We start from the raw sequence: 71,469 nt of genomic DNA, 5'->3' as shown, positions 1-71,469 counted from the left end.
TCTAGATCCGTGTGTACGCATGGGAACAGTCCAAATATTTCAGAATCACAATGATTTAGTCCACTCGTGATGACCAAGGTGTCATTTTTGCTGATAGCCTCTAGACAGGTCATCTGAGGTCACTTGAGGCCACAAACAGTTTTTTTGCCAATAACTCGCGATTGGAAAGAGATAGAACGCTGGGGATGGTCTCATTGTGTTTGTCTTGTTGAGACGCATCGACTGATATGCAACATGACCTTTTCCGGTCAGGTCATGACCTTGACCTGAGGTCAAATTTTCAAGTTGACCTTTCAAGGTCAAATTATAGTTCATTCGACGCGTCTCGGCGAGGGGAACACGATTCTGGCAATAGAAATGCCGTGGCTTTTTGTAGTCAAAAGTTATTGTCGAAAAACACTTTTCGTAAAAACAGCTATTTTTGGAGTTTTTGCCCTCTGGAGGCTAAACCGTTGACCTGAGGTCAATATTGATAATGACCTTTTCAAAAGAAGAGCTAAAAAGCTATCGTTTGCTGTTCCATGCGTTTTTCTAGCTACCATAGTTCCTGAGATAGGGGCATGTTTTCTGAAAAATATAATGACAATTGGCAAATTTTGACCTTTGATGACCTCTGGTGACCCCAATATTGCTCAAAGGTGAAAAATGACCGAAATACTTTCAAACGTACGCATTGAGAGCTATCGACTGCTTTTTACCGCGTCTTTCTATCCCTCTTAGTTTTTGAGTTAGAGGTGGGTGGTAACATATGCCCCCCCCCCCCACTAGGGCGAAGTTGGCTGAGACCGCCACTGGGGCGCGGGTTAAAAAGAGCTGTTATTAAGCCCATTTATAAGTCTGGGGACAAACAGTTATTCAATAACTACCGACCAATTTCTTTACTGCCGGTCATCTCGAAATTACTAGAAAAACTCATTTATGCTCGTTTAAGTGAACACTTGACTCAAAATAACATCATCTGTGATAATCAATTTGGCTTTAGGCAAGGTATGAGTACGTACATGCCTATCGTAATTCTTCAAGAAAAAATTGTAAGTGCTTTTGAAAGTAACTTGAACACTTGCGGAATTTACCTCGACCTCCGCAAGGCTTTCGATACAGTTGATATCGAAATATTACTTTCTAAGCTACATAAATATGGCATATGTGATGAAGCACATATGATGCTAAGATCATACTTGAACGAACGCACTCAATGTGTACAAATTGATGACATTGAATCATCTATTCTTCCGATAAACATCGGAGTACCTCAGGGATCTATTTTAGGTCCACTTCTTTTTATATTGTACATAAATGATTTTATCTCCGTATGTGATGAACACATATCTGTACTTTTATATGCTGATGATACTGCCATTTTCATAGAAGGAGAAAACGAAAATGTACTTCAAGCTAGAGTAAATACATTAATGCCTAAAGTTGCTGAATGGTTTGCTTCCAACCAGTTGTCTTTAAACTCTGATAAAACGTACTATCAGATATATACCAATAAACGAACAGATTTTGAACTAGCAATTCAAATTGATGGTGCTGAAATTGTCCGTGCAAACACTGTTAAATACCTTGGTGTATTTATTGATGAAGACCTCAAATGGAAAACACACATAGCCAAACTACAAACAACATTGTCGAGAAACATTGGAATGATGAATAGGTTAAAGTACCTCTTGGGCACAAAACACCTTTTGTTATTGTATCATTCTCTTTTCCAGAGTCATGTCAACTACTGCTGCTTTATTTACACTAACACTTATCCAAATAGCTTAAGTGAATTAGAAAAACTTCAGAAACGAGCTGTTAGAATAATCGATGGACAGCCAAGACTGGCTCATACTGCGCCAATATTCAGGAAATTTAAACTCCTTAAACTTAGGGATCTTGGGCATCAACAAATGTTATTACTATTACACAGAAAACTTAATGGGAACCTGCCATCTGCTATTGCTGAGCTTTTTGTAACCTCCGAACCTACTAGAATTAATCGTTCCGTTAAACATTTCTATGAGTCATTTGCATATAGAGTTTACAAAACTCATACTTTATCATGGGCTGGGCCTAGAATTTGGAACAGAATTATGGTACCTTTATTTCCTAGACTTTCTACGGTGCCAACTTCGAAATCCGTTATCAAAAACATCTCCAAAGGTTTCTTCCTGAGCCAGTATGGTTGATTCATTGAATACAGTGTTTCTCATCAATATATGTTCCATGTATATTAGTATGTACGTTTTATACACACAAAAAACATCTTTATTATCGAGTAGCTAGTTCTGTTACCCGTCCTTCCTTTTCGGTTACCCCTTTTCCATTGTGTGTATGTGATTTTTTGTGTTCTTTGTTTTTGTTTTTGTTTTTTGCTTGTTTTTTTTTGCGTCTTTTGATATCGCCTGCCAGTCTCGTTATGTTGCCTTTATTGCTTTATTGCCTTACCTGTCCTAATTTCTACACCAGCCACTTCGGAACTGGCCTCTGGGGGCCGTCTGACAACAAGCCTTGCTTAGTTGGACGGCCCTACAGAGGCTCAGTAAATGACCCTGCCTGAATTTGACCAGAGATGTTACCTACAACAATCCGCTATGTATGTATGACTGTATCCCCCTCAGTTGTCTTCCTCCCACTAACATTCCCCTGTGTGAGTGAGCATCAGTGGGCGTTTCAGGGATATAGGAGGGCAGTCACTAACTGTTTGCAGTTGTGACTACTTTGCTTCTTTTATACCATCTATTAACAGCATGCTTACTCCTCTGATATTCGCCTTCTTTTGTTTTTTTCCTTACTCTTAGCAGGGAGTGCCGCGACTTGTCATATTAAGTTTTCTGGTGTTAACGTAAGGTTCTGTGTGTCGCTGGGATAGAGGGAGGGGGCACTCCTGGTCACCTGTTCATGGGTGGCGGTGTAGAAAAAAAAATAAAAAAAAAATCGCTAGATCTGCGCTGACGTCACAAATTCTAAGGGGGCATTCCAATGCATTAGCCCCTTAGAATCCGAAAACTGCAAGTTTGAGATTCCATATCTCCGAATTAAAGCATTTTTCGATGTTGTGAGTGCCCAAACCGGTATTTTCAGGCCATGGCCACCAATTTGGCTATCAAAACTCAAAAAATGTTAAGGTGGGATGGTCACTTTAAGCAGGCTAAGTGGTAGGTCTTACTGGCGTCAACACAGTCCATTTCCGCTTTGAAATGCTTACACCATGAACTCTGGTCTACAAAGCTAAACGAATGGCACCTTTAATCAAAATCGATACAAAAGCATCTACGAGGAGTTAGGAATGGAAAGCTTTGTAGTTGGAGAGCATGACAGCCAATATTCAACGCAAGACAGATCTGCATCAAGCATTGGTAGTTTGAAGCATATTGGGAATGGCATTATTGACGCATAGGTATAGATCGAATTAAATAAAGGAATAAAACCGATATGGTGATAGGTATTTGATACTTCATATAGACAGTGCTTGTCAACGAGTCATTCTAAAAATGGCGGCTCGCTCTGTGATCTGACCATTGATTACATGCATAATATACCTACGCAAGGTGGTGGTGTATTTCCAGGCTATGAATTGACAGCATACTAGAGACATGTATAATGCGCATTGGACGCAGTCGCCGAGCTTATTATTAGCCCGGCCGTCGACAGCAGACAACGCAAGCGGAGCGACCATTCGTATGCTCATGAAATGCCCATGTCAACTGTGGGACAACAATAGCTGCTGAGTTCCTGGAATATCACGGACGGAGTATCGTCTGATCAGTTCTCGTCTCGAAAGTGCTACGATAGGTATATGACATTACAGAAATCGCACCCAGCGAAAATTTCCTCAAATTATTTATAAAAAGTGCTGGAACATCCAAGTACATCCAAGCATGTACTCATTGGCCAATAGATAAGAAAACAATCAAAACGAATGTAACTAGATGAATCACGCACTAATAGAGCTTTGTGCATATTACAAAGCGTAAACATGTGCATTGTGCATCGAGGCGGCGTTGGTGGCGGCGACGGAGTACCGTAAACCGGGGTGAGTTGATATGGATTTTGAGGTTTTTCTAGATTTCTTTAAAAGTCACATTCATTTACGGAATTCTTTTTGTGCCAGTTTCATGGCACATGCCTTGGGGAGGCAATCAACAAAAATGAATAAAAAATGTATATATTAAGCAGACATGTGCTTGGATCCGGAAAAATGGATCTGAGATCCGATCCCATGGATCCCGATCCGAGATCCATTCAGATCATAGATCCAACCCCTCAATTTTGTCGAGAGATCTACTGGGATCATAGATCTGACCCTTCAATTTTGTCGCTAGATCCACTCGGATCATAGATCTGGCTCCCCAATTTTGTCGTGAGATCCGTTGGGATCATAGCTCATACATAGGTGCTCAAAATGTTAACAACTTTCTTTCATAAGAAGTTATGAATACCAAAGTATGGTTAGAAACAAACAATCTTATACAAAGACCATATTAGTAAAGGCATCCAGTTACATTATACAGAATACAAAATAAAGGAGGCTCATGACGGTCACAACTTGAGAGAATTGAGTGACATGAAGATTGTTCACAGATCACATACCAACAGAAAAGTTTGCATTAACAATTAACATAGAGGTAATTCAAAGTAATGAGTAATGAACAATACATAACTAGGTACCTACCACATCACAATTCATGTTAGCATCTACATAATGATATTGATAAGACAATCTCATTGATCTTGCATTAGACAACCATGAGGCTTTCCAGTTTCCAGCTACCACAATTGATTGATAAACAATAAAAGATGATACTGACACATGTGGCTTGGTTAGGTAAAGGTATTTCAATCTATTGAAAGAAATATTTGATAAAATAAACTGATATATAAACAAAAGTATAAAAATATTCAACAGCCTGCGGAAGCGATGGGAAGGTCGTCCATGGGAAGCGAAATATCAATTGTAATGGCCTTGGATATTTACCGTAAAATGATTATTCAGTATCTAAATTGAACTCGTGACGTCATTTCAAATAACAAATGAGCTAGGCGTTCTACCTTCGAGTATAATGAAAATAAATAAAAAATCAAACTGGAAACTCAAAAGTCTGGAGCTTTTTTTAAAGAATGTTCATTTTTCTGCCTCACATGATTTTACGATACGATTGTTTGTGAATATCATCTTTGTAGCGTTGAATTTAATGACGTAAACGTAAGCTGAAACGGTATTATATGGCCCTGAGCGGTGTGCGCCTTGCATCTTAACCCTATTCCTGGCGGGGGGGGGGCCTCAGGAGCCCCCCCCCCCCTGAGGTTTTTTGGTTATATCTCCCAAACGCGTTGAGCTAGGAAGCTCAAATTTTCTGACTTTTCCTAAAAGGCTTCTACGCAACATGTCTGAAAATTTTGAGTTGATCTGACCTCAGGTCAGGTCACCAGAGGCGGTTTGGTGACGCTACCTCAGAAAAGTTTGCAATCACGCCAGAGCTAGAGTTTTTGACCGATCAATTTCTTCTCTTCAGGGTTTAGTTAGGGTACCAGTATGTGCAATTTGTATATCTCGGAATTTTGATATCGGTGACCTAAGGTCAGGTCAATTTCGCGACCTCCCCATTATAAGTCAATGGGGGAAAAATCAACTCCCTGTTTTTACCACTAAAACGGGTCGGAATGGCCCCACATACCATACATGACTTCATATACGATCAACCTTCACTACCTTGAGGTCTGTTTTGCTGTTGGGCAGCTGTGAGGTCATGTGACGTCATCAAAGGTCACCAAAGGTTTTTGGCCAATAACTCCGTACAGGAACAAGATACAGACGCGTGGATGGTCTCATTGTGTTCAGCTCGTCAAGACGCATCGAATGATATACATGATGACCTCGAGGTCACGTGACCTGAGGTCAACCTTTGACCTTGACCTTTCGAGGTCAACATATATATCATTCGATGCGGATTGACGAGAGGATCACGATGATGCCCTTAGTTTGTTCCTATCTTGACTAATTCGAAAGTTATTCGAGAAAAACTCTCTCCATATCTAGTGCCGCCATTTTGACTTTTTCGACCCCTGTGACGTCATCTTTGACCTGACCTGAAAATGACCTTAGTAAAAATTGTAGATCTTGGCCGTGCGTATCCGATGCCGTTTACCGCTTGTCGCTATCTTGCTTCGTTCTCGAGATCTCAGGGGGGGGGCCGAATCGGCCCCCCCCCCGCCAGTTTCTTGTCCCGGCGGAGCCCGCCAGGAATAGGGTTAATTTTATTCACTTTTCAAAAGAATAACAATATCTTACGTCATTAGTTTAGAGGGCCTATTACGGGGAATCTTTTGGAATCATTACGGTCTTGGTCAAATTAAGATTTTTCATTGGTCAAACGATAATGACGTAATAAAACCATATTACCAAAACGTGAGCTGTGAATTTCGTTTGTCTTTTTTTTTTGGGAGGCTCTCTCATAACAAAAGCACAGCATGGCACCACACGTGGCAGCTGGCAGGATGCCAAAAGTGGCCAAAAGTAGGTAATCTGAAGAAGTTGATGCCATTTTTGAACTTGTAATTTTATTAGGAAAGTATTAGAGGTTGGTTGCTATTCTTACTAAATCGAAATTGTGTTGCACATACTAATAGCTCATATGAACATTCTGGATTGGGATTTCATACCTGGCAGAAGTGGATTGCTGGATTATTTTTAACAAAACTGACCTATTTGGCTTCCAGGTTTGATTTCCTAACATCTGTCCATAGGCGGCAGAACAGGGGGGGGGGGGGGGGGGTGGCATCAGGGTACAGTGCCCCCCATAGAGTTTGGCATTTTAGCATTAGCCCTACTGGCGTTGCAGAAAGAATGGGACCAAAATGAAAATCTGCAGTGCCCTGCTGCCACTGCATCTGTCTGTACTGTTTGTTCTTTGAATTAAAGTGGCTGTAGCTTGTTGATAAGATTGTCATCAGTGCTGTCATGAAAAAGTTACAATTGGTCACAAAAAGTAGCAATATGCATGTTCTTGGTTTATTTTAAATGTAGTACAAATGTTGTTTATTTAAATTCAAATTTAATGATGATACCTAATGATCACAAGTGGTCTTAACCAATAACCATGTCCACAAGTGATAATTCTCAATTGTATTGCACTGTAAGGTGTACAATTATGTAGGATAATGGTTTCATTGGCTACATGTTGTCGTGAGATCCATACAGATCATAGGTCCTCCACAAATTTTAGCCCGCTGGATCCACAGAGATCATAGATCCGACCCCTAAATTTTGTCGAGAGATCCATTCAGATCATAGATCCAGCCCCTGAATTTTGTCGAGAGATCCACTCGGATCATAGATCCAACCCCTCTATTTTGTCGAGAGATCCACTGAGATCATAGATCCAGCTCTCGGATCCAAGCACATGTCTGATATTAAGCCCCTTTTTTAAAACGCCAAAGTTCATATCAACTGACCCCCTGGGGGGTGGTGAGTTGATATGGTTTTGGATTTTTCCAAATTTCTCGGCTAAAGAAGCTCAGAGGTGAGTTGATAAAATGCCAGTGTTTAAAAAAAGGATGTGAGAACACATCCTAAAAGAAACCATCAGAAAAATGGTAGTAGTTTGGCAGCAGACCTCACATTCATGAAAACGCAATAATGTCCAACACAGCGCTATCAAAATGGCTTGATTTTAGCAGCATCATTTTTTCGCTTTATGATACTTAGTTTTACTTAGAACATTCTGAACTTGGCTAGTCACGTGTCCTCAAGCCAACGGTATCAAAACTGGCAATATATTTTGGAATTACAAGTGTATTTTCTTGTAATTAAAACACATTGTCGGTTGCGGGTCAAGGTTGATATGCCTCTGACAGAGATAATGGATTGAAATGAAAGAATACATATACTTCTGAGCTTTTGTTGACTGGTAGTCAACAAAATATTAATGAAGTGAAGTGAAGCGAATCTAATTCGGACTGTATTCTATAAGGTGAAATAAGCGACATAAAACAGAATTCGGCATCAAAAGCCAAAATTAACCCTCGCACTTATAGGCGGGCGAACGGACCACCTCGGCTTTTCGCACATAACTCGCGCAAAAAGCGGCCGATCACGACGAAACTTTCAGTGCCTCTGGAGTTTATCAATTTTACACATGTTCTAAAGATTTCATGACCCTGACTCAAATGGTTTTTGACTTGTGACCTGATTCTCGAGACCATGCTTGGCCAGAATCGCGATTTGGCGTAGTCGGCTCACATTATCCGCGCATTTCCAGTCTTTTTGTGATTGTAACGTCCAAACATGTAAATGATGTTGGTCCCACGCAGTATTGTGGGTATCAACTGTCAAGGTCACCTGAAGGTCAGGTCAGGTCATTGACCTTTGGTGACCTCGGCTCACTTTTTGGAGTTTTACATGTTTCTAAGGTAGTTTTTTTCGGGCCGATTTCGAATTTAACATGCATTTGATCATTTATGAAGTAGTTTTAGTGCCTTCGTAACATGTTACGACACCGTCAGTGGTAGTTGACACTTGACACTCCCTATGGATAGCCGGCAGGACACCTACTGGTTGACCTGACCTGACCTGACCTGGCCTAAATACGAAGACATCTGTGATCAAAACTAACATGACATTCGTGATCAGCAACAGCTAAAAAAATAATAAACTCGCTTTACGAGCTTCAAATAACTCCCTATTTTCCCGTCTTCTGGGTAATTGACCTGACCTGGAAGGTTAACCAATGACCTAGGACCTTTAAGTTGGTTATCAACGGCTTCCTCTCGCGTCTCGGGCAATACGCTCATTTTCTTTCCTCGAAGCTCTAGCTCCACCAGGGGCCAAACGACGATAGGATTCCAATGGACCCCCCCCCCCCCTATACGTTGAACGCTGGCAAAACACGAATACGGGCGAGGGCTAAAACACCAATCAATTTCTTTATATTGTTTGTTCCATTTCATTTTGTCACTCATTCTCGGTTGGCAACTGCCAAGCAGGAAAACTAATCAGTTTCACGAGATCAGAATTCCCGCGCTGTTAGCCATACAGAAACGACAGTTCTGTCATTTTCGAAACTACGAATAATTATAACAGTTTTTTTAATCTGTATGTTATAGGTGTTCTATAGTGTTCCTTTGTAGCTTGTAGGGAGCCATCTTCTTGAGACTTGACAGGAGTTGTGCTGTGCCTTTTGCATGTTAGGTATGTCCACAGAAAAAAACTTTGGGGTTACTGATGTTAGTTGTCGGACCTTCGTCCCCGTCTTGAGTTGAGATATTAGTTTCACAACGTTTCGGCCAGTCGTCACTCGTCAGGTGTTCTTTGACCCTCAGTAGGACCTGGATGTTGGTGGCGTTGCGCCGTACGCGTCAAACAGTTCGAAAGCTCCTGTAGTCAGCGGGAATCGAACTCGGGTTTCCCCGGTGATAGTCCACGGTTGTAACCACTCCACTATCGAGGCAGATTTGACTATGGCCGGAGAAGTTACTGGCTGAAACGTTGTGAAACTAACATCTCAACTCAAGACGGGGACGAAAGTCCGACAACTAACATCAGTGATACTAACAGGCGTCGTCTCAAGCATTCAGAAAAAAACTAAAGCTTTTGGGGGTTGATGGAATGATGTGGGGAAAGAAAAGGAGAAGAGTTGGTCTAATTGACTTTGTCTTACCTGCAGACCCATATTTCATTCTAATTTGCATGCCTACCAGCCTGGTATCAGTTTTTATCATGCATATCAACTCACCACTTGATGGCATATCAACTCACCACCTGTCACTTTTCTTAAAATTATAAAAAAGCGTTGTTAAAGGTGAAACCCAAAACTGCCTGGGATCAACAGTAAATTGATGGTAGTTTCTTTCCCAGTGCATGTTGTTTCATGAATATCCACCGTCTTTGCTGTAGGGTGGGGACTTTTCCTTAGTTTCAAAATCAGAAGAAAAAAAGGACTTCGAAAAAAGTAATGTGTTAAGAAGGCACTGCACCACATGCATGCCTTTCTCAGCAATATGCATCACTTATTGGTTGCTTCACTTCACAGAAAAATAAAACTGAAAATTGGCTTACAGATGGATGAGCAGCACACATTTTAACATTTTTCGAGCAATTTATATCAACTCACCACCCCATATCAACTCACCCCGGTTTACGGTATTTGCTAGGATTTATAATATGTACATAATCAGCAGAGCCTGAGGAATCCAGCAAATGCCAAAATAAAGATTTTTTCACCTAGAGCCCTGATAACCCCTTTCACCCTCGCCTGCCCACTGCCCAGGGAGCAGGGAGGGGGGGGGTACGCGCCATATCGAGGTTTTTCTCAAAAAGCATAAAAATGAGTGTGTTTAATGTTTGCATTGTTTCTATTTCCGAAAGGGGTGTTGCTAATTGCTATAGTCAATGTGACGAAATGCGTCCACTCGAATGTGTTATTTTGTTACTCGTCTCAATATACATGTATATGTGTAACTGTACCAAGCATGAATGTGACGAGTTTTTAACCCGCTCGGGGCTGGGGTCTCCAGCCGAACGCGCGGGGCTGGGGGGGGGGGGTAAATTTTACCCCCCCCCCCTGTTATCTCCCGAACTAATGGTCCGATTTGGAAAATTCAAACGCCAATCGAAAGCTCTCATCACGAACTACTAAAAACATGTACTTAATTTAAAGTTTGAGGTCAAGGTCAAGGTCAGGTCAAGGGTACAAATTGCAAGTTTTTACAGTATCGGCCTTGCACCGTAGTTGCCGAAGAATGGAGTCATGGACTGAGACTGATCGCCCAAAACGTGTTCTTAGGCTACCAAGACAATATTCGTTGCATACAATATCATTTAGAGGTCAAGGTCAAGGTCAGGTCAGGTCAGGTCAGGTCACCAAAAAACAAAATATAGAAAAGGGCATGTGCGACACATGTTTTATGGGACATTTTACTCATAGAATTCAATAGGCACACTCAATAAGTGATATGGACCACCTCTGGATGAATTTCAGGTCGAGGTCAGGTCAAGGTCAGGTCAAGTGAGGTCAAATTTTGAAGTTGGTTGTTAAGGCCTAAAAAGGTGTCTATCTGATGCAGTTTTTCACGGCGAATCGAATGGTGCTATTTTTGTTTCCGTACGAGGTCTAGAACTTCCAAAAAAGTCATTTTTCAAAAATTATGTGTGTCGTGACGTCATAAAATTTTGAATAACTCCCACATTTTTGAACCGATTCTTCTAAAATTTGGTATGTAGGTGCACATAGACCACTTCTCTGACATATATTCCGGTTTTTTCGATAGACTCAAAATTTTGGATTTTATAATGATTTTCCCAAAAAAATCAGTTTTTTGAAAAAAATTAGGCCAAAATCCAAAATTTTCAAAAAACCGAGATAGCCATTTGATAGACAAAGTAAAATTACGTATAACCTTTTTTGTTACATCTTGATTCCTTTAAAAATGAGGATGTTAGCGGCGTTTGAACTTTTGCCGTTTTTGAGGCGAAAATGGCGAACATGACGTCACTAAAACGTCAATTTCTCAAAAATTTTCCGACGGATTTCGCTCAAATTTTCAGGGAACGTGTCAAATTGATGTAAGAAAAGGTACTGAAAGTTTGGCGGCGCTGCGCGCCGCCGTTTTTGAGATATCGCAAAAATTCGCGAGGGGGGGGGTAAAATTTACCCCCCCCCCCCAGCCCCGCGCGGGTTAATTTATATCGAGATAAGGTGACCTCTATCAAATGTTGGTAGTATTCTGAGCCTTTCCCACTTTTCTCCAAACTCAATCAACTTATTACGTTTTTCGGCAAGAAGACGTTCTTTCTCGAACTCTAATTTCAATTCATTAAAAAATGTTGCACTGAGGGTTTTGTTTCTTGCCTTTTTGCCGAGTAAATGGTCACTTCGCTAATACGTACACAATAACTTCAGTGCTTTTGCAGTCATTGAAATTTGGAAAATTGGAAATTTGACCTCACTTGACCTGACCTTGACCTGGCTTCGACCCGAAATTCATCCAGATGTGGTCCATATCACTTATTGGGTGTGCCTATTGAATTCTATGAATAAAATGACCCATAAAACATGTGTAGCACATGCCCTTTTCTATATTTCGTTTTTGGTGACCTGACCTGACCTTGACCTTGACCTTTGCATGATATTGTATGCATCGAATATTGCCTTGATAGCCTAAGAACACGTTTTGGGCAATCAGTCTCAGTCCATTCTTCGGCAACTACGGTGCAAGGCCGATACTTACAAGTGGTGCCGGCAGGCCAGCTGAAGGACGGGCCGATCTAGCTTCTGCTCGATAAGGGCTAAAGTACCGTTCACCAGCATGCTGTTCGCCGTCGTGGCGTCGAAGCAAAAGGCCACAGTTCCGCTTCTCCAGTTCTTAGTCCCCCAGAGCTGTGAGCATGGCCTCCTGTGCTTGGATGGAGGGGAGGTTGGGTACGGCGAGGAGCTTGGCCACCCCAATCCCTCCCCCCCCCACCCCCACCCCCCATCACCAGGACCTAGAATCGGTCGACGCTCCTTCTCTCGCGGTTCAGGATTCGCGGTTCAGCCGGAGTCGTATCCGAAGTTCCATGCCGCAGTTGATAACAGGCTCACGTGTTCTTCACACATTACGGTTGGGCAGTTTGGCCCGGTCGAGGCCAGTTCACTGTTAGAGACGTCCGCTCGCCCGCATGCGCTTGGGAGTGGCGTCGACGTTTCTCTCTCATGGTAGCCATCGTCAAAGACGTTCCCTCCGTGTGTGCGCCGCAACGGCCGGCTAAGTCTGTTGCTGGCACTGACACTAGAGTCGGAAGAAGCGCCCACGGGAGAACATCCCGAAAGCACAATAAACCAGTGCAGCTCAATGCACACTCTCGCCTCTGCTTTCGCCCGCCGACGATAGGCTGACTCCAACTTCTTCACATTCTCTTCGACAGAAAAGGAGCATGTCTCAAGAACCGATAGAACCGTGGGGCTCGTCCTCCCTTTGGAACAAGGGAGACCGGTCACTCCTCACACTAATCAGAGGAGTGACCTTCTGAACACGACACCGTATTCAGAAGGTGATAAACCACTGTGCACAGGTCGTCATGGGGGTCCGACGCTCGGCTCATGTGACGCCTCTGTTGGCAGAGCTATGCTGGCCCCATATAGACAGGCTGGTGGCGGAGAATGACTGCAGTACTGTGCATTACTTGTTGAATAATGTGCATGCACCGAAGTGCCTCTCTGAGCGGTTTGTACAACGCAGCGACGTGTCGAGCAGACAGACTCGAGCCACTGAGAATATGCAGCTCGAACTGCCGAGGGTCCGCACCGAACATGCTCGCAATTTCTTTTATTACCGCGCCTGTGACGTTTGGAACTCGCTGCCAGCAGACATTCGGTCGTCACGCACGTCGGCCACTTGTCGCAGGCGTTGTCGACGATTGCTCAATGGTGACTAGTCACTGTGCGCGTAGCTTTCGGTCATTTGTACCGATATGCATTTTACTTTTTAAGTCCCATGCTTTTCATGGTTTTTACTTTTAGCTTTAGTGTTTATTTTAGCTTTATATATGTGCCTACCTATTTACTGTATGACACTTGGACTGAAAAGCTGTGAGTGCATGGAGCTTCCAAACGAAATAAATGATGATGATGATGATGATATGACCATCAGATATTATATGACTAATCAGAGGATGGATAATCAGAGGATATATGGAGGATATGACCTCCACTGTGAGAAGGCACCGGTCGCAGGCCAAAACAGGCCTGACATGGGTAAAGCAGCCCAGATCAGACCTGTCTTGGCCTGACCTAGACTGGCTACGATCGGCCGGAAGTGATGGGATAAACAATTGTTATACAAATAAAGGTCAAAATACGTCGGAAATGACGCTTAATGACCACATATGTCATTCCAAATAGGTTTAAAGCAGTTTCCAAAAAGTTGATTTTTCCCCAAAAAATGTCAACTTTGACCTCAATTCGCGACCCCTAAATATCAATATTTTTTCAAAATCATTTTGCACACATTATTTTTTACGGGAATGGAACCAGAAAACTACCCGCACGTCTAAAAATCGGAAAACATAAAATTCACCCCATTGCTAAGTGCCACCCTAATATATATATATATATATATATATATATATATATATATATATATATATATATATATATATATATATATATATATATATGTTACAGGGAGTTTGAGAAATCCGTGAGTTTGCAAACTCCCTAGGGAGTTTGCAAACTCCCTGACCCATCAGTGTGTTTGCAAATTCACTAGGGAGTCTGCAAACTCACTGACCCGTCAGGGAGTTTGAGAAATTCCAGAGCGATTGGGACGGATAAAAACAAGTGTGCAGCATGTGGGTGTCATACGTGCCGTCCGTGATGTTAAACTGTTCAGTGATCTAGCCCAAACATGTACCGCCGCTTCATTTAGTCATACTTAGCTCACGTCCCAATTATAGATCCGTTCCACACAAGTATTCCACACGTATGCCTTATATGCTTTAGCATAAATGACCAACTGAGCTGTTTCTACTTTGATATATTGGGCCTGACTCTTGAATAGCCACACTTTTGTGGAACGGATACAATTGGGCCGTGAACTAAATAAATGTATGACTAAATAAAGCGGCGCTGCATGTTTGGGCTAGATCACGGAACAGTTTAAAATCAAAAGTATGGTGCGCATATGATCTGTAAGATTTTTGTCAGCGTGCGACTGTTAAATAGGCCGTACAACTAGCCGCATTTGTTTTAACATCACGAACGGCACGTGTGCCACCCACATGCTGCACACTTGTTTTTATTTGTCCCAATCGCTCTAGAATTTCCCAAACTCCCTGACCGGTCAGTGAGTTTGCAAACTCCCTAGTGAATTTGCAAACTCACTGATGGGTCAGGGAGTTTGCAAACTCCCTAGGGAGTTTGCAAACTCAGGGATTTCTCAAACCCGCTGTAACACACACACACACACATATATATATATATATATATATATATATATATATATATATATATATGTTACAGGCAAAGTGAAAACTCGGGCATTTTGCAAAATGCCTAGGCAATTTGCAAAATGCCTGACCGGCCAGGCATTTTGCAAAATGCCCAGGCAGTTTGCAAACTGCCTGACCCACCAGGCATTTTGCAAACTGCCTGAAATATTTTCCCAGTCATTTTGCAAAATGCCTGACATCAAACTCGCACTAGCGACGATGTATAGGTAAGCATCATTTGTAAATGCCGCTTACAAAAGTTAATCGCTGTCAATGCGCACCAAGTGAGGGAGGGGACACTACGTTCTCCGGGTAGCGCCGCCGAGTTCAGGTCACTGAGCCCCAGCGGCCGTCGGGTGCCGAGCACCGGGCGTGGTTTCGTGGGTAAACATGCGCTCGGTACAATGATTATACTGTTTCTAAGAGCTCTTGGTGGCTTTTTGAAAATACTATGGGTGGATATTGATCAGAAAAGAATACTCTTCCAATTTACGAAAATTTGATTGCTACATGTTTAGGTACATTATCAATCGTCTCTGCCGGAACAGTTGCCCACCAGGGCAGAATACTGGACATCGCAGCTTTTATACAGGCACGGCTACAACTCCGTATATACGAAAGATACGGAGACGGTCGCTCAAGTCCATTCAGCGTTGGCTCCATCTCGACAGAATTGACGCAAGACGTAGGTATACAGTAGAGATGTCAATCGGATACCAACTTTTTGGTATACCGATACCAAACCGATACCAACTTGGTATTTGATATTTCAAGGCGAGTGCATTTGGTATTTTGTTGGTATTATGAATCCTCACTAATGTAAAAGAGGCTGAGAATTTGGTAAAAAGTTGGTATTTTCCTCATATTCCCAAGTCGGTTTGGTTTCGGTATTTTTCAATGGATATTGTTGGCATTTGGTTTGGTATCGGTATCACGATTTTCCGTAATTGACATCACTAGTATACTGAGTGTCACGAACTTGATACGCGGTTGGCGCGGTCTTGTCCCTCGATGCCCCTCTGAGTGCTGAATGGATGTAATTTGAACGGGTCTGGAAACAGGGCATCTCGACCAGGGCACTCGGCATCTAAATCGGCCATCCCCCGGTATCTGAAGATTTTACCCTGAAGCTGAAGCCGCTCAACCTCTGGCTGCAACCCTGACTTACCGTCATCCATAAGTGATGCAGCTGGATTTCGACAAAACCCACCAGGCACCAAATCTCGACCATTCAGGACTAGAGATTCAGACTTTTCAATGATGAGGCCGTGAGGCGATATTAGCCGTTTTCACAACGGCCATCTGGTACACATTTGGTTCATATCTGGTGCAGATTAGGTGCATATTTGGTCAAATTAGGTTCAGTGTGTTTCTTAGTAGCTATCAGCTTGGGTTGTTCTAATTGCTTATATGCCTCCTTTGTCATATTCAGCGAGCATCTTCAGTAAAAACACAAATAAATTCATAAAATAAAGATATTTGCTGTAAAAGAGATTAGGTGCAGATTTCGTCAAATTAGGTGCACTCGCCGGATAGCCCGTCGTGAAAACGGCTATTAGAGCTCTTCTTAGTCACTATAACCGATTCTACCGGATTCTCGTTTGGGGCATGATGGGCTACAGAGGCCTATTTGAGCTTCACCAGGTGCCGCGGGGACAGACCATGTGGCCGCTGATAACTTGTCAGCGAGGTGCTGGAGAACACTGACGCAACTACGATGCAATACATTTCGGGACACAAGTACAACATCCCGCAACAATTTCGCGACACCCTGTATTCGTGACCGTGGAATGTGTCACATCACACATGTGCCCACAACACATGTGAAATGTGGTGTTGGGTCAGTCGCAGTGGAACGGTTATGATCAACGCCTATTGTCAACAAAAACGGTGGAATAACTATGGAAACCCAGGCATTTTGCAAAATGCCTGGCGGGTCAGGCATTTTGTAAAATGCCTAGGCAGTTTGCAAAATGCCTGGTGGGTCAGGCAGTTTGCAAACTGCCTGGGCATTTTGCAAAATGCCTGGCGGGTCAGGCATTTTGCAAATTGCCTAGGCATTTTGCAAAATGCCCGAGTTTTCACTTTGCCTGTAACATATATATATATATATATATATATATATATATATATATATATATATATATATATATATATATATATATGTTATTTTGGCAATATATTTTCTTTAATACACGTTTGGTTAAAGACCAAGGCATATTTGCATTTCGTTATCTTCTTGTTGTTCTGTTCGATTGATCGTAATGTGATGAGCGAGTAGATGCATGACATCGTGTCAAGTTGTGTGACCTGTACCGACCCAGATAGGAGCGTAGTTTTAGTCATTTATTACAAGAACCAAAAAGTAAGCAACTTGTTCATGAAGAATAATGTGACGGTTAGCAACAGCGTACTGAAGCGCACCAACGTAGTGTACCGATTCGTGTGCCCCGAGGTGGATTGCAGGCCCCTCCAAATCGACTACGTTGGTGCAACTACAACCACGCTGTCACGACGTTTGACAATGCACCTCGCAGAAGGAGCACCAAAGGCCCATATGCTAAATGTGCACAAACGCCCTCTCACCAGAGCCGACCTAACTGAAAATACAAGTATTATCGAATCTTGCACTGACCAAAAGAAATTGTTCATTTTAGAGGCCCTGCATATCAGAGAGCATTCACCAGCTCTGAATGTGCAGTCGAATGCGGCCACCACTCTGCAACTTTTTAGGTAGTTAAAGGTGCATTATCATCGTTCTTAATGTGTTATGTGTCTGATGTATCATTCACTTAATATCTTCACATAAAGAAACGTCCTTCCAAAGAAGTGTAGCCATGACAACGCCTATGTTTGTATGTTTACTGTACCTCATCATTCATTACTGCATTGTTTTGTTTGTTGAAGCGATGGATACGATCGAACATGTTTAATTTCTTGAAAATGGAATAGGAATGATTCCGAAACGTTGAAAGTGACTAATACATATATATATATATATATATATATATATATATATATATATATATATATATGTATATATATATATATATATATATATATATATATATATATATATAAGTGTTGTTGAACAGAATAGAGAGTTTCGCATTTGTTATTTTTTTGCTCAGACTTTCCACGTTTCGTATAATCTTCTTATTTTCTGGCGTATGTTGAAAGAGGACATTTCCGAGTTTCATAGTGAAAAGAAGGAAGAAGATGAGACACATGTTTAATGAGTAAAGACAAATCAGACGTTTCGTGTAGCATTACACATTTTCAATGGTTGATTGTTACATGATTACAGATTAATATGATGACATGATGACATATAAAAACACTTAAAATGTACGATATCGATCGGTGTTTCGAAGATACGGCCTTGTTTCGAAGATGGTTTCGAATGTGGCAAGGAAGTGAAGCGACTTGAATTAATCACATCGCGTGTTGTTCTGCGTTCCGTTTATGGCGGGGCACCTTCAAAAAGCTGGAGTATCCCTCTGGCGTTGACATGTCTGTTGATTTTAGGTTCCAGTTTTCTGATGTAAACTGCTTCTGTTTCTTGACATAATATGGTGATGTTCTTTGTGATGTCAGTCCGTGTGAGATGGTCGTCTTGGTGGTGTGTGTCGTTGTGTCAGCAGCGCGCCCTGTTGCAGGTGCATTGTTATTCTTCTGCTAAGTGTCGTTGTTGTGTGTCCGATGTAGCCACTGTTAGCTTGGAGCGCACAGTCTCCCTTTTTGCATGAGTAGTGGTATACAACGTTCGTCTTTTTGAGGATATAGATGGGTCGTTGGATGGGTTGTTTCAAAGGACTAATGATTTGGTCGTCGGGTTTTTGTAGTAGATTACTAGTCTGACCTCATGGGATGTGTTCGTGGGCCTGACGTTCCGTTTGATGATTGTTTTGAGGGCCTTTTCGTCATTTTTGTAAGCCGGGGACATTTGATTTTTGAAATATAGTGTGTGAGTAGTTGATGTGTCTTAGTCAGGTTCAACCTCACGGGACTGAGCTTTTTGTCCATGTCAGAAACCTAAAATCAACAGACAGGTGACAGGTCAACGCCAGAGGGATACTCCAGCTTTTTGAAGGTGCCCCGCCATAAACGGAACGCAGGACAACACGCGATGTGATTAAGGGTGCGTTCGGAGAGGCAGATTCCCGGGGAATATTCCACGCCGGCATGAAATTTCCGCCGAATGTGCCGTTCGGAGAGCGATTCCCGGGGAAAGTTCCGCGGAACGGACGCGGAAAGCGCGGAATCTAAAAAGCATCTCACGCGTCGTTCCCGTGAAGATGGCGGCGCCCATCGGTATGCTCGAGTGAGTATATTATTGAATATAAATGGATATTTCTTGCGTTTGTTTCCACCCTGATCAGTTTTATTGCAAATCCAACAATTGATAATGCTTACTCAGTTGTGTGATTGTCCTCTGAAGCAATGAAAACGATAATTTGAAGTGTTGTGTTGTGTGTGTTTGGGGTGGGGGGGGAGGGTGGGGGGCACAGTACAGATGGGACTTTTTGAAAATAATTGCTATTTTTCTTAGTTGTTCTTTCTTCAAGAGCTTCATTCTTATTACATCTTGCCATAGATGTAGCGTTCCAAATAACGAAATAACCCAAATAACCCAAACCAAATCCCACGAACTCAACTTCGATCCTTGAAATTGGCGTTATGGAATGTCCCTCTCCGAACGCAACACAGGGAATTTTCACGATGACGGGGAATATTCCGCGCTCTCCGAACGCACCCTAATTCAAGTCGCTCCACTTCCTTGCCACATTCGAAACCATCTTCGAAACACCGATCGATATCGTACATTTTAAGTGTTTTTATATGTCATCATGTCATCATATTAATCTGTAATCATGTAACAATCAACCATTGAAAATGTGTAATGCTACACGAAACGTCTGATTTGTCTTTACTCATTAAACATGTGTCTCATCTTCTTCCTTCTTTTCACTATGAACCTCGGAAATGTCCTCTTTCAACATACGCCAGAAAATAAGAAGATTATACGAAACGTGGAAAGTCTGAGCAAAAAAATAACAAATGCGAAACTCTCTATTCTGTTCAACAACACTTGTATTGCCAACAATCTGCTTCCCAGCTACAGTAACATATATATATATATATATATATATATATATATATATATATATATATATATATATATATATATATATATGAATTATGATTCAGCCAAGGGCATAAAATGACCAACAGGAACTGCACAGTGCATAACACTACTGGATCACCAATCACCATTTAACGTAAGACTGCAGATGGAAATACACCTAATACATTGTCATGTGTATATCAATTCATCAACATTGCCGTATTTCATGTAAAAAACCAACAAGGTATTACAAACCGATTCAACAGGAACATTCATAAGGCTTCCGTCTTGCGACGCAACGTCGAGTACATTCGACACAGCACCACCTTTTCATGCTACACCTGGCTTAGTCGTTTTGTCTCTGCACTAGCGCTGAAGGATTAACAAGTGAGATCGTAACGATTACTGTTGACTCGTGATTTTCTGAAGTCTTCTACTGAGTACTGGCTCCATTCATACACACATACTCACATAAATACAGTCAGAATATAAAACTCGTCGAGAAAAATCCTACAAGGTGGGCGACTGACGGCGCTGATCATGTCCGGAGGAAAGACTGACGGTTGATCCAAAACATGCCTAGATGACAAGTGAGGATAAAACCGCAATGGGATGCTGATGAACGGTGGATGATGTCGGTTGATGGGATGCGTCAGTGGAGGCCGTGCCGGTGCCGCCGGTGCTCGGTGCCGGCTGACGCCCCTTGTCGCCGCCCCGAGTGAACCAGCGTTCTCCGAGGCCGGCGTCCGCCCAGACTCGGCTCCCTCACCCCCTTTGTCACACCGTCGGGAGAGGCTGTCGCGCACACGAACCCCACCGTCACGGCGTCCGTCTCTATACGTCCCTCCACAGGGTAGGTCACGTCGATGGTCAGCGGGGTGCAAGCGGAACCGAGCCCGCGACAGTGGCGCTCGCCGTCGTCGAACGCCGCCTCAGCCTCTTGCACGCTGATGTCGCCGAACTCACGGAGTTTCAGGCGGAACGGACACAGCGCCCGATCCCCGACCGTGGCGTCGGATGAGGTGGTCCCGCTGCTCTCATCCTCCTGCGAGTCGCGCCGACCGCGGTGGTGCGATAAACATCTTCTGACGCACAGGTCGCACTTAATGAAGGCGACGCTGCCATGTTTCTTGGGGCACACGTGAGAGCTGGCCATGGCGGTGGACAGAACGAGTAGCAGCAGCAGCAGTACGGACAGCGGCGCCAGCGGCGACCATCGGACTGTCGACGATGCCATGACCGCGGTGTCAGGAGGCTGTATGGCTGACCGCCGGCCGCCGGGCGCTATATATGCCGGCCCGACAGCTCCCACGCCGGGGAAGCACCGAGCTTTTCTGATGCGCGCTGCGCGCGCGCGCCCGACGCCCGGTGTCACAGGTAGGGCGGCAGCGGGCGCGTCGGCCGCCGTCGGCACCGGACCATCGCCCTGCCTACCGTACGACGCACCAGCGACTCACAGGTCACCACCAAAGAAGCTAATACAGCTCCAGCTTTTTAAACACTCCAGTGGGAATTCCATTGGAGAAGGTCGAAAAATAGATAACTTGTATACGAGCTTACCTTTTATTCAAAACTGTTTGGCTTAATTCTGTCAGTTTACCGATACTCTATCACCAACTTTAATTTTGGCAATTTGTTATCTAAACATGGCATTTCCTATGGTATTTCTTAGCTGATTTTGAATTTGCCACTAATCTCTGCATCTAAGAAGTGCTTTTTGAGCCAGCGTGTGTGTGGGCAGTGTGGGTTGATTTTGGTTGGTGACCTGTGAGCCGCTCGTGAGTGACAGAGCTAGCAGTGGCGGTAAATGCCAACTTAGAATAATTGCCGGGTGCAGTTATTCTAGGCTATTCTACTCATTCTTTATTATATTCATTATGCAGTAAGAGCAAGCAGTGGCAGTAAGTAGGGGAGATCCGTGTAAGACGCCCAGGGTCGGTAAGAGGCCTCATCGCTTTTTTTACCAAACCAATAATGTTATTTATTTTTTAATGTTCTTGTAAAGCAGAAGCCCTCTTGAAACAACAACTCACGAAACCTGAGGTATCAGGTGCGTCGCAGCGACTTTTGGTAAGCCTGTTTCTGTTTTTGCCCCTTTACTTGCTAGATATATGCATCTTTATCACCCTTATATATCTGAAAAAAACAATGGCTATCAAATGCAATCTTTTCTCATCGAAATTGTCACATGTTAGCTTCAGAATAGACCATGTTCTGGTGCGCTGCAAATGTCTCATAAACCATAAATATTGTGGACGTTAAAACACTGTATTTTTTTAAGAGGCCCTCCCTTCGAGGATGATAAAACGCCCCCCGATAAAAAACGCCCCTGATGCTAAAACGCCTGCACCTGCGGCAGGCGTGGCATTCTTTTTTCAAGGAGTTTGTTTTTGTTTCTTTTTTTCTGTTTCTTTTCTTAGAGGTAATAGGTACAATTTTCGTTGGTCATCAGCGTTTGGTTGTGCTAGTTTTCGCATTGTTCGAGCGCTTTGGAAGTGTTTTTGGTTTCGGTAACACCATATTTGCTTAGCTTTTCGAAATAAAAGGCCTTGCAGCTGTGTTCGCAAAAAGTCTTTTACAAGTCGACTTGACTTTTAAAACGCCCGAGGGGGGGGGGCTTCTTACCATACCCATAGTGTAAGAGGCCCTTTTGCAACTTTTTCCAAAATGTTAAAGTTTACGGTTTGTGTACCCCTAGATTCATTTTGAATGCAAATATGTATGGGAAAATGATGCATGCTCACAGCGCATGCACACGTTAGCTCTTAAATATTATCAGTTGTCTAAAAATAGCAACTGAGCTTAAGGGGGGGCCTCCTGCACCACTCTCCCCTACCAGCTTAGAATAACCGCCAGAACGCCTGATGGTTGGCCTGAAATAACCTGACTCGATCTACCTTACGGCACAAATCAGTGCATCATTTTTGCATAAAACAAAATGCGAAACATAAAATGAAGATACAACACTGCTTCAGAAATCCTCGCATTAACCCGCGCCCCGCTGAAAATTTGAGCGGGGGCAGAATCTGAACCCCCCCCCCCGTTTTTCGCCTATAACTTCTAAACACGTTACGCCAGCAACGTCAAACTTTCGGTACCTTATCACACATCAATTTGACACATTCGCTGAAAATTTGAGCGAAATCCGTCCGAAAATTTTTGAGAAAATGACGTTGAGTGACATCATGTCACGCCATTTTCGCCTCAAAAAAGGCAAAACTTCAAACGCCGCTAACATCTTCATTTTTGAAGGAATCAAGACGTAACAAAAAGGTTATACATGATTCTACTTTGTCTATCAAATGGCTATCTCGGTTTTATGAAAATTTTGGATTTCGGCCCATTTTTTCAAAAAACTGACATTTTGGGAAAATAATTTTTAAATTCAAAGTTTTAAGTGTATCGAAAAACCAGAATATATGTCAGAGAAGTGGTTTATGTGCACCTACATACCAATTTTTAGAAGAATCAGTTAAAAAATATGGGAGTTATTCAAAATTGTATGACGTAACGACACACAAAATTTCAGGCTGGCTCTGCGGCCAAAAATGGCCGCAGAGCCGCAATTTTGGCATCATCGTGTTCGCCTAGCTCAGGCGCATCGAGTGGTATACTTTTTGTTCGGGTGAGGTCAATTTAAGGTATTGACCTCGTGACAAGGTCAGGTCAGAGCTCTCAGGGCTCGAAGGTAATCGAGTAAGGTCATGTTGCATATCATTCGATTCGGCAGGTCTTTCCGAGTCCATTTGTGGCTTTCCCGATTCGCTAGCTCAATTTGATCGGGAGTTATTGAAGAAAAGTTTATGACCCTAGATGACGTCATGCAATGGCAACAATGCAAACGTGAGGCATCGGACCTTGCAGGGAGTGCATGAAACCACGATTCTATATGCTTGAGATAGTTTCAGATTATTTCCGGCGCCAACATAGCAATTTCCATATTTCCCCCACTGACTTATAAGGGTTTAACGTACAAGTTCCCTGTATTTGAGGATTTTTTAAAAGATTTCATCGTGTTCTCCACTCAATTCTGCGTAAGATGCCGGGTTCCGTGTCTACGTAGCTTGAACGTAACGGATGCAGCGGCCGCAAACGTAAATCGAGGTCCCGAGTTCCCTATTCCCCAGCACAGGCGGCGGCCGGTTCCTGGTCTGCGCAATATGGCGGCACCGTTGGACACCATCTGGCGGCCGATGCGCCTTCCACATTATAGAGTTTATTGGTAAAATTAAACATGAGTTTCGAATTGTGAGTAAACGAAAATCTGTTTCAGCTTGACGAGAACATAATTTCATACTTCGTTACAGAGCATCGCAACACACTATGCATGAACATTGGCTTGACGGTTTATCATAAACAAGACCGGGAAGTGAAACCTTCCCTTCGCTCCTTACTCCGCGCTGAGGGAGAGAGCTGTTTACAGCCCTATCGTTTTGCAATGTTTGTTAAACCAATAGAGCTATCGGCACGAAACTTTCGGTACCCTCTCACTGCAGCAATTGACATGTGTCTGAAGGAAAAGGCCGCATCTATTCCAGACTGGCCTGAAATGGAGTGCTGTCATATTCGGTCGAAAGGGCAACGGCAATCTATGGGCTTTTTTAACTTGCACTAATTGACGCGAGCTATACAGGGCTACAACACTAGCATCTCAACTTGTTTCTATCGTTTTGAAAAGTATGCGTGTAAAATCTAAAATAAAAAGATAGTCATTCGAGCAACTTTACCTAACAATATTGTAATTCTTAAACAAAAATAAAGTTACAGCCGGATATCTTCGAAAACATGATATCTACGAATGCATAACAACGCTATCTGCCTCAACATTTTACCGTAGTCAATTAATTATCACACTCAATAACTCAAATACTATTCAAAGGGACCCTCCCAGTTCCCACCTTCAAAAAAGTTAATGAATTGGCATGCAAGTGATGTCGCTCGGTTCAGAAAGGGCGAAAACGAATATTAACCAAATTTCATCGAAAAATATTCACTGGTTTTCAATATATTAGATTTTTACTTTTGTTTACTTTTTGGGATCTCCGCTGTTCCTAGCGACTTTATTTGAAAGTGCGGCACTTGTTGCGCGAAAAGCAGCGTATACCACCACGTGTTAACGATGGTTTTTGTCTAAGATTTTAAAATCGTTAGATCTACGCTGACGTCACAAACTCTTAGGGGGCATTCCAATGCATTAGCCCCTTAGAATAAAAAAACTGGAAGTTTGAAATTCCATATCTCCGAATTAAAGCATTTTTCGATGTTGTGAGTGCCCAAATCGGTATTTGCAGGCCATGGCCACCAATTTGGCTATCTCAACTCAAAACTAATGTTAAGGTGGGATAGTCACTTTAAGTACGCTTTAGACGTTGCACACCAGAGCAAATAGTAGTATGGTTCTTGTGGGCTAAAAATGCAGCTGATCGACACTTCTATGTTGAAAATATTGATTTTTTACCCTCTACTCTTTTGTGTGTTCGTGACATGAGCCTCACTATGCATAGCCAGCTGAGTATGGCTTCGCACGGCACAGACGACAGTATGATTTAATTATATGGCCAAAAGTGACCAAACAGGTAAGTCACCTGACATATGTTGACATGACATGACTCATACAAACTTTGAGTTCTACGGACAGATCCTCTCGTTTCTTCCAATGCACTATCAAAGACGTTAAACGGCTGGCCTGCGGTCGATAGTGTCCGAATCACTCTCAACTGTGGTTGGATTCGAGAATTTAGGCGCGCTGCATTTCAGAAAACTGTTCGGCAAAAAAATTATCGACCCCTTTTGCTACCAGGGGCGTAACCACCTAAGCGGACAATGCGAACAGTCCGCACCATTTTTTACGGCGACGAAGGCGACCCCTTTCCGACTTTTGATAAAGAATTCGAGGAAAGGGTCATAAAAAAATATTATACTTAATCATAACAAGATGTTCCTCGCGAGAGCATTCAACAACATAGGGTAGTGTGGGGTAATTTGAACAGATTTTTACGTCTTCTCCGTTGTACCAAATTCCAGCTCAACCCTGGATGAAGAAAAACTGCTTCAGTAGCGCAAGTGTCACTTACTTTCACCATGCAAGCCTCATTTTTGGACGAGCCGAGCATACATTGAATAGCGTAGCCTCACTTCACCAAGTCACAGTGTGTTCAAATTGCCCCACCGTGGGGTAATTTGAACATACTGCCTTTACCTGTCATAAAAACGATAGTCTCGCCAGCACCGATGTTGTTTGACCCATAAACAAATAGGCAGAACAATTCTAAACATACCTTCACTTGAAAAAATCAACACAACAACAAAAATAACAGTTGCAGAGTATCAACATCTGCACGCTGCACACCGGTCAGTTGACAGAAATCGCCTCTCTTCAATTAAAGGGACCCTCCCACCTTCAAAAAAGTTTATGAATTGGCATGAAAATGATGTCGCTCGGTTTAGAAAGAGCGAAAACGAATATCTACCAAATTTCACCGAAAAAATATTCACCGGTTTTCAAGATATTAGACTTTTACTTTTGTTTACTTTTTGGGATCTCCGCTGTTCCTAGCGACTTTATTTGGAAGCAATAGTTTGGCAGCTGAAAGTGCGGCACTTGTTGCGCGCAAAGTAGCATATACAACCGCGTGCTACAAAACGTTTTAGTCAAACATTTAAAAGTCGTTAGATATCTGCGCTGACGTCACACATTCAGAGGGGTATTCCTATGCATTAGCCCCTCTGAATCAAAATTCTGCAATTTTGAAATTCAATATTTCCGATTTAAGGCATTTCTCGATGTTGTGAGAACCGGTAATTGTGAGCCAAGGACCCCATTTTGGCTATCTCAACTCAAATCTAATGTTAAGGTGGGAGGGTCCCTTTAACAGAACGTCTATCATTTTTGTTCGATAAAAACTCTCCCAACCTTACTGCATCTGTTATAGTGATGCCAATCGAAACCTGGACATTTGGAGTTCTGATTTTGTCCAATGTCCAATTCGGAATTGGTTGGACAAAGGTAGCAGACTGGACAACATTGGACGATGGCTTGCTACACTTCAGCGCTTTTTATAAAGTAATCGTGCATTGCATTGATTGGCGAATGGAAAGCTTGTTAAGCTCTCAATATAATGAACACTTTTCGGCTGGTATACTACATTATAAGCAATTTAAATGACAGTTTTGAGTGTTGATTAATGCGTAATTTTCGGACATCTTTGGACAAATGGCTAACTTTAACATTTTTGAACGGAAATGAACGAAAATGCCAGACATTACACACAGAAAAATATTTACCCTAGACGGATATTAGACGTAAATTTGATAAAACTGGCATCACTAATCTGCTACTGCTTTGGGTCGAAAATATTGGCAAAAAACTGGGAGCGTTGTTTTTTTCGGAGCTATCCCTGTCATCATTGAAATTTTCACACTATGTTCAAATTACCCCACGCTAAAAGTTATTTTGCCATATTTAAAAACAGGTTTCAAAAGCAAATTTCTTGGATTGAAGGCACTGATTAGGTCAATGTACAACAAAAGCTGTTGCGTATTAGGCGCTAGCAATGCAAGATTTTGCGCTGCAATGAAGTTGCAATGACGTGTTTTAGGCGTTTTTACTTGCGAAATTGATTTTTTACAGTGTGCGTCAACATCTTCATTCCCTGAAACTTTAAACCCCGTTCATATGATAGCCCTTTTGGTTACGATAATTTCCCTCATTGGTCTTATTGTCATGCCACTTACGGATTTTCCGTATTTTTTTGTTTTTCACACTATGTTCAAATTGCCCCACATGTTCAAATTACCCCACCCTACCCTATCACCTTTCCGACTTCTTTAACTAACATGGTTTATGGACGTATGGTTTAATCCAAGTTCAGTCCAAGCCACGGACGTATAAATAAACTATAAATATGGACTCGCTTGCCGACTGCTTGCGACTGCTGAATATGGGCAGCTTGCCCCCTCCCCCCCCCCCCCAACTCTGGGGCCGTTGGGGTGGTGTCCCCACAACTTTGAGACGGAATACTGCACTTTTCTGCAAATGTTTTCTTTTTTTGTTGAAAAGGCCAAGGGATGAGCTTGGACTGAGCTTGTACGTATAAATATGGACATACATCAGTGTATATGTAGTGTATATGTAAATATGTGTATATGTAATCAGTGTATATGTAAATATGGACGTGTAAATATGGGCTATTGTATGTATATATTTGCCGCAAACGGCGCATCACTCCTGGGCCCAAAGAAACGATAGATAAATGAAACCCCCGCTTTCCAGGCGCCCCAACAAGCTCCACTGGCGCCCCTCTGTCACACGCAATGTTTCCCTGTGGGATTCATAGGCGCCCCTCTGAGGCGGAGGCGCCTCTGTTTGGCCTCGGAGGCGCCCTGTTTGGCATGCAGGGGCCCTTCCTTCGTATGGAGGCGCCCCTATGGCATTGATAGGCGTCCTCTATCGCATGTGGACGTCCCTATGGGCCTCAGAAGCGACCCTATATGCCTCAGAGGTAGCACTGTAGGTAGGAGTTATGATGTTTTTGGCCTACTTTAGTTATGAAAAAAGGTTATTATTAAAGGTAGTGTGCCAGCTTTCTTGGACCGTATGGAGTTAATGGCCCAGATAAGGAGAACCGGATTTTTAGAACTTATCCATACCTTCAAAACTCATGGAAACGTCTTAAATTCTTCAAATTTTGAGTACCCCAGTGCGAAATTCGCCCCGACGGGTTGTCGGTCGTACCCCAACCACATTTCACACCACTATGAACAATAAATGCACACACTGAAATCGCTATTACCGATATGCTCATCCAATCAAGTTTCGATAAACCCGTTCATCATCATATCCTGCGGTTTCGAACACGCCTGTTAGATGGCTTCTGGTGCTCGTCGAGGTCGGAATTTCCAAATACGCGTGGTGCGTCGGGCCGCGCGCTCTGACTTCGGCCAAGAAAAATGCGTCAGCTGATCATTGTCATTTCTGCCACTTGCGTGTGGTGAAATGGGGTCATAACTTATAAGACGGCTTTTTCATATCAATTATTTTACATAAAATCATATTTCAAACCATAAATAATGTTCGACAGCCAAATAAAAGAAACAATACCAATAAGGGCTTACAGTTTAAGGCTCGACATTGTGTTGTCTACGATTAGACAGCTGATAACTCATTCCCGTACGTCGTATGGTCGTAACACTATAATGACCTTTGCTTATTGTCACAAGTGCGCCGCAATCGCGATTGTTGCCCGACGCCTGTTTGCAGGTGAGCCCACTACAGTTGTTATACATATCTAAAAACCGAAAAACTTTTAGGCGAAAAAGGCACTATTCCAGGCCCATTTTTGATTTTTTTTTGCGATATTAGGTAAAAACAGAAGCTTCTTATCCTAGGAAAAATAAAATGGGAAATCTTTCAAAGGTGGCACACTACCTTTAACTCTTATTACAATTATAATTAAATCATGCTAAAAAACGTTTCAACAATCAAGATGACCTAGAACCTTAACATCGGGTATCATCGTCTTCTTCTCATCACGGATAACACGCTTTCTCCGTCCCGCTGTGCTTGCAAAGCCATGACTGGTGGTTACGGGTCTATAACTATACCTATTTGACACATTACCCCACGTCATGCGCTTTGGGTGAGGGTAACGTCCTTCAGGTCAAGTGAGGTCAAATTTTGAAGTTGGTTGTTAAGGCCTAAAAAGGTGTCTATCTATTGCAGTTTTTCACGGCGAATCGAATGGTGCTATCTTTGTTTCCGTACGAGGTCTAGAACTTCCGAAAAAAATAATTTTCCAAAAAAAAATTGTGAGCGGATTTTGAAATTAGAATGGTCAATGGAATATATTTGGATGGGGTGATTGTTAGGCCGTAAAAAATAAATGGTATATTTTCAGTGCCAGCTACAATACTGCTATTTCATTTCAAAACTTAATCTATAAATTCTTATTCAAAATTGAGGACGATTTTAACCCGCACCCCGCTGGGCTATTCAGCCATACGCGCCATGCTGGGGGGGGGGGCAGATTCTGCCCCCCTGTCTAACTTCCGAACCGATGGTCGTAGAAAGACGGGGAAAACGGCATTCGAAAGCTCTCAACAAGGCGGATCTTAAGACCCCAAATTTTTTTGCTTAAGTAGGTCAGAGGTCAGGTCAAGGTCAGGTCAAGGATACAAAATGCAAGTTTCTACAGTATCGGCCTTGCACCGTAGTGGCCGAAGAATGGACTGAGACTGATTGCCCAAAACGTGTTCGTAGGCTACTAAGACAATATTCGTTGCATACAATATCATTCAAAGGTCAAGGTCAAGGTCAGGTCAGGTCAGGTCAGGTCACCAAAAACAAAATATAGAAAAGGGCATGTGTGACACATGTTTTATGGGTCATTTTATTCATAGAATTCAATAGGCACACTCAATAAGTGATATGGACCACCTCTGGATGAATTTCAGGTCGAGGTCAGGTCAAGGTCAGGTCAAGTGAGGTCAAATTTTGAAGTTGTTTGTTAAGGCCTAAAAAGGTGTCTATCTGATGCAGTTTTTCACGGCGAATCGAATGGTGCTATTTTTGTTCCCGTACCAGGTCAAGAACTTCCAAAAAAAAAAATATTTAAAAAATGTGTGTTGTGACGTCATACAATTTTGAATAACTCCAACATTTTTGAACCAATTCCTCTAAAAATTGTATGTAGGTGCACAGAGACCATTTCTCTGACATATTCTGGTTTTTCGATACACTCAAACTTTTGGATTTTATAATTATTTTCCCAAAAAGTTAGTTTTTTAAAGAAAAAAAAAAGGGCCAAAATCCAGAATATTCAAAAAACCGATATATCCATTTGATAGACAAAGTAGAATCACGGTTAACCTTTTTGTTACGTCCTGATTCCTTTAAAACTGAAGATATTAGCGGCGTTTGAAATTTTGCCGTTTTTGAGGCGAAAATGGCGAACATGACGTCACTAAAACGTAATTTTCTAAAAAAAAATCCTGACGGATTTCGCTCAAATTTTCAGGAAACGTTTTCAATTGTTGTATGATAAGGTACTGAAAGTTTCACGTCGCTGGCGTAACGCGTTTAGAAGTTATTGGCGAAAAACGGGAGGGGACAGATTCTGCCTGCCCCCCCCCCCCCCCCCCAGCGGAGCGCGGGTTAAGGGGCGACCTGTATACGCACAGCCTCCTCGCCAACCGGCAACCACATTATGAAACATTTCTCAGTCACAGGGCGGATTTATGGGACCTCACCGACTCACCGACTTATGCATTGCGAGGGAACTGCCGACACCTGTGTGTCGAGGATCAGTCCGAAGCGTGCCATGCTAAGCTGCCACGCTGCTGCCTGGATCGCGTTGTCGACTAGTGCCAGTGGTCACTGCCGCCCATCTTGCGCTCGCTGTTTCACTACTTGGTCATTCTGCTCCATACTCCTTGGTCATTCAACACAATTTCTCCAGTTTTGGTTGTTCCCCTCTGTCTTCTGAGCTTGTTCTTTGTACCTGGTCGACGGTCGTATGAAAATCTCCCTTAGATCTTCGTTTGAATCGCGGATTAATTGAAGAATTAATAAATCTGCGCCGCTCAAACTTGTCTAGTGCGAGAGCAATAGGGTCCTTTATCAAACATGTCAGAAAAAGAGCTCAGTATTTGGCGATCTCTGGAGGCCACACCATTCACCTGAACTAAAAACCGACACAACTACTCTTGTAAAGCTTAGCTTAACGAGCTTTCAACAACCATCTTCAGCCCTGCTCCCAATCGAGCGAGGTACGAGCTCAGAAGACAGGAGCCGAGCAGGAAAAAGTTATGCGGAGAACTGTCAAAGCTGCCACTCGGTTCACCGCGCGCAATGGTCGCACGACGCCGGTCACAACAGTGGCGCAGATGGAGTATAAGCAATGAACTTAGCGTGTGTGCTAACCTCAGGCATCTCGCTGCAGCGGACGAAGCAGCGCCGGCCGGCCAGCAAACACACTGCTGCCAGCGCCCGAGGCACCGCCGCATCAATCACACCTTATTTGGCACCATAACACCGGCGAGTTCCTCCGCACCCCACCCACAACACCCACCTACCCACCCACCTACGCGTCTGCTGACGGGCTGGTGTCGTCACCGTCACCTCATAGAACTGACCGATACTGCTCCCGTGTGTACACACATACATACACTCGCGGCGCCCAGCGGCACGCCATGCCGCGCCACGCCTCTCCGACAGAGCGAGAGGCACGCGCGGAGGCGAGGTCGGCTCAAAATATACAAACACGCCGCAATCCGGAGAGGAGCGGTTCCGTCCGGGCCTTCAGGGCCTTCCGGGCCAGCGCCGGCAGTGGAGGCGGTGTCCGACTTGCAACAGGATGGCCCCGAGAACGGAAGTCGTGGTCTCAGCGCGCATCAAGGGTTGTAGGTGGTCGCCCATGGATATAGCGTGGTGATCTGTTGGTAGTAAAACACTTGGATTTCTGTTTAACGTGTCGTTCAATCTGTTGCAGTCAAGAAGATAGGTTCATGTCCACTTGAGATGAGATTCACAACAGATTCACAACAAACAAACATGGCCGATATAAAAGCAAAATGTTTGGCATTTTTGATCGATTTTAGACATCCCAATTCCCAACCAAAAAAAAAATGTTGAATGTTTTAGTGGGTCACAGAAAGCGACTTAGATATGCGTCAGAACCAAGCCGTTTTGCAAAAAAAAAAAACTTCTTTCTTTCTCCGACAACCACTCCTCCTCATGTTTTCATCTTAATCAGATATGCTGAATGCTCAATGCCCTGTGAAATATTACGGCGTTAGGCGTCACGGGCGGACATCGATAGCAGCGCCTCTATCGGTCACTAGGGAAAGCTGGGCTGTAGGCGACGAAATACCGGCTGAGTTGTCACAAGTTAAAGAGGTTTATAGACATCCGTCTTGTGAAAAAGTTGAACTTTTGCCTTCAATATTTCTACAGGCAATTTTAAAGTGCCTTCTCATAGATTACAAAACCGTTTAAATTATTTTATTCACTTCAAGCCTTCCCTATTGTTCTTGATGATGCGGGAACTATTTCTAATTAGTGTTTCTAGCTTAGTAAAAGAATATATTGTGCAAACGATGAAAAAAGCATTAATGGAAGATTTTAAATGCAATTTTCTGTAACAAATAATGGTAAATTCTCTACACATCAAGGAAAAGGTGCATGCTAACTGATAATTTAAAGTTCTTGGGGCCAGTTGGTTTCTTCTTTCCTTACGTCGCCCCAATGGCCGCGAATACACTTGTGATAACGCCTATCGGGTAGGAACGAAAAAAAGTATAAAACTTATTATAAAACTTCTTTTTAAATTTCAAGTGGCTTGATAGTTGATGATGATCTGTTATTCGAAAATTTGCCAAACAAATTAGAATTTACTTATATTACAGCTTCAGCAATTGTCGAGGAAAACGTCATTCGATATCAAAGTATTGAGCTGGAATGGCCTAAGCATGTTACGCTCGGTGCGTGAGAGACTGCTCGCCCTGCTGCTGATCCCGTCCAGAGTGCGACCCATCCTAGCGAGTAGCGGAATGATGCGCCGCGCGTGAGTCTCTTAGCGCTTACAAAAAAAGGCATCAGGCCTTTCTTACGAGCTCGAGATGCTTGGGGCTTGGACCACTTCAGAGGGTTCATGAGACAAACAGCTATATAAATTGTTTTCTCTTCGTAGCATTCCTTCCATCCATTATTGGCTTGGAATTGATATCTGACTTAGGTATGTTTTGCGTTTCAAATGCAAGCTTTTATACAAAAAAAATCTTATCGGACTAAAAGAGAATGAATTCACCGACAAAAAACTTCATGAATAAAAGGTATAATAACGCCCCTTGCGATGCGATTAGCAGGTACCTAACCATTACAACCATAATAGCCGTTTTCACGACGCCGACGGGCTATCCGACGAATGCACCTGATTTGAACAGATCTGCACCTAATTTCTTTTACAGCAAGTATCTTCATTTTATGAATTTATTTCAGTGTTTTAATCGGTGATGCTCTCTGATAATATGAAAAAGCAGCCATAGGTATAAGCAATTAGTGTAGCCCTAGCTGATAGCTGCTAAGAGACACACTGAACCTGATTTGACCAAATCTGCACCTAATCTGTACCAGATGTGCACCAAATGTGTACCAGATGGCCGTCGTGAAAACGGCTAGCATCAAGCCAACAATTGCGAGAAAACTGGCACAGAATGGTGGGCAGTTGCCAGTTAGGTAGGTATATGGCAACTGGGAAAAAGCATTTCGTCTTGAACACCGACCACAGATACGTACGTAGCGCGCATTTCCTTAATGTGTATGCCACAACTGCTGCAAAATTTAGCCCCCCCAATAAGCATGCTTATTTTCATTCAAGCATACTGGGTATACCGGAAGAGCTGAGGACGGAAGCATGACTGGCCTTCCCGAGATCCTCTCGGCAACGCCCGTAAAATGTCATACTTGTGTATGAGAATAAAACGTTCCGATGGTCTGAGCTCTAAAAATAGAGTCACGGAGCCATGAGTTAACCGAGCATTGACTGGCGGGAGAGTGGCAACAAAGCCGATCCTCTGGCTCCATTGAGTGGCGGCGGTAGACACGCGCCGACAACGGCGTGTTTAAAATTCACTTGGCGACGCCACAAATCACCGCCAAGCGGTTCGGACGATAATGGCGCGCCACATCCGCCGCTGCGGCCAGCCAGTGACGTCAGAGTGACGTCAGCGGAGCGCCGGCGGGACGGTCCCGCTGTCTGCCGGCCGGCGGCGCCACTCCACGGAGCCTGGGAGCCGGACGCGGGCCGCTGTTCACAGGTCAGCAACAGCTGAGGAGCACGCTGGCGCACCCACCAGTTCAGGGAGCACGGGGCACCGATAATCCCCGCTAGCTACTTGTCCGCTGCTTTAGAGCTTGTCCATTTGTGGTTTGGGTCTTCTATACTGCAACTTTTCTAAGTAAGTTTTCGGATAATAGGTCTAGTCATAGACCTCTGTATACCTCGGTATACAGAGGTCTATGGTCTAGTTAATAGGTCTGGATAATAGGTTTGGATAATATGTAGGTCTTGAGTCAGCTGATTTTCTATTCCCTGATATTTCTAGTAAAATTATTGCTGGCACCATTTGAGAAAAGTTACATTGATGCATCCACACCTACCACTGCGAACAACTCCAATTCTCATTAAACATTTCTCGATTCCGCTTTTATTTTGTTCAGCACCTCTTGTTCATTCAACATCAGTAGTCAAAACTGTATGACACGCTGCTGTGCAGCGTACAGGCATGTAGCCCGGTTAGCGCCGATCGGTTTGGTTTGGTCGGGTGTCGGACATGAGACGATAGCCACCAACCGGTCGTGTGCGGCGGGGGAGACTGCAACGGAACGCAGCACGGTAACCCGGTAACCCTGTGCAGACAGCTGCAGTGTGCGGTAACCCTATGCAGAAGCACGGCAGTACGGCAACTAAAGTGACCTCTAAAGACACGCTGCGGTATGGCGACAAAAAAGTTGTGCAGCGCGGTTCTCTTCAAACCCTAGACCCTAGTATATGCATAGAAATATTATATAGAAATAAATAAGAAAACATCCAAAGACTTAGCCATGCACAGACGTATGTAGGTACACAACACAGTACCTACATAGGATAGGTTTGACGTGCCCATGAACTAGGCAATTTAGTATAGGATAGGATAGGCAGGATAGATAGGATATGATAGATAGGATAGGATAGGCAATTTGACGTGCCCATGAACCTAAAAAGTCCAAAAAATCCCGCTTGCTCCTGACCTGAGGGCACTGGAGTCTGGGTGTCTTCCTGGGAGGAATCTGAAGCGTCAGGTGTACGCAAATACTCGTATGATGCATGCATCCCTTTCAGCCTGACGGGATGATGAGTCAGTGGGTGGCCCATGCCACGGTGGACCCGCACGGAGTGGTTGTCATGCTGCGAGCACGGCCGTGTCGAATTGCTCATCCGGCGCTGTCATAATTACAACATGCACGGCACCCCAAAGTCGCGTCGGCGGTGCGTGCCCTCCCTTCTGGATGGTAATTGAGCACCGGGCCGGCCCGTGCGCGGGTGCGGTACTCAACAGTAAACTCCCGAGCTCCCCCACCGCCGCCGGAGCACCTCCCGAAAATCGGCCTCGGCCCACACCCCCCGGCCTTGGCTGATTTAGGTTCGCCTTAAAATAGCCACTGGCAGCCGAACGAGTGGAGTCTCCGGTCTCTTCCCCCGCCGGCCATTCTGAGCTGCACGTCAGTAATTTGGACATTAATCATACTGGCAGACGCGCCTGCTTAATGGGAGAGAGAGTCACAAATCGTTACACGGGCCTATCGCGAGTCTCCTGTGGTCTCAGTAGCCCGTCGTGGAAACAACATCTGCAGAAAGACATATTTTCGCGCCAGAGTGCAGAAATTTTGGGTTGCAAAATTGTGTAGACAAGAGGAAGACGATGTGACACGTGTCAGTAGGTGAGTAAATAATATTCGGCAACATTATATTCAGCATTGCAACAAACTTTTGAAAAGGCGAACATCCCAAGGAATGCCTTTCACAATCGTTGAGAACGTTGAGTAAAACAATTTGATACGCTTCCACACAATTTTCACAAAATTGTATGTAGGTACATAGGGGAGAGCGGGGCCAGTTGAACCACTTTTTATATATTGGCATGCACAGCGAGATCTAGTTGTCATATCGAAAAATGCACAATGCCATGAAAAAATATGCTCTTTTGGCTTTATTTTAAGATATGTAAAATTATGTTTCAAACATATTTTGCTGCCAAACGCATGCTTATAAAACAGCTCTACGCCCGTTTCAAATGACCCCGATGCGAGGGTCAATTGAACCAGCCCATGGGGTCAATTGCACCTATCCTTAACAATGGGATGTTTTCCTCTTTAAGGCCACTTTCTTAAGGAGATATTTTGTCCGGTTTACTTTTCCAAATGCTACATTCAATAGGTCGTTGGAAAGCTAAAAGTGCAAAGTTCCTCATAATAGGTGACATTAAGTACATAGACTATGGTAAAATGGGCGGATGAGAAAAATGAGAAATATCTCAGGCTATAGTGTGCTTTCAGGCAAAAGGCTGGAGATAAAGGAGTCAAAAATTGAGCTCTATTAAACTACTATTTCAGTTTAAAAGCTCATTTCAAAGGTGGACTATTTCCTTTAATGTTTACAGCCCCTGAACAATAACCATTGCAAAGGCCACCGGGGTCCATTGAAACGGCCTGTGGCCCTGTTTCAACTGACCCTCAGAGAAGCGTTTCAATTGACCCCATCCGCTCCCTCCATCTCGCACGCGCCGTAAAGCACATGTCAAACGAGCTGGAGGGACGGCATCATGCTGAATGAAGGGCCAAATAAGGTGTTATTCCGGAGCCAGGAGTTCTTCTTTCAGCAAACAAAGGTATATGAGATATCACAAAATATTCATAAAAACGATTTCTCCCAAACGCCCCTCAAAAACACAAAAACAAGTGTCAAATCAAAATTACCGTCCGTTTGCCGCCCAAACGCCGTTGACAAAGGAAGTGGTCGAGCGCGGATGCGCAGTGGTGTCGGCAACGCCATATGTTGCATAATGTTGAAAATAAAGCCATGTTTCATCTGACCCCGTGTTTCAACTGGCCCCGCTCTCCCCTACCTAACTGGTCAAACTGCTAGCTGTTCCTCGCGAATCCCTCGCTACTACCCAACGTGCTCCCGTTCAGACTGCGGAAAGGTTCAGCTCACCCAGCCGAGGGCCTTAGATGATATCACGTGAGAAACTAGAAATAGCGGGACTGGGTACAAAATTGAGCGAGTCGCACAGGTCAGCCATTCATAGAACTTTTCATAGAACATAGAACTTTGGCCCGCTAATCGGTCAGCCAGGTGTCATATCTGAGGCGCTCGGGTCAGCCAGCTGCCACCTATGGGCTGCTCGGGTCAGCCATTTACATGGGTCACTCGGGTCAGCCAGCTGTCACCTCTGAGCAGCTCAGGTCAGTCAGCTGTCACCGCTGCAGCGGAAGATCTGCGTCCGCTGACCACTGCTGCGGCTGCTGACCACATCAACTCGCGCAAATATAATCAAGAGGAATTCTGGAAATGTAATTTTGATACAATATTCAATATTTCTAGCTAAAAAAGAATGAATGTTTGCAATATATGCGACATGCGACATCGATAATAAATACTCACGAATCTCTCTTTTCAGATCTCGTGATCCCACTTTGTTTAGGCGTTCTGACCTTCCCAATAATCGCTAACGTATTTCAATAGTTTCCGCTGAACAGAGGAGAGACATGATTCGAGACTTGGCAAAACTATTTGCAGGCCAGCAAGGCGTGGAATGTCAACACAACGGACCTATCCCACTAGGAACGGGTGTGGGGGATGCCGCATATCGCGCGCTCGACTGACATTATGGATAGCGCTAAGGGCTAAAAGCGAAAATGTCGGCCTCCAAACCGGTTCATTCCGTTGTTGACGGGCGACCTTTCGATGTCTGGTGGCGGACAGATCAGACAGCGACTGTCACGGGGGAGGCCCGGCAGACCCGGCCGACCTGAGAGCGGTCAGTCTGCCACCCAACTGGGCCGATCCGTGCCGGAGCGTCACGCTGCCACCGCCGCCAGCCAGTGGCGCAATCAGCTCAATGGGCAAATGTCACCGACCCACGCGCCCGGCGCGGCGGCAGTGACTATCGGAAGCTGATCGGATACCGCTGATATCAGATGAGCTGAGCTGATATCGGAGCCAGAGCTGCCGGTAGACAGTGGTCCATCCCGGATCGCCAATGAATGATGGGCGGGCAGAGGTCGGGACAGAGACTGGCTTTTACCGGCAACTGTCACTGTCAGCCAGCTACGCAGCACACGCATAGGTGTTACGCTATGCGTTGTTGCATGTGCGGTGTGTTGAAAGCAAAGCACACGCTCAAAAATAGTCCGAGTTATCGGTAAAATAAATAGCTCCGATGCCATTTATAGTCACGCAGCTAGGGGTACGTTTAAAGAAACGCGATGCAGCGGCTCGGAACGCAGACAATCTCAGCTATTATTGAGAAGACACAGACACAACAAACAAACAAACAACTTAACTAGCCACATCATGTGTCCTAGCCCGAGTTCGAATTTTCTCGGACTTAGCAAATCGAATCGACACATTGCTCACAATGCTTTCGAACAAGAGCCGGTCTCCTCTCTCCAGCCTTTCTGCCGGTCGGAGTGCACACTGCACACTCGGGTGTGCCGACTGCCGATGACGGCCGGAAGTGTCCGTCCGTTCCGGTGACGCCATCTGCCGCCGCGGGAGGCGTCGCCCGCCGCTTCCACCCAGCCACTCGAGGTGGTGGCAGCCGTGTGATAACCGCTGCCCACCGCCACGACGCCCGCCCACCCGCCGGCGCCACCCCACCCCACCTGCCGGGACCCGGCGGTGGTTTCTTCGACAGCGGCAGCGCGTCAACCGGATGTGTTCTTCGCTGTGTGCGCTCACTGTGTCATGTTGACACGTGCCTCCGGGAGGCCACTGCCGCGGGGACTACCGACACAGCAACGTCTGAGCGAGACACACCCTGACTCAGCCTGACCCGTGCCGACCGCACACCCCGACCCAGCCACTCGGCCAATCCCATCTACCACCTCAGAACAAAACGGCACACGACATCGCGCCCAGTTGGTCGATACACATCGCTTCCTGCCGGCCGGCTTTGATCTGTGGCGACGACTGGTATGTTTGCTCGTCGTAAAAGGCCTCTACGTGCCGGGCATTGAGAGCCGATGGACGGATGAAGGCGCGGTCCGCTCTTCAATGCGTGCGGCTTGGCTAGACGGTAGCTGGAGTAGGGACCGCGGGCTACATTCGCAACCCGGAGGCATCGGAGGCTTAACCCTATTCCTGGCGGGCTCCGCCGGGACAAGAAACTGGCGGGGGGACCGATTCGCCCCCCCCCCTTCAGATCTCAAAAACTACACATCGCAGCGACAAACGGCAAACGGCGTTTGATAGGTCGTTTAAAGATCTACAACTTTTACATAAAACATTTTCAGGTCAGGTCAATATTGAGGTCACCAGAGGTCATCAACGATAAAATGTTTTGGAATTAGTTACCTATATAACTTTTAAACTAAGAAACATAGAGACATAAAACCAATACATTTTTGTTGCTCTCGCCGAGGCGATGCGAAATAAGTATGTGATGACCTTCACAGGTCAATTTGAAATTTGACCTGAGGTCAAGGTCAGGTCATTCATCAATGAGGTTGTGGGGTATGGTCATGCTGCATACCAAACGACGCGCCTTGACCAGGCGAGCAGTTTGGTACCACTTACAAGTCTTTAGCACCATCATGTCGTGATTTATTGACAGAAAAACCATTTATGACGTCACATGACCTCAGATGACCTTTGCCGGTGCCCCTGCCAATTAGCGGCACCAGGATCATCACTGATGAGATAATCTTCCATAATACTGAAAGAATTGGGTGGTTTTGACTCGTTTACACGAAGCAGGAGACGTTTCAATATTTTCCCATAGGCTTGCAATGTAAAGGTCACGAGTCTGGCCTGACCTCAGGTCATAGACATGAAAATTCTGAGATATACAAATTGCACATACTGGTACCCTAACTAAAACCTGAAGAGAAGAAATTGAACAGTCAAAAACTCTAGCTCTGGCGTGATTGCAAACTTTTCTGAGGTGGGGTCACCAAACCGCCTCTGGTGACCTGACCTGACCTGACCCGGCAACTTTTTTTTTGTCAAAATGTGCGCAATGAATGTTTAGAAAAAGTCACCGAGTATGAGCTTTCAGTCTTGCGGCGTTTGGCAATGGCACAAGAAAAACCTGAAGGGGGGCCTTAAAGGCCAGGCCCCCGCCAGGAATAGGGTTAAGGTAAACGCAAATTCAGCGAAACTGAGCATAAAAAACGCACATTGCTCGTAGAGGGCAGGTAGTACCTATCTGAAGTTCCATAGCAAAAGAAGACGATGCTATTCAGACCACTTACCAGTTCGCGGCCATATGAAGCCCAACGGATGGTAAAATATGGATGTCAAACCATCGGCAATCGGTATCCTCGAGCCTCCGTTGGCGTTGGCTGACATTTGATGTCTGACCCGGATACCGGTGACCTGATTTATGAGCGTTAAAATACCTAAACAAAATGTTACCGCTACCATTTGGGCACCTAGTGACCCTGGGCACGGCACAAGTTCACCGATAGCTTCATTCACCGATAGGCCGCTATCAGATGCCTGAATTTCACAGTTTATCCAGAATTAGCTGACCGCATGTCGGCTCGTTGCGTCAGATTACGCGCGGTCCTATATTGATATCGGAAGTCACACCCCTGTGACGTCATCTCAGTCACTGTGACGTCATCCTGCACCGGGCCCCGTTCGGCGCATACGGCCCTGGCGGCTGGCTACCAGTGCGTTTCACGAGCTGACGACACACACCGCTTTTGGTGCGTCACATTCGACAACAGCGTTGTTGATGCTTGGTTGCAAGTAGTGCTAACCACCAGGCAGGCCACCAGCTAAATCGAATTATCTACGACGAATGTCATTGTCACGCTCGATAGAGTGCTTAATCCCGGAACACCGAGCTTCGATAGGTAGCACGAATTTCTACGGATCACTCCGCAACAATTGTGCACTTCGAAGTCTCGACTGAAGTCCAGCCCAGCCCACGAGGTACAGTTTTAGTAACGACCCAGAACCAACGTCCCGGTGCAAACGCCAAATTCCCTCCCGAAATCCTCACCACGAGAATTGAACTCTTCCCACCTTATGTACCAGCTTGATGTTTCAACTGAAAGCCGTTTGGGGACTCGCGCCGTTTGCAACGGCCTTAACGATCACACCATTTACGAACGGCTTAAAAATGCCGTCCGTTTCCAAACTGCCTACAAAGGTTGTTCACATATGATCCAGGCTTATTGCAAACATTCTGGGCCGTTCGAAATATAAAGATGAGTGTTGCAGGCATTGGTGGATCCCAGGCGGGCATTTGGGGCATTTGTCCCTCCCACAGCATCCGACATTGTCAAAGTTTTGTCCTTACCTCGCAAAAAAGGAACGCAATCCATTAGGAAAAATATTTCAATCACATACCAGCGCATGCCGAAGGCAGATTCGAAACTTCTTAAAATCGGAGAACATTTTGGGAAGGGGTATGTCCTTTCCACACCGTCAAATGCCACGTTTCTTAATTCGGGAATTATATGAAAGAAAGGGGGAATATTTGTTTCTGGTCCCTAAAAAGCTGTTTCTGGCACCTAATTGCTGATCAGCCCCAAAATGCTTATTCGACCCTAATATCTGAATCTGGCACCTAATTGCTTCCACACAGCCTGAAGTTGCCAGATCGTCTAGTTGAACTCCGTATTTGCTGTTTGCTGATTCAGCACCAAAACTAAAACATCCAGCACCTATTTTATTCCACGTTTGCCTACCTAATTCGCGTAATCTTCCTGATTTTATGTATCCTAACAACATGAACGTTGCATTCGGTGATGTCAAGTGCCATTTTCGCCAGTGGAGATAATGATTAATGCCATTTCTAGCCAAAAGAGAATCACTAGCCAGCTATGGTGCAGCATAGCAAGACGCTCCTATACCAGCCCGCTATGTAGAGACTAGAGATTATTGCACCCTCAGCCATTTTAACGTGAAAAGTTTGGATCCGTCACTTCCAGCCAGGCTCTCAGGTCATTAACTGGAGTAAAGCAAAATGTCAACTCTGAACAGACATGCCACGCAACCGGCCCTCTTTTCAATATTATTAGCTTTCTGCAATCATCGTCTGACTTCATCTCGATGAAACGCAGCATCCGGTTTCTACAGGGGCGTTTGACTGACCGGCCACACAATAACCAAAAACAAAATCAAAGCTTCATGCACACATATGACATAAGTAAGAAACGGATGAAAAAGGCACAACCACGGCACAACTCTGCGCGGCAAACAACGGACAATGTCCCACGCAAGATCCCGCGTTTCTTCAGCGGCCTTGAACGGAATGAAAACATTACATTTCTTTTTTGGAGCTATTTGATGACGTCAAAAAATGCATTACCCGTTTTAATGGTCAAAATCGAGACAATTACTCACAAAAATGTTTCCCTTTAAGCATTACAAATAAATACTTTTAAATATTTAAATGACATTGTTTTTTCAAACAAATCAATATTATTTGCTTACTTAAACGTCATATACAATGCTGAGATCACTACGGGGCTGTCTTAGAGTGTAGCTGCACTGGCAACCTTTAGGCTAGACTCCAGCGGGTCATTATACCAGAACAACATGATTCTACCAGCCAGTAGTTCATTTTTCTACTAGATTGGTGCTACGCTCAGCATTTAGGTGCCAGATTCAGAAAAAAGAGTAAGGCGTACCGATGAATAGGTGCCAGAAACAGCTAATTAAGGTCATTTTCCATGATTGGTGCTGGTATCCACCAAATAGGTGCTGAGGACCAATTTTGGGGCGAGTCAGCTTTTAGGTGCCAGAAATAGCTTTTCTGGGACGCAATTAAATGGCGTCCGAAAGAAAGTACCAGTGGTTACAATTTCCAAGCTGCAGTAAACGCACAATGTAGGTACATGAGTAGGAATAGACCCCGTGAATTACCGACGGCCCACTATTTCGGAACTGAGATGGACTGAGATGAATCGATGCAAGTCCTAAGAGTGGAGGAACACGACAGTGCTTTAAAGTGACCATCCCACCTTAACATTAGTTTTGAGTTGAGATAGCCAAATTGGTGGCCATGGCCTGCAAATACCGGTTTGGGCACCAGGCGCGGATACAAGGGGGGGCCATGGGGGCCATGGCCCCCCCCCCTTGGCCGATTTTTTTTTCAAAAATAAAATAAAAAGTTAAAAAGTTAAAAAGCTGAAAAGGGGGCCTCCTGAAAATAAAGTGGCCGAAATCCGATGAGTTTTTTTTTAACCTACCCACTTAGTTATTTCTTAGAAGACTAGCTGAGAAGACTTCTTTGTTAGAAGATTGGTAAAGCTTTTCATAACTTGGAGGTCTCTTATACTCACAGAGATGACCACTTTTACAGGGCCTCCTAACCTGCACGGAGGGCCTCCAAGCCTGCACAGATGTTGAGGTGTTGCCTGAACAGCTAGATAAGCTCAATAGACGCAGTTTTTTTTGGGGGGGGGGGCCCAACAAGTGGGAAGATGGGGCCTCCAACAGGTGGGATTATGGGGGGGGGCCTCCTGGTTTCTAATGGCCCCTCCCTTGGAGATTTTCTGGATCCGCCCCTGTTGGGCACTCACAACATCGACAAATGCTTTAATTCGGAGATATGGAATATCAAACTTGCAGTTTTCGGATTCTAAGGGGCTAATGCATTGAAATGCCCCCTTAGAATTTGTGATGTCAGCGGTGATCTAACGATTTTAAAACCTTATACTAACATCTTTGTGAAGCATTAGCAGTGGTGGTATATGCTATTTGCACGCAACATCTGCCGCAAACGCCGCACTTCCAAAATGAAGTCGCTAGGAACAGCGGAGATCCCAAGAAAGTAAACAAAAGTAAAAGTCTAATATCTTGAAAACCGTTGAATATTTTTCGGTGAAATTTGGTAGATATTCGCTTTTGCTCTTTCTGAACCGAGCGACATCACTTTCATGCAAATTCATTAACTTTTTTGAAGGTGGGAGGGTCCCTTTAGCGATGTACATAAGTACATACGTGCGTAGTCGTACACTACACGCAGATAGTAAGCGCACTGAGTATAGTGCATGCATTTCCATGTGATGTGTAGTCTTGACCCGCGCCCCGATGGGGAGGGCAGAATATGCCCCTGCCCCCGCCCCTCCCGCTTTTCAACAATAGCTTCGAAGCGCGTTAAGTCAGCGACATTTAACTTTTAATGCCCCCATCAATAGCTTAGTAGCGCGTTAACCCGCGCCCTGCTGGGGGGGGTGTTTGAACACCCCCCCTTGTGGTTTTTCGCGAATATCTCAAAAACAGCGGCGCGGAGCGCCGCCGTTTTTGGTACACCTTATCACACATCAATTCTACACATGTTGTGAAAATTTCAGACCAAGGTCATTCAAGGTCAGGTCACCAGGTCACTTGAAGTGACCTCACCTCATAAAAAGTTTCAATGTCTGTCATAGCTACACCGAGTGACCGATCACTTTGAAACTTTCAGCGATTGCTAAGAGCAATAGCATGTATAAAATGTATATCTCAGAATTTTGATATCGATGACCTAAGGTCAGGTCAATTTTGCGACCTCCCCATTAGGTATAAGTCAATGGGAGAAAATTGAAATGCGCCTCTTTTGGACGAAAGACATTATAAACACTCCCAAACACCGAATTACAAGTAGTTTAGACACACTGAACATGAAAATGGTGTCCGTTAGCCTTGTTTGTGCCCTGAGGTCATCTTAGGTCACGAATGGTATCTAACAGTTTTTCGCAAATAACTTTTGATAGAGGCATGCTAGAGCGATGAAAACGCCTTATATGTGTTCAGCTCGACGATACGGATCGACTGATATGCAACATGACCCTTTCCGGTCAGGTCATGACCTTGACCTGAGGTCAAATTTTCATGTTGACATTTCAAGGTCAAGTTATAGTTCATTCGATGCGTCTTGACGAGAGGAACATGATGCCGGTGAAAGTAAGCTCGTACAAGGCTTGGGTCAAAAGTTATTGCAGTAAAACTGTTTCCGAAAAAAATCGGCTATTTTTGCAGTTTTTGCCCCCTGCAGGCAAAACCGTTGACGTTAGGTCAAATCTGATATAATTACTCAGAAAGGGCGGTAATAGGGCTATCGAATGCACTTTTCCGCGGCGCTGTAGCTCTATTGGTTCCCGAGTTATGCGTTGGCTTCTTGGAAGTTTTCGACATTCGACCTGGAAATCGGCGAAATTTTGCCTTCAATGACCTCTGGTGACCTGACCTTTGACCTGACCAAAAAATTGACCGAAGTTATTTCGTCATTATTTTTTACGCTCTTTCGAACGTCGCCTTCCGCGTATCGCTCCGTGGCCCAGGAGCCGAGTTACAAGGGGGGGGGGTGTTCAAACACCCCCCAGCAGGGCGTGGAAATCCAGGACCCCCAGCCGGGCGCGGGTTAAACCAGCGACGTTTAACTTTAACGCCTCATCATACATCAATTTCACATGTTCCCTGAAAATCGGAGCGAAATCAGTCGAAAAAAAAATGACAAAATGACGTTAAATTGACGTCACGTCAAGCCCTTTATTAACTGCAAAACTTCAAACGCCTCTATATAACATCTTCATCTTTTTAAGGAATCAAGAGGCAACAAGAAGCGTGTACGTGATTCTACTTCGTTTTTCAAATGGCGGCTCAAAAACTCAAAAACGGCGGCGCTCCGCGCCGCCGTTTTCGAGATATTCGCGAAAAACCACAAGGGGGGGTTTAAACCCCCCTCCAGCAGGGCGTGGGTTAAAACTGAGCTCTTGAGAGCGATCGCCGTGGTTCAATGTTTTATGTCGGAATCGGCCGAACATGACGTCACTCTGCCGTCATTTCCGGCCGACCTATGGTAGCTACGAAGCATTTTGACACAAGGTGTCAAATTGATGCAGCCGAAGGTACTGAAAGTTTGGCGTCGATACGTTTAGCGGTTTAGAAGTTATTGCAGAAAATCCAGAGGGGCTATAGGGGGGCTATGAATAGCCCCCCCGCCCCCCCCCCCCCCGTGGGGCGCGGGTTAACTTTTGCTTACTTTTTGGGACCTCCGCAGCTCCGCGGATCCTGTGGCGTCGTTTGGAAACTACCACTGCGGGCCCCTAAAGTAAGGGTGGGGCCCCTTGAGCAGGATTGGCCTCCCTCTTTTCAAGATCCTGGATACGCCACTGAGTTCCCTCACCTGCGAAAATGGGTTGCCTTGATCTATCAAGTTTCAATACATATAACATAACCCGGAGGCCGGATAGGCCATAGGATAGGCAATTTTACCTCTGCGAAGAGGAAAATCGCTACCAACTCTGCGCTACCAAATTAGACAGCTACTGCGCAAGAAAGCCGATCGCAGCGCTCAAGGCCATATAACCTTACCTGGCAGCGCTTCGTCTGTTTACGTTGAATTTGTCGGCTGCGCTATTGCTGTAGGAAATAGATACTGTAGATATGAGGGTATAAATTAAAGGTATCATACACTGTATTTAAAGGTACTATATTTTGCGAACTAGCAATCGCCAAAATCTACTGGTCGGCATTTTTTGTAATTTCATTCAGGTTTTCTAACTGAATTAAAAATGTTATTTTGCATGCATTTACACCTACCAACGTCAGGATGTTGCATAATTTGTTGTAATATGCAACTTGGCACTTGCAAGCAAAATTATTCAGTTTCAGTGATGTGATTGGTAGATTTTGACCACATTATTACCATTTTCATGATACACAACGGGTGAAGACTTCCATTTCGCGTCTAGCTAGACGCGCCAAAGTCTTAGACGCGTCTAGCTGGACGGCGGCTGCGTCTAGCTGGCGACTATTAGCTTTAGACGCGTCTAGCTTGAAAGTCTCCGTCCACGCCAAGTTAGACGCCAACTTGGACGTCTGCTCAGTTAGACGCCAGTTGGACGCCGGTGGAAGTCCCCACCCTATGTACGCTTTGGCTTGGCTGTTTATGGGCAGTGTGACTGGCTATAAACAATTTCATGCTGAAATAATTGTGTATGCATAGGTAGGTATTATACCTAAATGTAGCTATAAAAAAATAATAAATGCCTCAGGGATCTTGTTACAGTGACTGAACTGCTGATGGTATGACTACTGAGTAGGTACTGAAATACTTATCTTGAAATCACATTGATGTATCCTTGCATGGGTAGGTATGCACTATGCTATGCATGCATTTTTATGCATATTTTCTTGCAGCATATGGAATGTACCCTTGTATGGTATCTTGATGCATATGGTATCTTGAAGAATCTTGGCATGAACCAAGGGTATGGACCGTATGGACATAAAACATGTCTCAATGCACTATTTCTTTTCAGAAAAAAAAACACCAGCTGAGACCAGACAGCAGTCACAATGAATAACATGGACCAGCTGACAGAACAATACAAGGAAAAGTTTCCACATCTGAAGTCATATACAGAATGTGTGAGCAGAACATTCATATCAGGCCTAGCTGCCACCTTCATCAGTGAGTGCCTACTCTGCATGCTTGAGAAACTTGGCAGGGATGCCAATTTCAAAACACATTTTTTGTTTTTTTTTATGAGGTTTATAAATCTGTAGTATAAACATTCTTATTGGTTCCTAACTGCCATCAATAAAAAGGGCAAAATGCAAACATAGATACCATCCATACCAGATAGATATGGTGTGAATATTGAATACCTATCAATACTAAGCTGAAGGCATCTTATAAATTCAACAGCAAAATAATACCATTTTATATCCCATTAGCATGATATCGATATTGATGTCACGAAAATGACGAGTTTGATGTCTCATACCATGGACGCTCTTCTGTTTGCTTGTACAGCGTTCTCCGGCACATACATGGCAGTCAGCCTTCTGAAGAACAAGTTGCCCTCTTCGCGGCCCGGCCACTTGAACGTGGTGGCTGCAGGCCTTCTGGGGACCCTCGTCGGATTCCAGGTAGGACCCGGTCCGGTTATTTTATTCATATAGACCGGTCAGCGGGGACGGCCCTCCTCCTTGCCACGGTAGCTGACCATATTATTATAAACTCAATTCAGAGGCGGAAGGATGAAAGAAAATTATTACCCAATAGATTTGACTGTGCTACGAAGTGTGCACTGTTGATTTTTTACAGGTGGTGTACACTCGCACAAAGGCTTGCAACAACGGTTGGCTAGCGGCCGAGGACCGCGCCACCTACCTGCGGCCCCTGGCGGAGTCGGGTGCTGCCGACAGCAGTACCACACACGCCGACTGACCCCTCGCCGCTCGGCACCCAGCGGTAGGGGGCGCAGTGCAGCGGCGCGGCGGCGCCACCGTGGCTGACGACGCTTCGGAGGAACGGTAGTGTGTGGTGAATTAGGACAGTGTCCGAGCGGCCCGAGATGTCTGTGATGATCCCTGTTTGTCTGGGAAAGGTGATGCGACTTATATTGGAGTGTGCTACAGGAGGACAGTTGAAAGTCAGTGATAGTGATAAGATGTGTTAGGGGCGCCGTAACGTAGTCAGCCATACAACAGTGAACGAATTATTGAGTCAGTGTGAGGCTCTGGACTAAGTGTAAGTCCATGACTGGAACATACCTTCCAGTGGACACGAGCATGAAAATAGTTAGCTGACATGAAGCGGTAGCACTGGAGCCAGAAGCACAGCTCGAACGCACCAGTCCCCGACTCGGACGTTGCCGTAAAATACCTCAGCTGTCGGGAGGGTGATATCATATTCATACTGGTGGGAATCTACCCTTTCGAATAATTTGTATTATGTATATTTCCTCAGGTGAATGCTTCGCCCCGTGAGTTATAAATGATGGCAGCAAGATATATTATATCTGCCTTGCCCTTGTATGTCGGATTATGCATGAAAAGGAAGTTCAAAATAAAAGACAGCAATAGGATGAAATACTGGACACTAATTTCCTGTGAGAAAGACGCTGGAATCAATGCAGAGTTGAACAAATGGAGCATTAATATTCAAATATAACGATTAACAGGGCAAGAGAATCTTCTAAAGAACCAAACAAATATCTACATTTTATTTGTGTGGTCCTTAATTTTGTGACCATGATAATTTCTTGCACGGTCTTTTCATTTATGAAACAGTGGTCAATAAATTTACATACATCCCAACTTAGCAAACAGACCGACCGGCGACCAACCAGCATGGAATATGGCCATTGGCCATTTACGGAAACGTAAAAGATGCATTCACCCTTTCAGCGTTGCCCAACCTCAAAAAGGTAGGCGTTGAATGGGTTCTTTAACCCGCGAGTTGCTGGGGGGGGGGGGCGTTAAACGCCCCCACTTTTTTCGCCGGGCCATAGCATAAAAACGGCGCGCCGCAGGCGCGCCAAATTTTGGGTACCTGTAGGGAATTGATTTAAGTTTATTGTGACAAAGTTTCAAAAAAATCGGTCGGAAAAATTTTGAGATATCGAGATTTTAGTGACGTCATGATTTCTGACTTTTCGACCAAAAACGGCATATGTTCAAAAAATCATATAAAATCACAGAATAGACATACAGACATGCCGTAAACGCCATTAGACTGCCAATACCATGATCAATCAAATGGCTATCTTCGATTATTGATTGTCGTTCCGCATTTTCCATAATCTTGAACTGAATCTTGGCAATTTCTCGTGACTACTTCACGACCATGATACATGCATTTCTTAAATTGAACTTTTTGAGCCAAACACGTACACATATGATAAAATGAATGTCACCATCGTGTTCTACGCCCCAAATTACTTATAAAACATGTGTCACAGGCTGCTAATATCAGTTTTGATTTTCGGGGATATGTGCCTACCCGGTTGACCTGACCTTGACCCTGACCTATGCTTGACTGACCCCTACATGGAGCTGACACTCTTGTAGGCCTTATATGATGGATTGTGCACCGTTTTGACAGAGTTTATGACGAGAGGCGCCCATTGCGAAGTCCTGAAGTCCATGCTACTGAAAGCCCGATTTCAGGTGTTTGACCTGACCTTGACCCGACCTGTGACCTCAAAATTCAACTTTTAAGTACTCATCTGAAGCGTCTCGTCGCGTTCTTTCGTTTGCCGCCTCGTGCGTTTCGCTGCGCCTATTGGTTCTCGAGTTATCGGCTGGGGGCGTTTAACGCCCCCCCCCCCCCCCCCCAGCAAACGGTGGGTGGCGAAATACCCCAGCAACTGCCGGGTTAAGCAAACGACGCCGTCTATTCTTATACCATTGTTTTTGACATTACATTACACGTAACAATCAGTATAAAGATGTAAAAAAAAAAACGAATCTTACGACCATGGGCCGCAAACAGCCTTTGACGGGGCGCAGTGTTGGCATTCTCGAGCTTCACCATGTTCAGTCCCATTTGCCCTCCGAGGCATTCACCGCACGACGCGTTCCGACGTGTGATTCGACAGTGAGATTCGAACCCGACGGTTGTGTCCGCGATCTCGTGTCCCGCGCTATGTAGTCCACGCTCCTCCCAATCTCGCCGCTGGCAGTCGAGTATCATAGCTCCACCTTTTCCACGGTCGCCTTCACTTTTTGTCGCGGCTGCAAAGATGAAGCAGAGTTTAGGCAAGCGAAAGAGGCAAGCGCAACGCCTAGGATATGATAGTTGAAAGTAAGAAGAGAAATTGGGCTGTTCTCGAAGATCGCCTTAATTACTCAAAGCTGCTGAAATTTTCGAGCATATTTGGTTGATAGGAAGCATAAAGCAGGCGATAGCACTAGCAGACTACTCTATTAAAGTGTATTCGAAATTGCAGAATGCATACGGCATATAAAAGGGTCAGGCGATAAAAGGTTGTTGAGAAGTCGGGCATTTTCTTGCTACTGGTAGCTACGCTACAAGCGCTTGTAGGTAGGTACGCAGTGTCATCCTACTTACCTTAGCAGCTTTCTTGCCCTCGTAGACCTTGTTATCTATTGTGACATCTTTGCATCCTTCTTGCTCGATGAGGAAGTCTTTGGCTTCCCATGCCTGCGAGCCATCTTTGAACATGAAGATAGCTCGGTTGTCGTCGACCATGAACCTGAGGATAATTTGAAGCTCCAAATCATACAGATGTGATACAAAACATACCTCGCCTCCCTATCCATTCAGGCGTGCAGTGGGCTACATAACTTGTTACTTTAAGCAGGACATTGACGAACAATAGGTACTAGTAAAGTGCAGATAGCCGCCTTCTCAAGCTACCTCTCTCTCTCAAAAAAAAAAAAATGGAAAGTAGCTGGAAAACCAATTTGCCAAATGCCTGCATCACCAGACATCAGGTTGGGTGCAAAAAGTAGGGCCATCAACACTTCTCAGAATCATCTGTTTCAGTCAAAGAATCGGAAAACAATAGCCTGTGAAATTATGAGAAACTCACAACATGAAGTTGACTACATTACAGTCCTAAGCATGTTGGGGAACAAAAAAAAAATACCCAGTTGAAAAGGTAACTAGACATGATGTGACAAAAGTTTTTTTCTTTAATCTAATATGCCAGGTGTCCAAAAAAGTTATTCACATTAAACATGCAAGTTAAAACATCACACGATTGCCAAAAACTAAAATTGAGATGTTTCCTGTCATTATCACATATCTGAAGCAGTGCCTACCTGTCACATTGTATGTGGTTGTTGAACAAACTGCCATGCCAGAGAGTGGTCAGCCTCTCTGTCTCATCCCTATCTGGTTCGCCAGCCACTGACACAAACATCATCAGTGTCTTTCCCTTCTTTGTCATCTTCAGCAGCTGCTCTGGATCAGATGTATCTAGCTGAAAAGACAGACAGCAAGGATGAATCGCTCGATGAATACCAACAAATGACTAATTACACCAAAAAGGCAAATCCCAGTACCAAGTACGAAATGAATACCAGTTTGCATCACTATATTCTCATACATCCAAAAGCTAACTGCAAATGATTGAAATGAATAACTCTGGGTACAGTCCATGTGCAGAATACAGCTGCTGCAGTCGTACATTTCATGTGCATTGGACACTTGAGGTGCAGTTGAATTAATATGGCATCCACTCTATATTTAGGCTGCTGGCTCATGCCTCCCATCAAAGATAAAAGAAAGTTGATGAGAAGATGCATTGTGCTGCTCTGAAACATTGAGCAGTGTGCATATTTTGTGCTTACCTTTGAAAAGTCGATGGGATCTGACTTCCTAAGGTGTTCTGGCAGCTCATCATCAGGAAGTGGCTCTTCATCTTCCTAAAGCAGTAAGCACACATCAATTTGAAGCTAAGATTGAAAGCTTACCACACAATACACAAAACTATTGGTAGGACTAGAAACTTGTCTAGTCACGACAAAGGCTGCTGCGATCTGATGTCAACTGAACACATTCCAACCCTGAATTAAGAATAATTGTTAGTAACTGTAGCTTAGGTAGTCTCTGTGGCCTTCCACAGACTTTCAGTTTGACAGTTTGCTTAGTGCTTTAGACACTGGCTTTTATCAGGTCTGAAATTCATGACGTACCAAGGTACCTAGGTAGGTAGTATTAATTTAATTTATGTATGGTAATTGGGCATGGTCTGTGCAGCAACTGAGCGAGTGCAGGGTGCCATGTGTAAGCACCTGGCTGTCATGCTGTACCACTGTGTCATCGTTCCCATGGGTCAGCCGGCCAGCGCAGCATTCTGAAAGACTGCGAGACCAAACAGATGTGTTCCTCTACAATTTGTTTACATTAAATTGATTAATTTGGTCAAAAACTGATCTCAAGATTCATATCAAGCAATGTTAGGGTATCTGGAAATACATATAGCTTACCTCCCATTGGTCTAACAACCTTTCCAAATCAGCATCATTGTAGTCACGTATGTCCTTCTTGGCCCAATTGGGTTTATTTTCATCTGATGATTTTTTGCAAAATACTAAGCTTGTTATGGCGAAAATTCCAATAAAAATAGAGGCATTCTTCATCATGGGCTGTTGAATTTTCAATTACCACGTCAACCAAAAAACAAAGTCAAAGTTGAATACCTAACCCAACAATTGCAATCCAAGAACCAATCTTGATCTCAATCACGGTATACACTATAGAGAACTCTGATCTCGATCTTCCTTGCTCGAATGACTCGAATAGATTAGTAGGTCCTACGGCAGATAACTTTGACTCAGAAAATAATGCAAACTGTCATTTATTTGTCAAAAAAAAAAGACGCCCACGTCTTGCCCACGTCAACGCCGTCAACGTGCTGTAATGTAATGGCGCGTCATGCAAAGTGTTCTGAAGAAAGGAACCCTTTGTAGGATTCGCAAGTTGCTAGGCAACATTCGCCTTACGAAGCGCATTTTCGGTTTTCGACAGCTGGTTGCTTGGTAACACAGCGATGCGCAGCGCAATGTTTTTTTGAAGAACAAATAAACATTGGATGTTTGTTTTTTGTCTCATTCGTGGCATCGGGGATTGCGCGCGCGGTAAGTGAGGTGTTTTCAACATTTTCAACGATCATATTTGCCATATTTGCCTTTTCTGCGAATATATTTTGTTGATGCATTGATTGACAACCCTCCATCAAAGATCAGCAACTAGCAAGGTGGGCATGGGATAATTTTTTATGCATGATTTGTATTTTGTGCCTTCACCTTTTCATCTGTCTACTCTTTGTAATCAATTCAAATTCATTTTGAATTAAAAACCCGGTTTGACGCTCACTGGGCACACCTTGCACACGACATTCCTCACGCAGATGAATAGTCAGACGCACGAGGAGCTCGACTAGAAAGGTTTCAAAAGGCCTAGTCTGGCCTATCCAAATTCTGTACTTTGTAAGTAGGTAAGTTGAAGTAAGTAAGTAAGAATTCACTATTGTTTGTATGTTAGTTGAAGTCCTGCTCGGCAGTAGGGATATCAAAACAGATCTTAGCATGTGAAATGTGAGTTGACTGTGGAAGCACTGTTTTTAATCAGTTTATAGGTAGGTAGCTTCCACAATCCACATTCCTTTTTAACTTCCATATTTGCATTTTAATTTGGTTGAACAGATGCTATGATGTTAGATTAGGTTGGGCTAGGACTTGGCTCAGGCTTGGTTAGGTCCCATGTTGCCTTACTTTAAAAGTGGCCACCGGTCTAAGTTAGGACGGCCTGTTTCTTTTGCGTGGCGTAATTATAGGTCGCGGGGCGCCACTCTCCTTGGGAGGCCTGTAACATAAGTTAGGGCCAATAAATAAAAGATATAAAAAGTTGTAGGTTTGTAGGTTTTGGGATGCATCTTCAATCTTGTGTGGTGAAAAGGGAAGATGTGTCAGTTTGAAACTGCAACTCTGAATGGTGACCAAATATTATTACTTCAGGTAGCAGCTTCACTGTTCTGCTCTGCTACAGCCTACAACCATGCAAAGGCAGCAGGAGGAGGCATCACAGGCTGACCAGCGAGGAGGTGAGTGTGTCCTCATTTGACCAGTGAGGAAGATGAATGTGTCTTGGACACAACCTTTGACCTTATCCTACATTCCCTGGTGGGCATATTTTCTTGTAATTAATTATTTTGTATGTGCTCGTGGGCGCAAAATGACCTCGTAGTCGGCGCGCCCCTAACCCCCAACAAACAAACAAACAAACAAACACTGGCATTTCTACAAAGTGTGACATCCATTGCTCGTTCCTTGATTTATCTGCAGAAGGGAGTTCATTATTTGCTTTTTGTATTAAACAGGAAAATAGTGTAACATTTCTGAGATGAGGACAGGCAACAACATATGGACAAGATAGATATGGAAGAAGCTGCCATTTTGCACATTGAGAAAGGGGCTTTCAACTAAAGCTGAAACATACAAAAAAAAAGATAGACACCAATGAAATTGTTCACTGATGCCCAGACTGTCCTTGTCCTAGTGATTTACTCAACCAAAACTGAAGCTCAAACCCTAGCCATCAGAAAACAACTAAAAACACTAAACATGCTCTGTCCACACTGTTTCCATGCATTGTCTTGGACACTGAGACAGATTGTGTTGGTGTGTTACTGTTAATGTTTAGTTGTCTGGTAGCTGTCTTGGTGGGCTTTTTGACTGCCCAATGCTCATTGTCTCAGGCAGTGAGCTGTCCTAGTAAGAAAAATCAACACCATAATTCAGATGTTAATGAAAAACATTAATTTGTCTTGTTATTTGCATCATCTCATTTTACCAATGACAGTCAATTTCAATAAAGTGCTACGCAGCGCGGGGTACGTTCCAATATACTTCCCGACAAAATTTGAGATACTCCAAATCCGATGTCTGGTCGGTCGTAATCGTAGGTCAGTCGTAGGTCATTTTACGAATAGAATTGGTTCTTGAGGTGGTTACCATAAACACATTTTCCGCTTCTCCGCTGCCCCAGCAATAGCTGAGATTAGTTATTTCCTAGATCGATCCACTCAGATAATCAAAAGTTATGAAGAACGGAGGAAGAAAGAGTTGTAATGCTGTCTGACATAGAAACGACTGCATTATAACTGTGTATAGAGAAATGGCCCACCAATAGAAAGTTACTTGACCCGTTACACGTTTTTATGTAACGAGTCCATTTCTCTACTTTTGGATATTTTGACGATGCTCGTTCCGGAGCGTAATTTGCTTCGTGCCCACCTATGCCGTCCACCATGTCAGTTACCGCCCGTGTTCCGCAGACGGCACCATGGGGGACTCTGTGTCCCCGCTGGACAGAGAGGCCAGCTACTGCATGCTCTGCTCCAACCAGCTCTACTCGACAGGCTTCAACATCTACCAGGCGCGCACCTACCACGGGGAGAAGAGCTTCTTCGATAAACTAATCCAGCTGACCAATGTAAGTGACTCATCATGTCAATTTTGATAAGATACCGGTATCTGGTAAGGAATAGGCATGATGTTTTCAAACGTCTTCTACGTGAGATGCTTTGCAGTGTAAACAAAGAAAATATGTAGTCATACGATAGATATATGACTGACTAGGTAACCCTCGACGTCTTTAATCAGGCACTTGCAGGGACTACCTATATCCAGCAGGATGCTGTCCAGGCCAGCTGGATGAGAGAGGGCCATGCTAGATTAAAGAGGATGATGTGGCCATCTGCCTGCGTCAAACGTCGATACGCTAAACTTGAGGCTCAAAATTTTTCCATTGAACCGTGCACTAGTGATGTGGTCGAGTAGTGACTCCATAGTGCTCCGTAACAAGCTCCGGTTAGCGGACACGGATAAAATGTTTGTTTTATTATAGCCGAGCCCAGCTTCCAGGTGTGTCTGTCAATAGGAATTTATTTCAAAGTAGCATTTTGATAATTACGAGCGTCCACGAGACCTTCCTTATGTACAGCTGATCAGGTATCGCCTTTTTCTGACGCGTACCCGGAATACCGCCCGCGTCTCACTGTGATACCGTCCGTGTCTGTCCGGCAGTACACGGCCAGTCTACCGGAGCTGGCCAGCGACTGTCTGTGCAGCGTGTGTGCCACGCTCCTCTCCCAGATCGACCAGCTCGAGTTTCAGCTGAACCACCTGGTGGCTCAGATACGCACCCAGTTCCACAAGATGATACAGGCACAGACGGAGGCGGCGGCGCGGCGCCATCCGCAGCCGCAGCAGCAGCAGCAGTCTCATCAGCAGCAGCAGCCTCAACAACAGCCTCGTCATCAGCAGCAGCAGCAGCAACAGCAACAGCAGCAACAGCAGTCTCAACAGCCGCAACAGCAGTCTCATCAGCCGCAGCAACAGCAGCAGCAGCAGCAACAGCAGCAGTCCCCAGCTCAACAGACAGGTATAGGAGCATCAAAGGAAAATCACGAACCAATTGCAATATGCAAAGTAATATGCCTGTATGCTGAATGGCGGAAGCTCCTACCTTGGCATAATAGCTGCCTGCGCGGTTCGAGTCGCATATTAAAAAGCTTCGTAGACATAATTGACACATACCTAATATGGAATTATTTTGATAAACTTATGTACTGCTGGGTTGGGTTGGTAGTGGTTCAACATGTAATGGATGAATAGACATCACTTGGCTGTCCCTCCTTTTGATCTCCCAGCATTACATATGTCATATTACATATGCACGACTTTGCGCGTCCAATTAGTGACCTGTGCCTATCTCCAATCGCTAGGTATGCCGGGTGACTCGGCTCCGCGCGCTCCGTCCGTCGAGTGTCCGCCCGGCTCCGGTGCCTCTGGCTATCAGGTCGGAGTGAAGAGGGACTCTGAACCGACCGACTTCTTCGACAGCAAGCTAATAAAAAAGGAGACTGAGGTGAGTGCGCAGTTTGCAGTCCGGTGGCTGTTGCTCCCGTCTCCAGTCATCACACGGCTTTCAGTTGAACGATGGTATCGGGAAAATTAGAAGTAACGTTACTCTAACCAGTTTTTTTGTAATTTGTATTTTCCATTTGTCGCTTTTTCAGGTTTGATTGTTTCATGAGCGATTGATATTTTGTCGATAGGCCACTATAATACGACAATAGAAGTAGCTAGCGTTGTTTCATTCGCGGCTCTGATGACGCTGGTTGACCTTGAATATACGATTCGAGCCGCAAGCTGCAATGTGACGTGTTTTTTTTTTTTTACTGTTTTCAGAACGGCAACGTGGTGGACCCTGCTCAGCAACCCTCTTGGCCGGCTGCGGCCTCCCCCGCCCCGGCCGCCAGTCCCGCTCCGGCGCCCACCCCCGCCCCCGCCCCAGGTCCGGCCCTTACCGCCGCCCCCGCCGCGGCCCTAGTTTCCGGCGGATCCACGGACGGCATCCTGTTCAGCATCGGCCACTTCATGGAGCCCGTCGCCGCCAGCACGTCCGGCGACTTCACCGACAAGTTCGTGCGCCAGGTGCCATACGAGGACTCGTACCGGTTCCAGTGTGTGCTCTGCAGCCGGCTGGGCGACTCGGCAGAGACTGTGCGCCAGCACGTGCGGCGCGATCACCCGGGCGCCGACCGGATCAGCTTCCCGGGCTCGGCGCCGGCCGGACGGCGCGCCGCGCCGGCAGTGAAGGCCAGCGCCGCGCCGGTGGGGCCCGGCGCCGGCGCCAAGGTGCCCCGGTCCATCACCGCCAGCGCCGCCGCCATGGCGCAGAATATTGCCGAGCGGGCGTTTGTCTGCGTCGGGTGTGACAAGGCGTTCGGCTGCGAGGCGTTCCTGACGCGGCACGTGGCGGCGCAGAACTGCGGCCGCATGTTCAGCTGCCAGTACTGCGGGAAGGAGTTCTCGCGCTCCGACAAGAAGGTGCGTCATGAGAGGTCCCACACGGGCGAGCGGCCCTACAGCTGCAGCTTCTGTGGCAAGGCGTTCTCACGGCGGGACAAGTGCACTCACCACGAGCGCAGTCACACGCGCCGCCAGCCGCTCGAGTGTCAGCGCTGCGGCGAGCTGATGTTCACGACTGCGGCGTACGAGTCGCACCGGCAGCGGTGCTCGGACGACGCTCAGGGCACGGGGCCGCTCTGGCAGACGCAGGCCGGCCAGGCGGCCGTGGCGCAGGCGCAGGCCGGTGTTGTGGACGCCGCTGACGCGTGACCTGCGGACGCGGCCGGAGCGGAGCGCTCCCCGCCGCGGTGACCGAGGGTGGTGTGAACTCCCCCCGCCACGGTCGGCCGGTCCTCGCCGCAGCCAGTGAGTGAGTACCTCTGCCGCCGTGTGAGAGCTCCGCTGGCACTGTGCGGGGCCCGCCAGCCTCACAGAAGGCGGCCCCTGTGACTCATACACGTCTCTGTGCAGAACTCCTAGTCAAAATAATTTTGAACATGCACAACCTCACCCGGAGGTTTATGCATTTTGTGTGATTATCCATGTGCGTCGACAGCGTGGCTGCGACCCTGAACACTGATGACGGCCATTTTCAAGTACAATGTCTATGTCAATGTCATACAGTGTCCGTTTTTCGTCATGCCCCAGATGCAAGTCCTTCATTCACTAGTGAGTTGTATTTTAGTACCTGAGCATGATTACAAGGCGTAGCAGACTTTTTTAATTAAGCTGTGTTCTTCTACCCATTGCTATTTAGTGTCATGAAGATGCGAGAAATCCGTTCAGGAGCTAAGCCGGGTTCGTCACCTTCACTTCCCGGAACTTTTTATGATCGTAAAAAGTCTAGACGCCGGCGAGAAATGAGTGACTTAAGCGATTCGGCAGCTAACCTGAATATGAATGAGATCCCACTGACTCGATGCATCTTTGTTTTACTTTTTCAGTAACTGTTCCGTTTAGATTATCAGGTTGCTTACGACGCATTGGGTTTACTGGCATGTATCCCTGAATTTGTTCGACTTAGGTGTGAGGTTAAGCTCGCAGTCGTGGTATCAATATATAGTTGCGGCAATTATTTTATTTCTCGCGACGTTCACTGCCGTTTTTAGTCTCGCCAACCGTGTTTAAAAAACAGGTACGTGCTGTAACTCTGTCATCTCAGAACAGTTTGGCTATACGCAACTTACTGATCATTTTACTCAGAAGGTCCAATGTTGAATTCACTGTCTAATGTGCTTTGGTTTTGTTGCAATTCTCTGCGTTATTTGCTTATTCCCGATAGCTATCTATCCAATGTTTCTCCATACATGGTCGGTTAAGTCAACTTCAGGTTTTATCAGCATATTGTCGGTCAAATCAATTTGATGAATATTTATGATTTTGTTTCGACGATCCTGTAGTTGATTGTTTTCACCGCATTTACCGTTCGAGGGTCCCTCGTTCCAAGGAGAAGGGCCAGCCACGTCTGTGTGCCAATGGCTTCCTTGTGATATTTTCATTTGCGCATGTCATGTGCAGTGTGTACGCCGTCTTGTAATCTAGAGAACGTCCTATTTCTACTTCGCTAATGTTTTGTTCTTCCTTTGAAACCCAGCATCACGATTTATCAAAGTATAGACGGTGGTGACTTTCATCGGAGCTTGTTCAATTACGATGTGGTAACATGCTTGGATAATTGTCGTGTTCATTCCTCGTCTAAGATGCGTTATCGTTTCGTTGGTTATATTGGTTATGTCGTTGCGAATTTATCAATTGAGCAGTTTGCAAATGTCGCATTGTTTCCTTCAAGACACGCCATCGGATGTCACGTCACATGAATGTCGCATCTATTTCCATGTCAGTGTCACTAACTGATAAAATATGCTCTGTGTCCAGTCATTTTTAAATACATGTGCACGTTCATTTCACATTGAGGACAGTTTTCGCTCTGATTTGCGCTCTATTGACGCTGATAGGGTGATAAGTGATTCTTACTCTGCGGGGTGGCTTTGATTCATATGACACTGTTGATATTAGAATGTTTTGAAGTACGCTGCATTGTAAATCAAGTTTCAAATCCAATCGCACTGATACATATCTGCATTCCTTTTATTCACCTGGCTGATTCACACGCGTGATTCAATGCACCTGCGGTCAAAACTGTCGACTCGGCGCTTACACGTCACACTAGCACGGAGGCTGACCTGACGGGCCAGCGCGGAGGCTGACCTGACTTGTCACTATCACGTTGACGACGGGGCTGTCGCTGGCATAGCAGCCGTGATGACGACTATCACTGATGCAACACCTATTTGACGGCTATCACTGGCACAGAAAGCAAGCAACATTTAGCATAAATGTAACATTTTTTACTGTCCGTCATTCATGAACAGATGATCAGGAGTGCCCCCCCCCCCCCCGCAGTCCCAGCGACGCACAGAACCTTATGTTAACTCCCCCCCCCCCCAAATAAAAAGAAAAATCTAGTCGCGGCATTCCCTGATAGGAGAGTGAAATAAGCATACAGACAGAACGCTATCATGATAGCATGCAAAAAGAGGAATAGTCACCCTAAATGCGGCAACTTGATTGACCGCTATACCATACCGATGCTAGTATGTAGAGACCATGAGCAGATTAACATGCAGAAAGCAATACCAAATCACTAAATCAGAAGGCGCGCTCATCTACACACCCAACACATGCACGCTAGATATATAAAGGGACAGAGGCAAGTGCTGGTCAAGTTCATGCAAGGTCTAAATGTGCCTCCGTCGGAGCTCAGTAGCGGCGGAACACCTTCAATTAAGGGTGCACTGCTGACTTTTGGTCCCATTCTTTCCATGCAACGCCCATATAGGGCTAATGTTAAAACGCCAAAATCAAAGGGGGCACGGTGCCGCGGTGCCATCCCCCCCCCCCCGTTCCGCCGCCTATGTTGGAGTTCACCTAACTAAGCCAGGCTTGTTGGAGAGCCCAACACCTCAGAGCCGTGTCGAATAGACTCTACTCGTCACGAACGACCAAGCCAGTGCCGCGCTTGTGAGAACGACCGTCTGCCAGTAGGTCCCTATGCTGGCCGCTGCCGAGTTGGGTGCCTTCTCACTGTTGTCCTTTGGTGCCCCCATTTCCACGGTCTTGTGAGCGACGTCCGCGGTCGCAGCGGTCGGCGTGGGTCTCTCTTCGCCCGTGCCTGGAGGAGTGCTGAATCGACCGTGACTCTCGGACGGCCGACCGTCGTGAAGTCTACGATCAGGCGTAGGGCTTGTCGGGGCGGCGATCGGCGGGGTTGGTTTCGGTGACGGGCACTGGGACGGGTCTCCTAGCTGGTGCAGGATCCCCTCCTCTGCTGGCGTCAGGGCGCTGGCACTCGACTTCCCCACCAGCCAGAAGAGCTCCTTCGCATAGCAGTCTGACTGTGAAATGTTGACATGGAGGTTCGTGACGCTAGCTTTGACATGCTCAGAGAGAGCCAATGAGCTGTTTTCGGCGTGAGTGATGTTCAGCCCATTAATTGACAATGTTGAGTTTGCTCCTGCTGTGCTGGATGTAGTGATGTCGAATAGGGCACGCGGTCTGAGAATCCCTACGGTGACGTTCTGCAGGACGACCGAGCTGTTGGCCTTTACGTCCAGTGCGCCAGTGTCCAAAGTTCGGAAGCGTGAAGAATGAATGCCCAGCCGATCAACCTGCATACTAATGCCTTTGCCCTGTAAATCCCAGAAAGAGCTGTCGACGATTTGTACGTGCTTCACTTTACCCGATATGCCTTCAGCGTGGATGTGTTTGAAGTTGGAGTTTTTGATATCCAGTGTTGACGAGTGCGGCAGAGCAATGCAGTGTTTCTGTGTGTCGACAATCTTAACTCCGTCCATCGTCAAATGATCTATGTTACCGGTGAAGCTGTCTTCGTGACAAATGTCCATCCGCACATTTTTCATAGTCAGCCGTTTGATCTGGGAGTTCAGCGACTTAGGCGCCAGCCGGAGTCCGTTTATCCCTTCCAGGCGTAGGATCGGTCCCGCCAATGATGAGGAATGGTTCACGGCGCTCTGGTGAAATTTCAGATTGTTTACGGCATTCATTCCGAAGTTTGTCGACGAATCCCACCACCCTGAAATTGCCGTGCCGTGCACTTCGACGCTCAAAATGTGTGTCAAATTGACGTTTCGCAGCTTTGAGTTTTCCGGCAAGTTGAAGGCGTCAGGTTTCAGTACAAGCCGATTGATGTTGCGCAGCTCCAACTCTCTGAGCGATGGCGAAGAATGAAGTGCATTTTCTTTGATGGTGACGACATCAGCGTCCACGACGTGGAGGCTCTCGATAGTGTTTGGAATGCTCTCGTTGCCGATCACCTGAAACAAAGACAAATTGTCTTGAACATAATAGGCGCGGGAGCCGGGGGGGCAGTGGGGGCAGCTTGCCCCCCCCCCCCCCCCCAACTCGGAGGCCGTGGGGGCGGTGCCCCCACAGCTTTGAGACGGAATACCACACTTTTTTGCAAATGTTTTATTTTTTGTTGAAAAAGCCAAGGGATGAAAAATTAGTGGCCTAAAACCGGTGAGAAAACTACATTTGGGGGTACCCTAGGTTGATCTCTATTATGGTGTGCCCCCCCCCCCCCAGTCTGAAAGTAGTTCCCGCGCCCCCGGTCTTGAACCTTTTCGTTTCTACTCTAAAGCTTTCAACAGCGTGAAACAGGCATCGAGGTCATCAGAAGTAGGACTTGCCTACTCATTTGTGTATCAACTCTAAAACACCGTAAAAATCAGCCTACTTGATACCTACTCGTGTGTTATAAAAGCTGCAGCCAGCTTCCTCAAATAGGGGACATCTATAGATGTCCTCTGAAAAAGAAGCGTAATGTCGGCGCTGCCTGGGTAGTGGGTAGGAGACTAGGACCCAGGGGCGCTATACCCAAAAATTAACTATCGAGGTCACCAAAGGTCACCTTGACCTGATCTTTACGTGAAGTCATCACACTCATTTTCATTTGAGTGTCATTTTCCCGTTTGTCATTTGTCATTTGTGATTTTTGGGTACCTATAGGTACGAGCAGTAGGGGTAATTTTTGGAGCTTATTTCGAAATAAGCATTCATTTAGTCATGCGGAACTCATTTCTAGCCCATTGCGCATGTGACGAAACTTCCAGTAGTGATATCTATAGATAAACACCTACAGAATAGCCGGCTCGGGGACGTCTGATGGCTGACCTGACCTGACCCGACTTGCCTCCAATGCACAACCGAACTGGTTGTGCATTGGAGGAATTTTGGAATTTTGGTGTCAATACAAATAGTTATATCACAATGAACAAAATGAGTGTCAAATTCAGAATCAGGACCCCCAAAAACATCCCAGACAAAAAAACTGACTTCATGTCTTAGCTAGCAGGTTCCGATTTTCCTGACTTTTTGGTCATTGACATGACCTGACCCGGTCTGGAAGGTCAACCAGTACCTAACCTAGTGCGTACCTTTAAATTGGGTACCATCGGCTTCCTCTCGTCACGAGCAATACGCTGAACGCTCGCATTTTCCCTGCTGTCGACGTGCCCAAAAGCCCCAACAAACAAACGCTCGTTTTTTTTCGCGAAACTGTCGCAATCAGCGACCGAACAGTTCGGTGGTCCGATTAACTCAACCCCATCCTCCTACACCTATACGTTAACGGCTCTAAAAGAACGCCACTATGCGGGCCCGAGCTAGTATTTATCTACCAGTATATAAACGCCTTTTGGGGCGACTAACGGAGCGAGCGAGAGGGTGGGCCTTGCACGTGCGAAATTGCGAGGGGGTACCTCCAACTGACATGTGCACGGCACCCTACTAACCGGTCTCTAGCGACGTGCCAAATTTGGGCACAATCGGCCCAGCCGTTCTCGAGATCTGGAAGCGGCACCCTGTACGTGCGCACGTGCAAAATGGGTCCCAACTGACTTGTACACGGCACCCTACTAACCGGTCCCTAACTGTGTACCAAATTTGAGCGCAATCGGTCGAGCCGTTCTCGAGATCTGGAAACGACCCCTGCACGTGCGCACGCGCAGCAGCACCCCAACTCTGGCAGATGGATATGCAATGCCAAGTGGGTGCCTACCTACATGTTAACTTTCAGCGCAATCGGCCAAGTAGTTACCGAAATATTGCAACAATTACAAAACGGACACCTCTTCTTTTTGCACGTGGCTGTGGCACGTGCATAAGGGTCACCCACATGCATCAGGAATAGTCCAATACTTGGTAGAAGGAATGAAGCTACCCTACAAAAATTACCGCGTGTAAATCGGTCAAGTGGTTGCTGAGATATAAGCCTCGCAAAAGCGTGACCACGGCCGGCCGGCCGACCGGCCGCTCATACTCAGAAATTTTAAGGAAAGACTACGCTCGCTTCGCTCGCTCCGTAATAAAATATGGGAATATTACACTTACCAGTCGACGGTTGGGACAGTGGCAGGTCACGCTAGGGAGCTCATCGCAACTGGAGCAGCACCGAGTGGAGCAGATTTGATGGACATCCTCTCCGAGACACGAGCAGGTCACCAGGGTCCAAACCAGGAGACAGATGACTAGGCAGCTCGCGTCCCTCATGGCGGGGGACGAAGCGGCACGAACCTCGAACCTCGCCCAAGGGCGGCGGCTCTCAGTCTGGCAGCTACTGTGCTTACGCTGGTCATTGCGGGCGGTGGCGATTGGCTGACTGACTCACCTGATGGGGCTGATACCACTTATCAGCAATCCTTGAGCTGGTGCGGCCAGAGTCTTTAATTTGAGCGATTGTATCTGTTTCTGTTGCATTGTGAAACCTATCCGGGGATAGTTGGAACTTGGATCCGTGTCTTACTAGGATGGATGACGTATTGTGCGTACAGGGTGTCCAAAAAAGCTTAGGAAGAATAATTTCGCTTTGGGAGGGGGGAGGGTGTTTCATTCGATGCCTGTTTCGATTGACATGGTTGTAGCCAAAAATATGGCATACATGAAATGCATATCAATACAATAGACACTCAGGTAGTCGAACAGCTTCGGGAATTTGTTTTGCATTAACCCACGAGCCGCTGGGGGGGGGGGCATAAAGCTGCCTCCCCCTTTACGTTTTGTAGAATATCTCCGAAACCTGATGAGCTACGAACGTGAAATTTGGCATAGCTTCAAATGAATACCTAGGCAATGTTTGAGGAACGGTTCGTGGCTGTGGCTCTTAAGATGACGTCACAGTGACGTCATAAAGTTTTGTCGATTTCCGATATCAGTAGGCGGAACTATGGTCAAGCGTACCCATTTTCGGGAACGCATTTTCGTTCCCATGTTTGGGAACGATAGACCCAAATATGGGAACGCCATGTAGGCATTATTTAAAACAAGAAAAAGAACCGTTAAATGACGTCCAAAAAATATAAAACGATCGTGAACCGCCTGATAGTTGTCTCAATATTGTTGGGAAAGAGTTTGATATTGTAAGGCCCATCGTAGTTTCAAATCATTCCCCTATTTCTAAAGCAGTCCATCACCCGGGCCGCGAGCCCAAATTTGGGAACGCTCTCGTACACTGGCGCTGCAAGCGTTCCTTATTATGGGAACGGCGTACCCAAAATTGGGAACGATTTCACCGACGCCTTTCAGGGGCTCTTTTCATTAACAAGCATCACGTCCAACGCCGCAAATTATTGTTAACGCAACAATCATCAGATGACCTTTCCGGCAAGACCGTTGCATGTTTCGCCCGGTCTTCTGCGCTTTTATTCCCGTCGATCTCGCAGCGGGCACGCCCCCCCAGTTCTCTATATACCGTGGCCCCCCTCTGCAGGATTACGTAATCCACAACGCTCAGCAATGTTCAAAAAGGTCTTCCATACCTATATCCACCGTCCGCGCCGAGGGTGGAGACATGTCAAGCACCTGTCTGCTAATCACCGAGAGTTGACGAGCACAAGAAGTATCCAAAAATGGGAACGCTGAATATGTTACACCCTCAAAACACCTAGTCCCAATGAAAATCTAGTTTTTTCCTTTCTTAATGAGTGTAAGTGGCAAAAGGCCTGGTAGGATGGGCACGAGGAATGATCGAAATCAGCATAAAAATTATAAATAAGCCACACAGAGCGACCTATATCAGAGAAATTCCCACCAAACGATCATGTCCATCAAGTTAGCGTCGTATTCGTATTCGTTTTCAGCGTCGAGTTCAAAACATCGCCAAACTATGCCAAACGATAGATCTTGACACGCTGATTCCAAAAATGTCACTCATTTTTTCCTAGGTCAAATATTTTGACCTCTAGGGGCAAAAAACCTCTCTGGCTATAAACAACAATAAGGTACTTCTTTATTTACCGTCCGATCGGGCTGAAACTTACACAAAACATGTGCCGCCACACAGGGATGCGTCACAATCAACAAAATCGCCGATCGAGGTCAAAGGTCAAGGTCATATTTGCGAAAAACCGTTATTTTTCGACGGGGTACCAAATAAAAACTTTATTTACCGTCCGATCGGGCTGAAACTTACACAAAACATGTGCCGCCACACAAGGATGCGTCACAATCAACAGAATCGCCGATCGAGGTCAAAGGTCAAGGTCATATTTGCGAAAAACCGTTATTTTTCGACGGGGTACCAAATAAAAACTTTATTTACCGTCCGATCGCGCTGAAACTTACACAAAACATGTGCCGCCACACAAGGATGCGTCACAATCAACAAAATCGCCGATCGAGGTCAAAGGTCAAGGTCATATTTGCGAAAAACCGTTATTTTTCGACGGGGTACCAAATAAAAACTTTATTTACCGTCCGATCCGGCTGAAACTTACACAAAACATGTGCCGCCACACAAGGATGCGTCACAATCAACAAAATCGCCGATCGAGGTCAAAGGTCAAGGTCATATTTGCGAAAAACCGTTATTTTTCGACGGGGTACCAAATAAAAACTTTATTTACCGTCCGATCGGGCTGAAACTTACACAAAACATGTGCCGCCACACAAATATGCGTCACAATCAACAAAATCGCCGATCAAGGTCAAAGGTCAAGGTCATATTTGCGAAAAACCGTTATTTTTCGACGGGGTACCAAATAAAAACTTTATTTACCGTCCGATCGGGCTGAAACTTACACAAAACATGTGCCGCCACACAAGGATGCGTAACAATCAACAAAATCGCCGATCGAGGTCAAAGGTCAAGGTCATATTTGCGAAAAACCGTTATTTTTCGACGGGGTACCAAATAAAAACTTTATTTACCGTCCGATCGGACTGAAACTTACACAAAACATGTGCCGCCACACAAGGATGCGTCACAATCAACAAAATCGCCGATCGAGGTCAAAGGTCAAGGTCATATTTGCGAAAAACCGTTATTTTTCGACGGGGTACCAAATAAAAACTTTATTTACCGTCCGATCGGGCTGAAACTTACACAAAACATGTGCCGCCACACAGGGATGCGTCACAATCAACAAAATCGCCGATCGAGGTCAAAGGTCAAGGTCATATTTGCGAAAAACCTTTATTTTTCGACGGGGTACCAAATAAAAACTTTATTTACCGTCCGATCGGGCTGAAACTTACACAAAACATGTGCCGCCACACAAGGATGCGTCACAATCAACAAAATCGCCGATCAAGGTCAAAGGTCAAGGTCATATTTGCGAAAAACCGTTATTTTTCGACGGGGTACCAAATAAAAACTTTATTTACCGTCCGATCGGGCTGAAACTTACACAAAACATGTGCCGCCACACAAGGATGCGTCACAATCAACAAAATCGCCGATCGAGGTCAAAGGTCAAGGTCATATTTGCGAAAAACCGTTATTTTTCGACGGGGTACCAAATAAAAACTTTATTTACCATCCGATCGGGCTGAAACTTACACAAAACATGTGCCGCCACACAAGGATGCGTCACAATCAACAAAATCGCCGATCGAGGTCAAAGGTCAAGGTCATATTTGCGAAAAACCGTTATTTTTCGACGGGGTACCAAATAAAAACTTTATTTACCGTCCGATCGGGCTGAAACTTACACAAAACATGTGCCGCCACACAAGGATGCGTCACAATCAACAAAATCGCCGATCGAGGTCAAAGGTCAAGTTCATATTGGCGAAAAACCGTTATTTTTCGACGGGGTACCAAATAAAAACTTTATTTACCGTCCGATCGGGCTGAAACTTACACAAAACATGTGCCGCCACACAGGGATGCGTCACAATCAACAAAATCGCCGATCGAGGTCAAAGGTCAAGGTCATATTTGCGAAAAACCGTTATTTTTCGACGGGGTACCAAATAAAAACTTTATTTACCGTCCGATCGCGCTGAAACTTACACAAAACATTTGCCGCCACACAAGGATGCGTCACAATCAACAAAATCGCCGATCGAGGTCAAAGGTCAAGGTCATATTTGCGAAAAACCGTTATTTTTCGACGGGGTACCAAATAAAAACTTTATTTACCGTCCGATCGGGCTGAAACTTACACAAAACATGTGCCGCCACACAGGGATGCGTCACAATCAACAAAATCGCCGATCGAGGTCAAAGGTCAAGGTCATATTTGCGAAAAACCGTTATTTTTCGACGGGGTACCAAATAAAAACTTTATTTACCGTCCGATCGGGCTGAAACTTACACAAAACATGTGCCGCCACACAAGGATGCGTCACAATCAACAAAATCGCCGATCGAGGTCAAAGGTCAACGTCATATTTGCGAAAAACCGTTATTTTTCGACGGGGTACCAAATAAAAACTTTATTTACCGTCCGATCGGGCTGAAACTTACACAAAACATGTGCCGCCACACAAGGATGCGTCACAATCAACAAAATTGCCGATCGAGGTCAAAGGTCAAGGTCATATTTGCGAAAAACCGTTATTTTTCGACGGGGTACCAAATAAAAACTTTATTTACCGTCCGATCGGGCTAAAACTTACACAAAACATGTGCCGCCACACAGGGATGCGTCACAATCAACAAAATCGCCGATCGAGGTCAAAGGTCAAGGTCATATTTGCGAAAAACCGTTATTTTTCGACGTTTTTATTTGGTACCCCGTCGAAAAATAACGGTTTTTCGCAAATATGACCTTGACCTTTGACCTCGATCGGCGATTTTGTTGCTTGTGACGCATCCCTGTGTGGCGGCACATGTTTTGTGTAAGTTTCAGCCCGATCGGACGGTAAATAAAGTTTTTATTTGGTACCCCGTCGAAAAATAACGGTTTTTCGCAAATATGACCTTGACCTTTGACCTCGATCGGCGATTTTGTTGATTGTGACGCATCCCTGTGTGGCGGCACATGATTTGTGTAAGTTTCAGCCCGATCGGACGGTAAATAAAGTTTTTATTTGGTACCCCGTCGAAAAATAACGGTTTTTCGCAAATATGACCTTGACCTTTGACCTCGATCGGCGATTTTGTTGATTGTGACGCATCCTTGTGTGGCGGCACATGTTTTGTGTAAGTTTCAGCCCGATCGGACGGTAAATAAAGTTTTTATTTGGTACCCCGTCGAAAAATAACGGTTTTTCGCAAATATGACCTTGACCTTTGACCTCGATCGGCGATTTTGTTGATTGTGACGCATCCTTGTGTGGCGGCACATGTTTTGTGTAAGTTTCAGCCCGATCGGACGGTAAATAAAGTTTTTATTTGGTACCCCGTCGAAAAATAACGGTTTTTCGCAAATATGACCTTGACCTTTGACCTCGATCGGCGATTTTGTTGATTGTGACGCATCCCTGTGTGGCGGCACATGTTTTGTGTAAGTTTCAGCCCGATCGGACGGTAAATAAAGTTTTTATTTGGTACCCCGTCGAAAAATAACGGTTTTTCGCAAGTATGACCTTGACCTTTGACCTCGATCGGCGATTTTGTTGATTGTGACGCATCCCTGTGTGGCGGCACATGTTTTGTGTAAGTATCAGCCCGATCGGACGGTAAATAAAGTTTTTATTTGGTACCCCGTCGAAAAATAACGGTTTTTCGCAAATATGACCTTGACCTTTGACCTCGATCGGCGATTTTGTTGATTGTGACGCATCCTTGTGTGGCGGCACATGTTTTGTGTAAGTTTCAGCCCGATCGGACGGTAAATAAAGTTTTTATTTGGTACCCCGTCGAAAAATAACGGTTTTTCGCAAATATGACCTTGACCTTTGACCTTGATCGGCGATTTTGTTGATTGTGACGCATCCTTGTGTGGCGGCACATGTTTTGTGTAAGTTTCAGCCCGATCGGACGGTAAATAAAGTTTTTATTTGGTACCCCGTCGAAAAATAACGGTTTTTCGCAAATATGACCTTGACCTTTGACCTCGATCGGCGATTTGATCGGCGGCTAACTTGATGGACATCAAACGATCATGCTTAGAAACGCCGAAGACAAAAACCACGCTCATGACGCTGCTTATAAAACAACGCTAAACAGCTAGCATCCAAATAAAATATGTCTTTCAGGGCTGATAAAATACAGCTGAATGATTTTAAACCACTGAAACTGAGTTTACAACAGTAGT

General features: G+C 45.2%; 4 protein-coding genes across 10 annotated transcripts; 2 read left to right on the top strand and 2 right to left on the bottom strand.

The window, feature by feature from the left end:
- The first annotated feature begins 47,166 nt into the window (after positions 1–47,166).
- Positions 47,167–49,669, top strand: LOC122366616. 4 transcript variants are annotated; one of them, XM_043339070.1, is made up of 4 exons: positions 47,167–47,208; positions 48,109–48,260; positions 48,606–48,721; positions 48,900–49,669. In XM_043339070.1, the coding sequence occupies exons 2-4, from the start codon at positions 48,146–48,148 to the stop codon at positions 49,020–49,022; spliced, it is 354 nt and encodes a 117-aa protein (XP_043195005.1). In that variant the 5' UTR covers positions 47,167–47,208; positions 48,109–48,145; the 3' UTR covers positions 49,023–49,669. The 4 variants fall into 4 exon arrangements, with proteins under 4 accessions (XP_043195005.1, XP_043195006.1, XP_043195007.1 ...); XM_043339071.1 differs by having other exon boundaries at positions 47,167–47,271; XM_043339072.1 differs by having other exon boundaries at positions 47,182–47,236.
- Positions 49,670–51,048: 1,379 nt separating this feature from the next.
- On the bottom strand, positions 51,049–53,984 carry LOC122366615 (LDLR chaperone boca-like). Its single transcript, XM_043339068.1, has 5 exons — positions 53,537–53,984; positions 52,898–52,972; positions 52,367–52,527; positions 51,651–51,795; positions 51,049–51,313 (listed from the first exon to the last, which is right to left on the bottom strand). The coding sequence occupies exons 1-5, from the start codon at positions 53,690–53,692 to the stop codon at positions 51,269–51,271; spliced, it is 582 nt and encodes a 193-aa protein (XP_043195003.1). The 5' UTR covers positions 53,693–53,984; the 3' UTR covers positions 51,049–51,268.
- Positions 53,985–54,096: 112 nt separating this feature from the next.
- On the top strand, positions 54,097–60,875 carry LOC122366613 (zinc finger protein 574-like). 4 transcript variants are annotated; one of them, XM_043339064.1, is made up of 6 exons: positions 54,097–54,187; positions 55,067–55,152; positions 56,386–56,543; positions 57,137–57,494; positions 57,838–57,980; positions 58,304–60,875. In XM_043339064.1, the coding sequence occupies exons 2-6, from the start codon at positions 55,107–55,109 to the stop codon at positions 59,234–59,236; spliced, it is 1,638 nt and encodes a 545-aa protein (XP_043194999.1). In that variant the 5' UTR covers positions 54,097–54,187; positions 55,067–55,106; the 3' UTR covers positions 59,237–60,875. The 4 variants fall into 4 exon arrangements, with proteins under 4 accessions (XP_043194999.1, XP_043194997.1, XP_043194998.1 ...); XM_043339062.1 differs by having other exon boundaries at positions 54,163–54,306; XM_043339063.1 differs by lacking the exon at positions 54,097–54,187 and adding an exon at positions 54,207–54,297 and having other exon boundaries at positions 55,096–55,152.
- Positions 60,876–61,036: 161 nt separating this feature from the next.
- Positions 61,037–65,641, bottom strand: LOC122366614. Its single transcript, XM_043339067.1, has 2 exons — positions 65,378–65,641; positions 61,037–63,300 (listed from the first exon to the last, which is right to left on the bottom strand). The coding sequence occupies exons 1-2, from the start codon at positions 65,534–65,536 to the stop codon at positions 61,930–61,932; spliced, it is 1,530 nt and encodes a 509-aa protein (XP_043195002.1). The 5' UTR covers positions 65,537–65,641; the 3' UTR covers positions 61,037–61,929.
- Positions 65,642–71,469: the final 5,828 nt, after the last annotated feature.

The sequence above is a fragment of the Amphibalanus amphitrite genome, unplaced genomic scaffold (genome assembly GCF_019059575.1).
Source record: "Amphibalanus amphitrite isolate SeventyFive unplaced genomic scaffold, NRLGWU_Aamphi_draft 000819F_arrow, whole genome shotgun sequence".
In the NCBI taxonomy this organism is placed as follows: Eukaryota; Metazoa; Arthropoda; class Thecostraca; order Balanomorpha; family Balanidae; genus Amphibalanus; species Amphibalanus amphitrite.
This window is presented reverse-complemented; position numbering and strand designations above follow the sequence as displayed.

Coding starts and splice junctions, on each gene's coding strand:
- LOC122366616 (XM_043339070.1), top strand. CDS start 48,146: ATGAATAACATGGACCAGCTGACAGAACAATACAAGGAAAAGTTTCCA. Junction 48,261..48,605: donor CCTAGCTGCCACCTTCATCA/GTGAGTGCCTAC, acceptor TTGCTTGTACAG/CGTTCTCCGGCACATACATG. Junction 48,722..48,899: donor GGACCCTCGTCGGATTCCAG/GTAGGACCCGGT, acceptor GATTTTTTACAG/GTGGTGTACACTCGCACAAA.
- LOC122366615 (XM_043339068.1), bottom strand. CDS start 53,692: ATGATGAAGAATGCCTCTATTTTTATTGGAATTTTCGCCATAACAAGC. Junction 52,973..53,536: donor GGTTGTTAGACCAATGGGAG/GTAAGCTATATG, acceptor TTACTGCTTTAG/GAAGATGAAGAGCCACTTCC. Junction 52,528..52,897: donor ATCCCATCGACTTTTCAAAG/GTAAGCACAAAA, acceptor CTGTCTTTTCAG/CTAGATACATCTGATCCAGA.
- LOC122366613 (XM_043339064.1), top strand. CDS start 55,107: ATGCAAAGGCAGCAGGAGGAGGCATCACAGGCTGACCAGCGAGGAG. Junction 56,544..57,136: donor AACTAATCCAGCTGACCAAT/GTAAGTGACTCA, acceptor TCTGTCCGGCAG/TACACGGCCAGTCTACCGGA. Junction 57,495..57,837: donor GTCCCCAGCTCAACAGACAG/GTATAGGAGCAT, acceptor TCCAATCGCTAG/GTATGCCGGGTGACTCGGCT.
- LOC122366614 (XM_043339067.1), bottom strand. CDS start 65,536: ATGAGGGACGCGAGCTGCCTAGTCATCTGTCTCCTGGTTTGGACCCTG. Junction 63,301..65,377: donor ACTGTCCCAACCGTCGACTG/GTAAGTGTAATA, acceptor TCTTTGTTTCAG/GTGATCGGCAACGAGAGCAT.